Here is a 72,089-nt window from a genome sequence, read left to right as displayed (position 1 = left end):
ATTCCTTTTTTATTTTCACTTTGAATGCAACTAAAGAAAATGACCCTTCTTACTGCCGCAACTTGTCTGTGGTACTTTTTGCTGGTTTAGTGACGAAACACCCAGGAAAACCCAAACCTTCCTAGTTTCAATCAATGGACTCGTGGTTTCCGGGACCAAGCTCATTTTTTTATTATTTTCTAATATTATAAAATTGTCATATTTTATATGCATGGAAACTCCCCGTTTCATTGTAAAGGTTAGATGCTTGTCTCAGCATAAAAAAGCGCACACACTCATCAGTGGGTTAAATAGTACTCTACATTTTAATACAGAAAGTGTATCTTTTCATTCACGTAATTATTTAAATAGTAGATACAACAACTGAGGATATTAATTAATTAATATTGCCTCATTCTAGATTAATGATATGTTTATTTTTTATATACGTTAATAATATGTCTAGATATATATATATTTTATTTATTAAAAAATAAAAAAATAGTTATTAGATAATTATTTTAAAATGAAAGGAATAATACACCATGTACATAGAATAAATGGTCAAATTCATTTTTAAAAAATAATTCGTTCTTTAAATTAGTCTACAAAATATTTTTTTAAGTAAATTTGTTTTTTAAAAATTTTAAATTAATCGCAATAGCTCTTTTATTATTATCTTTGTTGATGACATCAAAATTTGTTACTGTGACACGTTAAGTAATATTACAACACACATATGAGTTTTAATTGACTACTAATATGATAAATTTATGAAATTATATCAAATCAAAACCTAATTGAGAGGAGAACTTAAGGCATTGGAATCCTTCAATTTGGGGTCGATTTGATCTAATTTCATAAAATTATCATACTAGCCGCCAATTAGGACTACTAAGAGTGTATTGTGGTGTCACTTATTGTGTCACATCAACAAATTTTAACATCATTAATAGCGTAAGGACTAAAATGACTAATATAAAATCTTTGAAGGACAAATTTGATTAAAACAATCTTTCAAAGACTAACTTAAAAAATGAGTGATCTTTCAGGGACTAATTTGACCATTTATTATATATACACACATATATATACTGATTATTGAACCGGTCAAGTGATCGATTTAATGGTTCAACCAAAATCGAACTGTGATGGAACCGATTTAATTAAATATACACTAATTCAAAATTTAGAATTATAGCACTTCAGAATCCAAAATATATTAATTCTATCCAGAATTATATCAAAATTCTATCCAACATTCAAAATTCAAAATTTAAAATTATATAGTTAATTAACAAAATAAAAAAATTAATTGCAAAACACTTAAACTCATTGCAGTAGAGAGAAAAAAAAAACTAGAGTTTACGGGTCATTGCTTCTTCTCCGGGAAAAGAAGTTCACAATCCGTAGGCCTTCTACCTCCACGCGGCATTTGCTCCGTCAGGCTTTCGCCCATTGCGGAAAATTTCCCACTGCTGCCTCCCGTAGGAGTCTGGGCCGTGTCTCAGTCCCAATGTGGCTGATCATCCTCTCAGACCAGTTACTGATCATCGCCTTGGTAAGCTATTGCCTCACCAACTAGCTAATCAGACGCGAACTCCTCCTCGGGCGGATTCCTCCTTTTGCTCCTCAGCCTACGGGGTATTAGCAGCCGTTTCCAGCTGTTGTTCCCCTCCCAAAGGCAGGTTCTTACGCGTTACTCACCCGTCCGCCACTGAAAACACCACTTTCCGTCCGACTTGCATGTGCCGAATAGATGCGAGACGATGATGAAACTTTCAAACCATGCTTCGGATGATGACTAGAGGACCAGACGACGATGACAACTAGAGGACTCTCGATCCACGACGGTAGAGTTCTTTCTTGGGCCGTTGGAGAAAGACCGGAAGAGGAAATTAAAGTTGAGGAAGGCTATGTGTGAGTGATTCTTTGAGGTGGGTTGGGTCAATATGATAATGAATTTTTTTTTTTTACATTAGAACGATGTTATTTTTGGTGAATATCAAAATCAAAATTTTTAAAAATTCGACCAATTTACTGATTAACCATCGATTTAATTAATTTTTTATCGATAATTAATTTTTTATCGATATTTTGCAAGACGGTTCTAGAAATTAATCAAATCCATCAAATAATTAGTTTTTTATTAATCTAATCGAACCAATAGATTCAATCCAATTTTTAGAACATTAATTTTCAGACGTTTTTATATATGTGAGATTTTATTTATTCATGTAGTAAGAGTGGATTTTTTTTTACCTAACAAGTCTTTTAGATTAGGTAATATACTCTTACGATTTTTTTTCCAACGCAATATGTTAGGTATATATAATAAATCAGAATAAAAAAGTAAACCTACACTGTTGTTTGATTGTGTAAGTTAAAAGTTTTAATTTTGTTGATTTTAAAATAATGAATAAATAAATCAAATAATTATTCGTTTCAATTGTGTATATATATTCTTCATAAATTATAAAGCTTGTTAATAATTAAAAATGATAACTTATAACTTCAATAAATCAAACAGTTTCTTTGAATTGTACTGTTGATAATTTTACATTTCAAAAATTATAACAATAAATATTTTAATTTTATCATATACATGACATGAATTATAAAGTTTGTTGAATTTATCAGATTTCCACTTTTTTTTTTGTTACACTACACCAATCTCGCAATTAAATATACTTATGTAATTTCCTTTATACATTAGGAATACATACAAATTAAACTTCGATATAAATAAGATTTAATTATTTTATTGGTCTTTATAATTTTATCAAATTTTTAATTAGATCCTTACACTATTTTTAATTTTATAATTAAGTCATTTTTATATCAAAAACATTAAAATTAACAGAATATTTTTTTTAAAATACATACGATCAAATATCTAATTAGATTTTTAATTATGAATACTTTAAATTTGTAAAAAAATATTTAGTTAATTCTAAATATTTTACATTATGAAAGACCTAATTATAAAATTAAAAATAATATAGAGACCTAATTGAAAATAAAAAAAATATAAAAACCTAATTATGAATTTGGTAAAGTATAAAAACTAATAGAATAATTAAACTTATAAATAAATTAGAATAAAGTATTATTTTGACATCTAATATTTACAACAAAATCCTAATTTCGTTATTAATAATAATTTAAACATTCTATTTCAATCTCAAAAAATTTTAAATAAGTTTAGTATTGTTTCATGATTAAATTTGACACAAAAAATTATCATATTTAAAAACTAATATAACATTCGACAATTTTAATAGGTAAACAAAATTATCCTACTAATAATTACTAACGTAAATATTTTAATTTTCTGTTAACTATTCGAGTCAAATTTAACCATAAAATAATATTAAATTTTTTTAAAATTTTAAAATTAAAATAAAATATTTAAAATATTAAGCATCAAATTAAAATTTACCTTAAATATTAAACACCAAGATAGCAATTCATCGTATAAATTATGAAAAGTAAAATTAGACAAAGATTGCGGCTTTTGGATATCTTTATTTGTAGGTTTGCCTGATCTTTTATAATAATAATGGTTCGCCACCTATAACCGTGTCTTTGGAGTCTTTTCAACTCCGAGTATTTCTATTTCTATTTCTATTCACTCTCCTTTAATTTTCTAACTGTGTTTCGAAAACGACTCAAGCCAAGCCGCGTCCCACCATGTTTTTTTTAACACAAACCCCTTCTCACAACCACCACTGCTTCCACACGCTCCCATCAGTTATGGGATATTGCTATTTCAAATTTTACCCTAACAACTTTCTTAAATGTGTAATAAGTAATAATAATAAAATAATAAATTTAATATTAGTTAAGATAATAAAAATGTTATATTAAAATAAAAAGTTATGGGTTTAATTTTTATGAATTTAATTTAAATACATTATTAATATTAAATAATTATATATATATTTAATCAAATAATATTTATCAATAAAAATAAATTTATATTGATTATGTAAATAATTATTTAAAAAAATTAATTAGACGATTATAAAAAATATTTTATATTGACAATGCATTAAAATTAGATTATTTATAACTAATAAGATAAATTTTTTATAAATTATATATAGTAATGGACAGTTAGAAAAAAATATTTATACACTAACTCTTTCTCACGTAGTTAATAAATAAAAAAAATGAACTAATAATAATATACTAATCGATACATTAACACACACACACATATATATATAGTGTAAATTTTCTTTTTCAAAATATTATTTATTATATATAATCTATAACAAATGATTTTATTTACTTTAAGAACTAAACCAATGACTTTTTGGTTTTAGTATAACGTCATACTTGCCGTGCATCTTGATTATCTCAAATTTATTAATAATAATAATAATTTTTAATTTATAAAAAAATAGATTAATAAGTAAGGCAATTGCTCCGATATCTTTTAAAACTGGAAGATAAATTCTTATACCTTGTGTCGTATATTTACAGTTTTTAAAATACTTTACTTTGTATATTAATGCTTGCTTATACTATTACAATTAGAAAGTTCATACTATACCTAGTTACCTACCTGTAGCTTAGTGTAGCTAGCTAATATTTTATTGTCCTTCCGTATATTCCCTCGATAATACTTATCACTATATATACCCAGTTCTTTATTAAAAATATTTAAGAAAAAAATATTTCAGTCATAATTAATTAAAATTTTCTAAAATTGATTTTATTTATATAAATTATTTGTATTTTAATTTTTTATTTTATTCTCTTATTATTTTACTTATCACATTCTTAAAAATTTTATATATTAATTATATTAATTATAATAATATATCCTTAGCGCATCAACTCAATCATATGTCAATATTTATAACAATTTGATATTCATATTTTAGGATTGTAATAAAACTGATAATAATATCTCTTAAGCGACGTTAATAATAATTGATTTATATAAGACAAAAATTTCATATAATCACTACTTTATTGATTCATCTCACGGATTTTTTTTATTTATGGCTTATTTCGATGTATCGATGTATTTTTAGAGACGATAACAATGATTACTATTATTAAATATGATTTATTTTTTTAATTTATAATTAAAAAAATATTGAAGAATTCATATTTATTGTCGGTGTATTTTTGTGTATTCTTATATACAGTTTGTAGATCTATATACTATTTAGAGATGATGATAATGGATTAAAAACGTAGAATTAAAAAAAACTTAAAAAAAAGTTTGCTAAAAATTAGTCAAATTTGTCCATTTTTATAGAGTTTATTAGAGTTCCACAAGTTTACTTAAATGCAAAAAAAAAATCGTATTTAAAAAATTAAAATACAAAAATCATGTGAAGAAAAATAATAATTTTTTATTTTATAAATAAAAAAATCCTTCATCTCACCATTATTATTGGAGGCAGGGGAAGTAATGTGAAGGTCATCTACATTCAGAGACAAAAATCATGACTTCTCTGCAATTGAAAGTGCAATCAGAAAACTTGATGCATTAATTATTCTTGGAGATAATACTAAAATTAACTTATTTAATTGATAATTTTATTCATAATATTTATGAATTTATTCACATAATATTTATAATTTTATATTAATAATTTTATATTCATAATATTTATAATTAATAAAATTTTATAATTAATATTATTAAATTTTAAATTATATATTTTATTGTATTTTTTAAATTATTTTATATGTATACTAATGGATGATAAATTATGATTTTAATATTTTTTATTTAATATTTATATGTATATTCATTTATTAATTTTAATATGATGATCAATTAATAATTATTTTTAAAAATTTATATTTTAATTTTATTTAATTTAATTTTTTATTTTTTTATTAATTACCTATATATATAATATGAGTTGTATAGTAAAAATTTTTAATTTAACATCTATAACTTTATATATATATATATATATATATATATATATAATATCTATAATTTAAATACATACTATTTATAATCAATGAATTAGTACTGATTTATTATTTATTATTTTATTTTGTAGGTAAAAAATTAATAATTTTGTATGTTTCTTATTTTTAATAAATAGAGATTAATCAAATTTAAGATATTTTTATTTTTGTAAAATGCATTGAGGTGATTCTATTTGAGATTTTTTAGGATTAAAAATATTAGAATTTAAAATTTTTATTTGAAAAAAATTATAAATATAATAATAAAAAAGAATTTTTAAAACTTTGATTCACATTAAATTTAAAATTGACTTTTGATATAATTAAATAAAAGAAAATAACTATAAAAAAATAATTATGTCAATTAAATTAAAAGAATAATTCACACTTTTTTATAAAAATAAATATTATTAATTATATATTTTTATTTATCGTCTATAATATTTTAACTACCTAACATTTCTCTTCGTTATTATTAGATCTTTTCCGCATATATAATTAGAAAGTCCAAACCCTAGATACTTTAATCATTGCTTGGAGCCTCCATATGACCTAGGATCGTTTAAGGTGAATTATGAGCCAAATTGGCATAGTTTGAATAGGTAGAATTGATTCATAAACCTAGCAGCATGTTTATTAAATAATCAAGGATATCAAAAGTTAGAGACAACAACTTGCACTTGCAGGGTTCTTTTTTGAAAAAATAAATGGAGGAGATGACATTGACCACGTTAAAGATGAAAAAGTGAGCAAAAGTGAAGTATTGTTTTCATTATGTAAAGTATAACTATGTCCTTAAATTTGGTAGAAACTATAGTAATAAGATAATTAATTAAGAAGCATGTTAATTAGAAGAAAAAAAAAGGATTACTATTTTAAGGTCAATATATATGATGTTGTAATTAGTTTTATGAGATATATATGATTCATAATTATTGAGATTAACTTTTTTTTTTAATCCACAATGGAGTTAATGCTTTAAAAAAAATACACAAAAACTATTTTAGAGTGAGTTGTGCCAATCGTATCAGTAAAAAAATATAAAAAAATAGAAGATGGTAATAAAAAATAAATATGACAACCAAAATTCAAATCATGACCCAAATAAGCTAACTGAGATTAACTTTAATGTGTTGTATATTAGTATAAAAAATCTCTGTCTTTCAATTATATATATATATATATATATATATATATATATATATATATATATATATATATATATATGCCAAGTATATATATAATTATTTTACATTCATAATATATAGACATATATTACATAAATCAATTTAGAATTGTAAATACTTTAATTACATTTACTTTTTTCAGCAATAATATATATTAAATTTCAAAATTCCAATACATTTATTATACATATATTAAAAAATTAAAATTTTCCACTAATGATAACCTTAATAATAACTTAAATATTAAATATATAATTTCAAAAGATAAGACATGTAACGCGAGATTTATTTAATTTTATGGGTATAGTATTAAGTTGTGTCTCTATTATTCTTCGAAGGAAATTATATTTTGTTATCTATTTATATCTGTTAGTCAAAACTTGTTTATTTATTTATTTTCCAATAATATTACTACTTCATCAAATCACTCTCTTCATTTTTCTCTCACCACCTCCATTGCCAATGGAATAACATTACTACTACCAACCCACGCTAGATGAACCATTATAAATAATTCTCTCACCTACTAATCGTATAGTTGTACAAATAATTTAATTAGATGTAATATTAAATTCAATTACACTATAGGATTATTGGTAATCATTGTCTCAATACAAGAAAATAGATACATTGAGAACACAAAATTTGTTTGGAGAAGGATAGTAGAATAAATAAAATGTATTTATAGTACATTAAAATGTTTGGCTGATTATTTGTTTATTTGAAAACTAAAAAAATAGAGAGAGAGAAAAAAAAGTTTATTTTTGTGTCTTCTATACCGAGATACTTGTTACCAAACACAGCTTCAGTGTTTTACAAATGAAGCACTCAGAGGATGACTAACCTCCATACGTTTACACACAACAATAAAATAAGTCTAAATGTTATGCATCTTAGCATAAAAGTCTTCAATTATATATATAAAAAAAAAAATTTAAAGTATCCAACAGTGTCATCTAATTGAATTTTTACATTTTTAAGATATAAACACTTTATTATTTTGATAATAAACGGTTAGATATATATGTTTGATTCTTTTAGATTAATAATACATACAAGTTAAATTCATAAATAAATATATTTCATTTCTTCAGGGATATTATAATACATTGATAATATAAAAAGTTTTGCATACTTATCTAATTAAAATTTAATTATTTTGTTAGTTTTTATAATTTTATCAAATTTACAATTAGATTCTGTAATTAACTATTTTTTTGTATTAATAAAGAGATCAAATTAATGAAATATTTCTCTCAAAAAATATGTGATTAAAAATTTAATTAAATTTTTAATGTTGGTTATCTTTAATTTGTAAAAAAATATTCTGTTAAATTTAATATTTTTATATTACTAATGATCTAATTATAAAATTAAAAATAATATAAAAACTTAAAAATATAAAAATTTAATTATAATTTTAGTAAAACTATAAAAAATAATAAAATAATTATTTCTCTAATTAGATTTAAGCACTAAGATGACTATTTAACAAAGATCCTTTTGAAAGAAAAAATTAATCTATCTGATCTAAAATATATAATTATGATTTGAATTAGATTGGCTTGATTTTATTTTTAAATTCAATCCAATCTATAATCTAATTCAAATTATTGCTATTTGGATTAGATTGTTTGTTTGATTTACAAAAAAATAAGATTTTATTATTAAAAAATAGAAAAAATTCTAGGTGGGATAAAATAAATAAATAAATTTTATTGTGCATAAAAATACTCACTAAATAACAACCATCTATTAATAGGATAAAAATATATAACAAATTAAATATATTATAAATAAAAAATTAAATTTAATAATAAAATAATATTATTATATTATATTTTGTAATTTAAATTAGATTAAATTTGAATTTCATCTAATACATGATGTTAACTAAAAATCGAGTCTAATTAAATTTAAATTAGTACGATTTTGATAATTTTTAATAAAATTTTTTATTTAGATTAATTTGGGCTTAACAATCCTAAATAATGTCAAGAATAAGGATTAATTTTTAATTTGATATCCGAAAAATTAAGTTGCTGACAAAATTACTTTTAAAAAATATTATCGACAAAACATCTTTAAATAATTTTAAAAAACAACAAAAAAATAATAAAATTATATTTTTTTGTAAGTAACGAATATATTTTCATATTTAACAAATTGTTTATTCATTAAATATAAATTCTTGTGGTAATATTTGAATAAATATTTAGAAAATGCACAAAAATGTTTCGAACAAAATATGAATAATATTTTTTTTATTTTTTTAAAAAATATGATCATTTACAATAATATTTCTTACAAAAATTTACTTGACAAAAAATTACTAAATTTTAAAAATAAAAATATATTTTTAATAATAATTACAAAAATTTGCATCAAAATTTGATATCTAAAATTATTTTTAGAACATGTTTAATATTTAGTTATTTTTACCGTATTTTTAAATTTTTCGAGAGTTTATTTATCATTAACATATCTTAAAATTAGTTTTGTTAACACTACAAACTTTTAAATACCATCTTAATAATTTACTCACAACAACAACGACAACAATAATAATAATAACTTTCATTACTTGTGTGTCAATACTCAAAATTCTTTTGGTAACTGATTTTCTCACGTATTCATTTGAATAATTTACGAATTTGATAAAATAAACTAACAAATTAGTACTAATAGTTATCCAAAAAAGAAAAGCAGAAGAGTGAGGAGTTGAATTTGTTAGGATAAACAGAAATAAGTGAAAAAATGTTAAAATAATTCTAAATTTAAGCGCGTGAGAAAGAGACGCCATAGATGATGCGTGGGCATAGTTACCCACACGCAGACACACACACACCCCTCCAACCCCACCAACACGTCCATACATATATATATAAGCACCCCCCACTTTCCCCTTTCTCTCATCCTAACCCCTTTCCTCTTCTCTGCTTTGCCTTCTTTTCTTCTCTTCATCTTCTTCCTCTGCTTCTTTTCCATGCCTCTTCTCCTCCTTAACAAACAAGACTTAAAACAACAACAACTTCTTGCTGTCATGGGTCTCTTGCTTTCTAGGAACTTGGCTTGCAAATTCTTGTACTCTTTTCTGTTCTCAGCCAAGAAAGCTTCTCCGGATTTGTTCCCAAAACAATTGGAAAACGTCATGTCTTTGGTGTCCCCTCGAACTGGGAGGCATTTGCAGCGTTATGAAAAGGGTTGTCGCCTTGTTGTAGGGTGTGTTTTCTTTCTTTCTCTATTTTTCTTCCCCCCTTTGAATTTTTATCCTTTATCATGTTATGGGGTTTTTTATTTGAGGTTAAAGTTTGGATTTTTAGATCCTCAAATTGAAGTTGATGGGCAAGTTTTGAAATTTAGAAGCTTCTCTCAAATGGGGTTTACTCAAAATGGGTGGTTGGGGGGTGTTAACGTTTGTGGGGTAAAGTTTAGACTTTTGATTCATGCAGTTGAAATTTGAAGCCAAGTTTTGGAATTTAGAAGCTTCTCTCAAATGGGTCTTTCTCAAAATTGGCTTTATTATTATTGTTGGACTTTTTGGTTGGTGTTTTGAATTAAGCTGACTTAGATTTTTGTAAATGAACAGATGCATTCCCTACAGATACAAGAATAATGGAACACAGGACAAAGAAATAGAGGTTCTTGTGATTAGTGCTCAGAAGGGCAAAGGAATGCAGTTCCCAAAGGTAATTTTCTCCACAACTTGTCCTATTGTTAAAGCACATGTTACAATTTTTTGGTTAATTGTGCAACCTTTTTATGTTCCTAACATGTCTGTTTTCTTTTTGGACGCAGGGTGGTTGGGAGACTGATGAATCCATGGAGCAAGCTGCTTTAAGGGAAACCATAGAGGAAGCTGGTGTTTTTGGCAACATTGAAGTGAGTATTATCTTGCAACCAAATTCATAGATTTTGAGTTTCATGACCAGAAAAATTGGGGCTTTTTATTATTCTTGTTTCTTACTCAATTGGTGGTTCTCTTTGCAGAGTGAGTTGGGAAAATGGACCTATAAGAGCAAAAGGCAACCCACAATTCATGAGGGATACATGTTCCCTATGCTTGTTAGCAAGCAATTGGATAATTGGCCAGAGATGAACTTCAGAAAAAGAAGATGGATGACTGTGGCTGAAGCAAAAGAAATCTGCCCTTATGATTGGATGAAGGAGGCTTTGGATATATTGGTTCAAAGACAAACTCAATTGTAGATTGCAAAAGTTGTAGGCATCACTTGCTTTTTTGGAACCTGCAAAGGTGTGGAAGAGCAAGAAATTAGAAAGGGGATCTGAGATTTTTGGAGCTGATTGAGTCAAAATTGATGATCAACTTGGGAAACTTACAGTTCATGATGGTTGCAACTTGCAATTTGTCCCTTGTAGTTTGTTTTCTTTCTTTAGATATCCGTGTTGGCACAGTCAAAATCGAAGATTTAAATCGAATGTAGAATGTAGAATTAGTTGAGAGATGCAGTAAGTAGAAATGTACAAAATGCAATTCATTCTTTTATTCATTTGATTCTTTTTGTAAGAATGACAAACAAATAATTGAAAGTGTAACAAAACACTTCTGTCAAATCCCTTTGGCCAAAAGAGATTGTGTTTCTTACTGTTTGTTACATGTTTAAACATTGGATTATATACACATCAGCAACAAAAACTTTATTCCTATTACTAATGATTGGATTATAAGCATGTCTTAAGATTCAGAAAAGAGAGTGTGCTGGCTTAACAATGTTCTCTCAGATTTTTAATTTTTAGCAAAATTTTGTAATAAAATTGAGTTATAAAGTCTTATATTATGCTAATGATTAGGAATAGGTCACAATTAGATCAGTTTCATGAGCAGAAGCAACTCCATTCTTTTCCTTTCATTTCATGTTGAAGGAGTCACAAGAAGCAACTACTACTTATTGTGAACAATTTTGATTCCATAATCAAAATAGAAGAATTGATGCCAGAAGCTGTGTGATTATTGTTAGTTAAATTATAGTTGGTTCAGACAAATCATCATTGTTAATCATTATATTGGGATGATGACCTCAGTGAATAGAAAAATAGTCTCTTTTTTATTATCAACAAAATTCTAATGGCAAATGATAACTGCCAACAAAAATGAAGTACTCTCGTATGCTTACTCTGCATTCTTATCCTAATCAATTAAAATAGAAACATTCAACTCATGGAATTAGCTATAGCCTAACAACTAAAAATTTGGCATCACTATTTTGGAAGGAATATTTATATCATCATAGGTAGGTTATCTTGAAATTCAATTTTTTTTTATTTTTTAATTTTAGATTATATTGAATAAGGAAAATATATTTTTTTTGTCTTTAATATTTGTAATTTTATTCAAAAATATTTTTAATATTTAATTTTGTCGCTAATATTTTTTATTTGTGTCAAATTTATTGTTAGATATTGGATAAAATTAAAAGTGTCTAAGGTAGATTTGATACAAATGAAAAATATTAAAAAAATAAATAAAATTAAATATTAAAAATATTTTTTAAAAAAATTACAAAATCGTAAAGTGAAAAAAATATACTTTATATTATTGAATATCTGATTTTTTTTTTTGTTGCCAACGGTATCCCCTAACCCGACAAGTTAAGAACTAATTCGTGGCGAATCGGAGCTCCATTTAAGGGTCTGTCGCTGGCCAATGAGTTGCTGCATGCACAAGGCGGGATTCGAACCCCCGACACTTGCTGGCCAATGAGTTGCTGTACAAGGCGGAATTCGAACTCCCGATACTTGTTTAAGCGGACAAGTGAGCCGACTACTCGACCAACTCAAGTTGGTTATTGAATATCTGATCTAACATTGATATTTGGATGTTCAAATATCTTTAGTTATTTTGTGATTTATTTTGAGAATGGTTCAAAACTATAAGCAAAAAATTGGTGTTACTAGTAGCTAGCAAGGGCTAGAAAGATGATGATAAGGTAACATTATTACATGATTCTGATTGGAGCACCGAAAAAGTTGAAAAGGATGTGTTGTATAATTTTAACTCCAACTCTGTGGATCGCCGGTGTTTCAAGCCAATGACGTTGCTATCACCATTTCACATTACCAACAAGTCCCTTTCAAATGATGTGGAAATAAACTAAATAATTAAAAATTAAATTAAATATTAAAGGACATCAATCATGCTATAATTTATTGATCTTCATATCAAACGAGGGGAAAGGACAAAGAAGGGTGGGATTTTACAATTTTGTGGTACTTATTTTTGGTGGAGTATATGAATTATGATAATGATGAAGAGAAGTCAAGGGTAGAACCGTCCAAGGAAAAAAAGGGATTAATAATATAGCATCTAGAAAGAGCACTTTATTTTGCACACTTGTTTTGTTTATAGAGGAAGAGTGGGCTGAGTCAGTCAACGCTTCAAAGGGTATAGTGGGATTGGAACTTTCGATATTGAATAAATGGTGTGCATGTAAAGTTAGATTAAGAAACGTGTAAGGAGGGTGTTATAGACGAAGTTAGACAAAGTCAATTGATGTTTAATTTTGAGGTGAACAAAAATGCCCCTTTGGAGCTGTTTGTGTTTGTGCCTTTGTGGGATGAGAATGATAATGATTTTTTTTTTTAATTTAATAGATTAAAGAGTAATTTGTTATATATTAAAATTTCATTAAATCTACTAATGACTAATAAATTATTGCATATATAAATATAATGTGTATGTTTGGGCACTATTATTTAGTTAAAAAAAGATTTTTTTTATTAAAAAAATATCTTTTTTTATTTTTTAACGTGTTTGGTAAATTTTTAGTAGTAAAAGTAAAAACACTAATAAAATAAAAAAAAGATTTTTTTTAGAAGCTGTAATTTACATATTTTTTTAAAAGATTTTTTTTTAAAAAAAATATTTTTCATGTAATAAATAAATAAAAAAATATTTTTATATTGTTATACCCAAACATAATTGATAGATAAAAAGACCTTTTTACATGAGATATCCAAACATAAAATTACTTTTACTTCTCTATAAGATCTTTTAAAAAAAATAACTCAAAAAATTTTTTTTTTCTTAAAAACTTACCCAAACAAGCTCAATATATAATGATTTTTGTTGTCCAATTTTATTAGGATGATGCTTTGATTATTTATTATTTTTTTTCAAGTTTTTTTTTAGGTGTAAGTGCTAAAAGTTTATCTGAAAATGGAACATGAGATTATGAGATTATTGATTCTGGGAGAGAACCAATTTCATTTAGGTCTAGCAAAGGAGAAGGTGAAGATCCTTGGAGGACTCTCCCAAGATGAAATGATTTCTAAAGAAAAGAATAAAGGATGTTTTTATGGAATTATATGAGATTTAATATAAGTAATAATTGTTTAGATTTTTAAATATTTTTTCTAAATTCGATTTTTAAGATCGACGTATATTAAGCAATAAATTTTGTAAGTTTTCTATTCACCAAAATGTAAACTCTAATAAGCTAAAAATTAATGATTGATTTTTGACCGATGTATATAAATAACCCAATTTGTACTTAGTTGACCTTAAAAAAATATGTTCATGTAAATTTACATGGAAGAATATCTTCTCATGTAAATTGTACTTATTACCTAAAGAGAAAATACGAGGACTCAATATATATTTTGTATAATCTATACCAATATATAATGGGATAGAAAAGTTTGGTATCCAATTCCTTCTCCCTATTTTATTCTTATTTCTTTTTTATTTTTGTTACACATTGAATTTAATATAACAAACTGTTACCACGTCTTCAATTTTTTATTTTTTTATAAAAGAATTTATCTCACGACAGAGTATTAAATTGATTCATTTTCAACTCACGACATATTTTAAAACTGATTTACTTCCAAAATAAAACTGCTCCCATTACGTACTCAATTTAAAAACTGAAACCCCAACATAATTAAATACTTTTTCACTTTCAATTTTGGTCTCACAAACCTTTTTGATTCTCTACATTTTTCTATCTTTTTGACAAATAGAACTGGAAATTTCACAAAATCAACTATCAACGTCGACCCACTTGAACAGAATATGCTAGGCGAAGAAGACAACATGATCGAAGAACAAAGACAGCAACACCTAGCTAGAAGACGTGCAACTTATCCGTAGATGATTCGACAAGGAAAACAAGTTGCCATATCAACTGACTCCAATTCCAACTCCAATACCAAATGCAGGTACAGCTACTCGATTAACTACAAACATAGGAGTAGCCCAATTGACTACAATTAAACAAATGACCAGAGCTACCACCCATCATCAATTTGATACAGGTAACACGATAACTAATTTTCTTTGTTATGAATTCAATTAGTTTTTAATAATTATATTTTACTTTTGAAACATACAGGGATGGAAGCGTATGACAATGGAACAGGCACAAGTAACAGAAATCTATAACAATGTATAATGTGCTTTCTAATGTTGCCCTTAATGATAGAGATTCTCCCGTACATGCGTCTTTTACTTTAAATAAAAGAACTTTCACCGTTAACAGCAACACATGTTATTCTATCTTATTTTCATTCTGTTTCACTAATAGTTGTAGGAACCGTAACCTCTTCTTCAATTCTTTATTCCAATAATTTATCCATTTAATTAATTTTATCCGTTTTCAATTTTTCTTACTTCTCTTTCCAAGTCTGAATGTGTTTCTCTGTATGTAACAATTATTTGGATGAATTTTTGTAATTTTCTAAACTAGATAATGACTATGCCAAATGTTGATTTTGGACGCCATGTATGAAAGGAGGAAAAAAATAATTAGGGGTGATAAATAATTTTTTATAGATCTTATCGTTTTATTTTGGGTATATTCTTTTATGTGAGTACTTTATACCAAGTTTGATCTCATTATTCAATTTTTAGTGCTTCTCCTCTTGCCATTAGGTGCACTCTTCTATATCATTACTGTTGCCATCATTCTCATTCCCTGAATATCGTGATTGTATCGCTTCCATCTTTTCCTCGCTTTCATTTACTACAATTGCAAATTTTATAACATTTTATTGTTGATATTAATTTCACGCATAACTTTCACCTTCATTTTCCTTTCTTTTCAGTTTACTTAACAAACTGTATTCATTCTTATATATTTTTAATCTATCTTTCACATACAAAATTTCTCTCATCAATTTAATTTAAAAAAATGATTATTTTTTTATCTGATATTTATTTTTTAATTTTTTTTACATGTATATACCTATCAATAATGAACCGAAGAACTCTCATAAATTATTTTGTTAACTCATTCTTATATATTTTTAATCTGTCTTTCACATACAAAGTGATGAAAAAAATGAGAGCTGCCATAATGGTATTATGGTAATTGATTGCGGAAAAAAATAAAATAAGATAACATAATAGTGACGGTGAGACGATAATAGTTATCCATGTAAAAAGAATGATAAGAAAAAATGATAGTGTATAGTATGATGAGATGATATAATCAAAATAAAAATTAATAATTTTAAAATAATAATAAAATTAAAAATAATTAAAGATGTTTAATATAAGATTAAAAAAATTTTTTTATCTATTCGAATTATACATAAAGATAACGAGTATTTTGAATATAAAATTTTAAATTTACTTCAAATTAAATAAGATTGAGAAAATAAATAAATTTAATATATAAATAACTAATTTGTAAACCATGTTAGTAAATCTTTATCTTAATTTTAGTATACATAATAATAATATAACTTTTTAAATTTTTTAATTTAAATTAAATTATTTTATATTTTTTACATATCTTAAATAATTTAAAATATTTAATTTTTTTATAATTAATTTTTATTTATTGATATCAAATTTATAATTTTAAAAACAAAAAAATAAAAAAGCGGCTGAACAGGCACTTTCAGCAGCTTTTCTATTATTTTTAAGAAATTAATTTTATTTTTTTGTTAATATATCATTCATTCTTCAAATTTATTAGATAAGTATTTTTTATTTTAATGTTGATGTGACTTTATTTATATCATATTTTATTAAAATTAAAATTACTATAAATCAAAATATAATTCAAAAAATAATGATAATAACATTTTTCTGATTCAAAAAGAGTATATATAAACCAAAATACATATTAGTTATTTATAAAAGATAATTTTTACTTAAATGTCAGATAAAAATACTATTATTTTAATATTAAATTGAAAAAATATATTTTTTTATCTATTAGAATTATGGATGGAGATAAAAAATATTTTGGATATAAAATTTTAAATTTGCTTCTAATTAAATAGGATTGAAAAAATAAATAAATTTAATAATATTTATAAATAACTAATCTTTAAATAATATCAATAACTTTTTATATTAATTTTATTACACATAATAGCAAATTAATATTTTTTAATCTTATTTTTAATTTAAATTTATTTTTTTAATATTTTACATGTTAAATAATTTAAGATATTTTATTTTTTTATAATTCATTTTTAATTATTATTAAATTTATAATTTTAAAATAAAAATATAAAATTAATTTTTAAAACTCAATAGAAAAGCGGCTCAACAGGCCTGGTGAGCCGCTAGTGTGTATAATGAGAGTTAAATTAAAATTAAAATTAAATTATAGGTAGTTAGTTAATTTTGAATAGTTTGTATTTTGAAATTTGAATTAAATTAGAATTACCGTTAGTTATAGAAATAAATAAACGATATTCCTCTCTCAATACGGTGTGACCTCTTTTTTCTCTTTCTCTTTGAATCTTATCGGTACAGTGCTACCACCATTAGCAGTCGCCGTCGAATATCGTCCCGTCATTGTTTTGACTGGTGCCATTGTCCGCTAACGCCCAACGCTAAGGGAAGACACGTATATTGTGTGCGTCGAATGCATGGCACCGCAGTAACCCAAACGTCCAGCAACTCCATCGCAGTCGGTACCTTCTTTCCGACGTTGACGTCGCAAGAGAAAAGTCTCTCAAGTATGTTTCATCTTTCACGTTCATCACTCTGCGGAAATTCTTTAATGGAGGTTAGTTTGGTTAAATCGCTATGTTGTGTTCCATGTTCCAGAGGTAATGAGAATTCATCACATCCACATGAAAACGTAGCCAATTAACTATTCTGTCATCGAGGGTAAGCAATATAATAAGGTGAGCAACGTACGTTGAAAGCATTAATAATAGATAATTATTTTTAAGCGATTTAAATGTTCATAATTAATACAAGTGGCGTATTTAGTTTTATATTTTATGCTTACTCAGATACATCATAAACATTTATGATTCAACCACATTTGGGATGATTTTATATTCATGGAATGCTTATATGTATGAAGCCCTTGGTTTGTATTAATTGATCATGGCATATTGCATTGAGGCTGGATGAAATTAGATATTTATTGGACTATCTTTTATTGATATATAAATTTATCTGACTAAATTTAAATTACATGTACAAGCATGAGGCTTGAATACTTTGAAGACCTGGACACCCAATAAATAAGCACCTATGTTCTTGTGCATGAGGGCAATAGATCTGCTGAAATATTAATAGTGCTGTATATTGAATATGAAATACAGCTAATATTACTATTATTATTGAAATTATATTTAAAAAAGATAAATAGTCAAGAAAAGCAAATACTTCCTGCATGTTTAAATTAGAATACACATGATAGATCATACATCACATGGCTATGGCTCCATTCCCTGGAAAATTAGGGTGGAGAGTAGCAAATAGTCATTTGTTTTCAATTGTATCAATGCTTGTAAATGTTAGAAAGTTATTTATGGCTAAGAAGATCATTTAAATTGCTGGTGCTAGTCTTTTGATATTTATTTTGTTAGGCGTTTATATTTTTATGTTGTGGTACTTTAAGCGAAGGCCAGAGAAAAAAAATATCAACAAACAAAATGTTGGTGTCTTCAAAAGTCCTTTACATAAACCTACTTGCAGTGACATTTCTTTTGAAGCAACCAATCGGAAAGAATTCTTTGTTGGGAGACAGTATGCAGCTGAAGTTTTACATATACACGTAGATGTTTATTTTTTATGTAAATAAGATGTTTATTTTTATTGTAAATGAGATATTTTAATGTATTTAATGGTCAATTTAGGATAATCATTTTAGTAAGTATGCAGATGATTATTTTAATTTTTATGTAGATGATTATTTTGACTGAATTGAGTTTAATTATATATAATTAAAATATGTTGGATGTTCAATTTATTAAGTATGCAGATGATTATTTTTATTTTTAAGTGGATGGTTATTTTATTAGACCCGAACTCGGTTCTATACCCGATGAAACCTATACACTTTTGGGCCATGATTATATCGGGTAAAAATCGGGTGAAAATCGAACCATTAACATTATATTACCTTAATACCTTCTTATAAGCTAGCATGTGAAAATATCCAAATTTTCAAGGCTCCAATTATTATTTGACATAGTAAAATTCACTTAGAAAAATATAACAAGAACCAACTCTTCTCTAAAATTAAAGCATAACCATAATCAATACTAATATTGTATAATAATACCAAATATTTAAATCAATACAAATAACACAATATTATGCATTAGTCTAAAATTTTATGCATTTTAAACATAAAACATTAACTTATAGTCTTATAATAACTAATAGCACAAAATATTAAGGTTTATAATACTTAAATTCCACATAAAAATAGCCATCATCCATCATTAATAACACAAAATATTAATTGTGTATTGATGACCGGGCCGACTTCGGATGATTCGAACCATGGCTCGGGTCCGACCCGAAATAATGACCGAATCTATTTTTGAGACCCTTATTCGATCCTAGACCTGATGAAATCATACTAAATTAGCTCATAAAATATTTGGGATCAGACCAAGTCTTCGAACTGGGTCGGACCATACACACCCTAAGAAGAATATTGAGTGCAATATCTTCCCTTTTTTTTTTTTCGGTCTTCAATGCAATATCTTCTTGAGTCAATCCTTATTCTATTGAACTTTACAGCTTTAGTCCACAAAAAATATAAAAAATTGCTGGAGCTTTTAAATGTTTTTGATAAGGGACAATGCTTCATGATCCATGCATGTGTTTATTGTTTAAGCCGGAGACCAACTTTATTTTAGAGTTGGGTTTTACCCAAATATATGGGCTTGACGTTGATCTATATTAACACCTTAACATTATATATTTATTTTTTAATAAACATCTAATTTAATTCTTGTCCATTTTAAAATATAATCAGTCGATCTCTATAAAAAAATAGATTTATTCTAATCTCTGTTCTTTTGCTACGAGTTATGGCAATCCTTCCGTTATTTCTTCTCACCAAATTTAACAGAAAAGATCTATATAACATTTAATGTTACTGATATAGATGTTGAATTTCTGTTAAGTGATATGTTGGAGAATGGACAATGATCAAAGATGTATTTATCTCCCTACGACTACGAATAATGGTAAGGGTCAGAATCAATTTGCCTTCTTTTATCCACCAAAAAAATATTATTTCAAATGCTCTACTAAACCAAAATTTATGTTATTTAGGGATGATTCATCTCAGTTGAGACTTCTCATTCCTCTTCCAAATCAAATAGCTGACTTTATGACTCACCAAACCCATCAATTGGACCAACAACTGCTACAACAAATTCAACAATTAGAAGTGGTGTAATATTAACAAAGACAATGTTTGTTACAAGCTCATGGATTGTCATCAAAGTTTCTCTAATTTGTGCCCACCACTCTAAATTTAAAGCCTCCAAGACTTAAGCCACCTAAGAAGAATTGATATTCAATAACTTATACTTTGCTAGTGTGGATATTATATATAGGACTTAAGAACATATGTTTTTTGTTTCGGCTATATTTATTTAATTTTGTTTGTTTAAAACCTCTCAGTTATACAATACTTTTGGTCTAGGGACAATTTTTTTTTTTTTTTTGGTTAGGACTATGTTGTTGCTCATATTATGCTATTATTAGGTGTTAAATTGTCAAAGATGAATTGCTTTTTTATTATCATTATCAATATATAATATGAATATTTATGCTTTTGAAATTAAAAAAAAATACATGTTACAAATATATTAATTTGCTATTTTGTTATTTTGCACAAATGGTTGAAAAATTTTAAACATTGATCATAATAATTTATTTTTATTTATCTTTAACAGTATTCAAATATTCAATGTCATCTCATAACATAAACAACTCCTAAATAATCCAAATTAGTCATAAGTTTTCTACATAGTTACTCTGAACAAGTTTGCAATTATAATCCTAAAAAAAAAAAATACAAAAACACTACATCAGAAGCTAAGAATCTATTTTCACTAATTTTGAATCTACACTTCTTTCACTTATTTTCTAATTCAATTAACCTTTTCTCTAACTCTTATTTTATTATCCACCACATGACCATGAGACCTTCAAGATTTACTGTGGGTTGTATATGGTTTTCACTCTTACCCTAAATTGATAACAATTATTTTACAAATGTTATTTCCTTAATTACTTACTTGAATGTTGAATTGATTCTGAATTTAATTTTAGGTAACTTTGTGTCACACTCTCTGAGTTCATTTTGTCATCGTCGTTTATTTTTTTTCAACTTTTGAAGATTCTGAGCTAATTCTGTATTCTAAATTTAAAATTGGATTATTTAATTTGTTGAATGTTGATGTGATTCTGAGTATGAATTCTGAATTCAATTTGCTGAATGTTGAATTGGTTCTGAATTTAATTTTAGGTAACTCTGTTTCACACTCTTCGAGCTCTCTAAGCTGATTCTGTATTCTAAATTTGAAATTATTTAATTTGTTGAATGTTGATGTGATTCTGAGTATGGATTCTGAATTCAATTTGCTGAATGTTAAATTGATTTTAAATTTAATTTTAGGTAACTCTGCCTCACACTCTTCGAGCTCATTTAATTACTTTTGTTGTTGATGTGTTTTTAGATTAGTTTGGATTCTGAAATGAGAACATGTTGATTAATCTAATTGATTAGAACTCCAAAAAATATGATTATATACTTTGGCAGTCTTATATTCGGCGTATTTAGAAATTTGTAATTGAATTGAATTTTGTTGTGTTATAATTATATTCGAAATTTTGTCTTATATTTTGTAATTGAATAGAATTGAATTTTGTCTTATATTTGAAATTTGTAATTGAATTAAAATTAGTTTAAAAATAGTGAATTTAAATATTTAATAATTTTAATGTATATTTAATTAAACCGATTCGACTCCGGTCTAATCTCGGTTAGACTATTGAACTATTGAATCAGTTACTTGGCCGGTTTATTGACCGGTTCGGTTCTCGCAACCTTGATTAGCACTGGTTGTAGCTTCAAAAAATGTATTTCAGAATCATGAATTTTTTACCTAATTAAATTCTATTGTCACTATTGTTAGTGCTTCTTCAAAAAGACATAATCAAATATAAGAAGTTCAAGCAATGGAAAATGTAAATTTGGTTGCTCAAAATAAATTAGAAACAGGTAAAGGTGAGAACCAAGTAAACACTTTACAAAGAGTTGGGAATATTCGATGAAGCTCTCACTTTAATTTTATTTGCAGTTTGGTAAAAATGTTCACTACTACTAATATTATTTTCAATAATATTATTGAAGAAGGAACAAATTATGCACAAAGAAGTTAGGCTAATGATGTTAGTAAAATATTATTGTCATTTGAATTTTTTTTTCATTTTATACTTGACGAAAGAGATTATAGGAATTACTAATGTTCTTTGCCACGCACGGCAACAAAAATCTCAAGATATTTTTAATACAATGCATATTATTTTTACATCGAAATTACTTCTTTAACAATTGAGAGATGGTGGATGGTGCATTTTTCTTGCAAATGTTAAATATTTTTATGAAATACATAAATTGAAGTCCCTAATATGAGTGCGCAATATATTTTTAGAAGAGGTTGATCTCGTCAACTAAATGTAAAAATTGAGCATTATTATTGAATGGATGTATTCCTAGTAACAATTGACTCTCAGATACAAAAGTTGAATAGTATATTTAACGAGCAAACAGTAGAACTTTTTACTTTGAGTTGTGCTTTGGATCTTAAAGACAATTTCAAACCATTTAATATTGAAGAAATTAGCAAATTAGTAGAGAAGTTTTATTCTCTTGACTTTCCTTCTAATAAGTTAAATATTTTAAAATTTCAGTTGTAATATTTTCATCATGATATACTAAATTATTTGAAAGACGTGTACACGTTTTGAATTGTGCCACAAGTTACAAGAGATGAAAAAATCAAGAACTTATCACATGGTTGATAGATTAGTACGTCTTGTTTTGATTCTATTAGTGTATACAACAACAACAAAAAGAATTTTTTCAATAATAAAAATTATTAAGACAAGACTCCGAAGTAAAATGATTGATAAATTTCTTACTGATAATTATTTATACAAAAAAGGAATTAGCCGCTGTTTTTAACACAAATTTAATAATAGATAATTTTAAAAATAGAAAAAAAATATCGAATAACATTTTCATGATATAAAATTGTAAGTGATAACTTTTATATATTATTGTCTTACTTTATTTATGATATGTATTTTTATTTACTTATAGAATTATTTTGCTAAAAAATATGTAATAAATGAATATTGTATATACATCTCAACAAAGATAAAGTTAGTAGTATGTCTTTTATTTAATTATATATATATATATATTATTATATATATATATATATTTGTACGTATATTTGATTGAAATTATATATTTTATTTTTTTATTTTATAATTAAAAATAATAATAAAAAATATTTTTAGTAAATCATTAAATAAGGTCCTCCTAAATAATTATTCTAATTCCGTCTCTCTTATAATAAATTTTAAAATAATAATAATTTGATCATTAGTTTTCGAAACAAGAAAAATAAATAAAAATGGCTAATTTTAGGATGTTTAATGTAAATTAATATTTTTTTTTTTGTTTTGAAAAGAGGGCGGCCAAATTATGAATTTTTTATTTTAATAAATAAACTAATTATTACAATTACTGAAATAAATAATTAAAAAAATATTTATCAAAATAAATATTTTTTTAATCTCGTTTACACGATAATTTTGCATGTCACGGTAAATGAGAAAAGACAGGTGGACGCGACACATGTATATACATGTATTTATTTTTTGTTTTAAAATAAAAAATATTAATAATATCTATAATCCAAACTTTTAGCATGTAATTAGTACATAAAAAAGTTGGTAGAAGAGATTAAAATAGATATCTCAGTTAATACTCAAAAAGAGTGCACAAAAAAGTTTTAGATTAAATTATGATACAAATATACAATTGGATTGATTTAAGTTTGAAAAATAAAAAATTTCATACCTATTTAAGAAAAGTTCATGATAAGAATAAATACAGTAATTATGCCAACTTCTAAAAATTGAAAGTTAAAGAGTGTGAAATTGATGAGTGATAAATAAAATACAAAAAGATGAGATAACCTTTGTCAATTGTTAGTAGAGATTGATGGGGATAGTGGAAAGATGGGATAGTGGGAGATAACTGTTTCAATTCTCTTTCCTCTATCCCATCAACCTCACTTAACAATTGGTAAACGATTATCTTATTTTTTTATATTTTATTTATGGTACATCAACTTCACGCTTCACATCTTTCCATTTTAATCTATTCCACCAATTTTTTTAGGTACTAATTGTATGTTAAAAATTTAAATTATTGATATTATTAATATTTTTTATTATTTTTAATTTTTTATTATTGCTAATTTTTTTTATATACAAAATTATCTATAAATGAGAGAAAAGAGAATTATTTATTTCGATAAATATTTTTTAAATTATTTATTTCAATAATTATTATATTTATTTAATTTATAAAAAAACCCCAAATTACATGTTAATTAAAAATTAATGATAATAAATTAATCGATTAGTGGGGGAGGTGTGAGAAAGCAGTGATTTTCCCGCTAAGGAGAAATGGCAGAGAAGATTTGAAATGTGGGGTGAAAGTGAAAAAGTAAGGTTGGGCAAGGGAGAAAGAAAGCAAGGGTGATAGTGAAACTGATAATGGGGAAGAAGGCAGCAAGAGCAAGCGAGTACGAGAATGTTCGAAACGCTCGCATGTTAGAGAACCAAGCTCGCCTGGAGTCTCTTGGGCTTCTCAAAACCGTTTCAGAGCTCAGAAAGCATCACAACTCTCCAAAACCGAAACCAAAGAAACCCAACCAAAAGAAGCTCTTCGCTCTCACACCATTGCGCCGCTCTCAAAGACTCAATCGCACTAACACCCTCCCACCCTCCCCGAAACAAGGTAGTTTTATTTGATGCATCTGTCTTTACTCTTTCTCCAATCACTCAATTGTTATAGTTGTGACAGAGAAGGAGGAAACTGAAATCGATCGGGAAGAGAAAGAAGAGGAGGGGGAGGAGTTTAGGCCTGCGAATGCACCTTTTGTTAAAATAAGTATTGAACAGCTTCAGATTCTAGAAGAAGCTTCTCCGAGGCGCTGCAATCGGAACGGCAGAGGCAGTATCTACAATCCCACTTTGGGGATATGCTGCCATTTCTGCAGGTATTCAAATTCCAGACCACTATTCTCTGATTATCAAATTTAGGGATTTTCAACAAACTATGTATAACGCATAACCCTAATCACAAAACATTAGCTACTTGTTTCTGCTGATTTCTCTAGAATCTTCTATGATCACTTAAATGCAGGCAAAAGACACTCTGCAGTGAAGAAGATTGCCAAAGATGTGGCAATTTTGATGTGGATGAGCCATGTCTAGGTAAGATTTAGCATGGTGTTTTAATTTGTATTTTTTTTCTTCTACGATGCTTTTAACTTAGCAATTTGGTAACGTACTCCCTTTCAGGGAAGACTGATTGTTCTGTCTGTCACTCTAGCCATGGTGTTTTCTGCAGAGCATGTCTCAAGGTTCGATATGGTGAAGGTAAGTTACAAGTTGTTAATCTAAAAATAAGGCAGCAAAACTGCCTTTTTGAATTAAACGTGCATTAATAGAAATGTTGCATTTCTTTTAGTTGCGCTTCAAATACTATATTGTAGTTTAGGGTCTTCCTTCTAGTAGTTATGTACCATCTTTAAGGTTAATGTTTAAAATGGTTCCTAAAAGATCATGTGCGTCAATTTGGTTTTCAAAAGTCAGACGCTTTAAATTGGTTCTCGAAAGTTACAACAGTGAATTAAATCGGTCTTTCTGTTACTGTTAGATAGACAATGATATGTCACAAAATGATTTATGCCACATGTCATTATCTAACTAACGGAAGGACTAATCTAACTTACCATTATATCTTTCAAAAGATCAATTTGAAATGTCTGATCTTTTGAGGATGGAATTGATTCACGCACGACTTTTGTGGACCATTTTCACTATTAACCCACCATCTTCTCTGAAGTCTCATGCCTGTATCATGTTATGAAATGACAATCGAACTTTTGGATCATTTGGTCATAATATGAACTATCTTTGCTAAATGTTAAGCTATTTAATCGGGAGGTATAGGAAATGATACATTATAGGCTTTTAACTTATATGAAGTGCTTTCTTGTTGATAGTCTGAAACTGTTCACTATATTTCTGAATTAGAAATGGAGGAAGTGAGAAAGAACAAGGATTGGATGTGCCCACATTGCGTAGAAGAAAAAGGAATAAACCCTTTCTGGGTATGCAACAGGTAGAGCTTCTGAATGCATGCAGAATGCAGATAGCTTGTATAACTAATGGAAGAGAATATTTTAATCCAAGTTTTGTTATTTGTATATATGGTATGAGGGGGATTTCGCCTACTCACATTGTTCAACATTAGATGAGATATACACTCCATCTAATGCTGAATCAATATGCAAGTTGGTATGGTGTCTCACGCATCAAATGTCACGTAACATTTTTCTTTTATCCGATTAATGATGCTGTTTCTTTTTAACCATAATTGGTTTATAACTGTATATAGCTCAATTTGCCTGAGGAAACGGAAGATAGCTCCAACCGGTTTAGCAATATATAGAGGTTTGTCTTCATCTTTAAATCTACCTTTATGTTGTAATTGCTGTTCCTTTGTTGATGATATCTTTGTTTTTGTTCTTGTTTGTCTTTCTTCTCATCTTTGATTGATTGAAATAAAGCTCGGGAAATGGGATACAAATCAGTGGCACATCTACTAATGGAAGAACTAAAAAGTGGAAAGCACAAAATATAAGGGATTCCCATGTAACGTTCGTATGTATTACGTAAGCAACAATTATTAGTTTTTCTATGTATCCTAGTAGAAAATTTGACATGATCATGTTAAAGGGTAAAGACCAGAGACACCTTTGATTTCTTTTTATTTTTATGCTGTATTAATTTCTTTACGAGGAACTACATGTATGTGTGAAGGTGTATCTATGAATCTCACTACACTCTTTCCAAGTCCCTCGTAGTCTTCTGTTGTTTTACTAAACAAGTCCATTGTACGCGTCACTTTAGACTTAAGAGTCTATCCATTCAAAAGATAACATAGATAACATGGTCTCTAATTCTAGTTGTCATGAGAAAATGTGCCTCTATCTCTGTCAAGTTACCTGTCAAATTCTAAAGAAAATTGCATTTTTAGCAGTCTAATTTGTACAATAATGTCAGGTGAAATTTTGTTTCAATCAAGTTTCCAACCAAATTTCCATAGATTTAGAATCAAATGATGTTATATATTATTCAGAGTACCATGGATTGATTAAGTTAGAGTTAATTGATATTAGATTAATTTATTTTGTCGTTAAGTTGGTTGTCATTATATTTAGATTTTCTCTTTTATGTTTAAAATATTTTGATTAGTGTCTATGTATACAGGAGATATGAAAAGAATTGTCATGAATTTTAAATAATACGGTGATAACAAAAACACAATATATGTTTTCAACGTCTTTTGTTCAAATTGGGACATAAATTTTAGGCATAAAATACCTTTTTCCCCCCCCAATTTTATCAATTTTTTCTTTTTATATTTCCAATCCTATTATATTTTTCTTCTTTTGTAAAATAATTATATTTGAAAGATGATAAAAATAGTTCAAATAATTTAAAATTATTTTATTTAATATTCAATAATTATTCTAGAATAATTATATAATATTATAGATATAATAAGTATATAATTATATATATTATATGTTTAAACTTATAGAAATTAAATTAAATAAAATAACTTTAGTTATTGTGTTTTAAACAATACCGTAATTTAAAAAAATTTGAAAGAATTTATTTCTTTTATGATCCTAATAATGTCTAGCTAATGAAAGTATAATTACATATATGTTACCATCGCAAATATAGTACAATGAATATATTTACATTCTTAGATACTTCTTATTTTTTATATTAAAAATAAGAAGCGAAAAAATAAAAACTTTGCCTTTTAAATTATAAAACAAAAACAATATACAAAAGACATGTAAAAAAAAGGGTAAATTTCATTTTCTATATAGCAATAATAGTGGAACACACAAATTAGAAGAACTCGACAACAAATTTCACGTAATAAAATGAATGAATGAAATTAAATAGAATACAACTCGATGAGAAAATCAAAGTAATACGTGTAAAAAAAGGATTTCTATTGGTATTTTAAGTATATACTTATATTTATTTATGCTATATATATGTATATAATTGCAAATTCAAATACTCAGGAGTCAAGGCTTATATTTATATTTCTAAGGGTTATCCGGCTTCGGCATCACGATCTTGAAAGAAATTACTACTTCTGCACCTTGTAACACTAAAAGTTGCCGCCGGCGGTTTACCATTCGAAATCAAAGGAACCCTGAGCCGGCGACACTGAACAACCGGCGGATTGAATCGGCTGCTCTTGAACCTTCCAAACTTAGCCCTTATTCTAACATCCAAATCGACGGCCAAGTCATTGAAAATGCCCACACTCCTCTCCATGTTGTACTCAGCAATTTGCTTTGGCCCGAGTCGAATCGAGCTTTGTCCTTCGAACACGGCTTCTTGAAGGAGGGTCGTGTTCTTGTGACCTTGATCAAATGGCGCCAAGTTGACGGCAGCGAAATTCCTGTCTTTGTACCACGCGTATGCGGTGATCCTCCTATAGTACACCACCACGTTGTTGTTAGGGTTTCTTGCTGTGATGTTGACTTTGAATTTGTAGTTCAATGTGGTGTTGTTGTTGGTGAGATTGAATTGAGTGAGGGAAGCATTGGTTACTTGGAATTTGACACTTGATGGAGATATGATTATCCAAAATAGGAATATGGATAGAATGAAGCACAGGAATAAGGTGTAGAGTGTGACGAAGATGCAGCAAAAACTGCACCTGAATGATCTCAAACACATGTTGATGATGGTGATTTGTGATAGCTAATAACAATGTTGATAATTAATGATGAATCTGGTGTAATATTTTAGTGGATATATATTTGTAGAGGGTACCTCCTTTGCTTATGATTGTATGTGTTTAATATGGTGTGTAATTTCTTGAGATTTTTCTAGGAGATTTCCTCGTAATAATGTTACAAAGCATATAGAAGAAACGTTGACTTTTTATAACCGAGTAAGGAGCTCTTATTTTCAATGGGTTTGTGCATCAAGAAAGCTCTGCTCAAAGTGGAACAATAATATGAATCGGTAGACTTAGTCATAATTAAATATTCATATATAATTAGTATAAATAGATATTGATCAGTTCACTTAGTCATATTAATTAATTTGGGTTGGTCATGTGATTAGTTCAGTTATTTACTTAAATAAGTGTCAGGAATTTAAATTTTATCTTATGCATGCATTAGTATGTACAAATTATTAAGATTAAGAGAAAGTTTAAGAGTCCACACTTTTCTTTATTAAAATTTGACCAGCACAAAAAAAGTGAGTAATTACACATCATTAAATATAATTTTATATTATTAAAAATACTAATAATAACTAATTAATAATTATAAATTACAAAACTGACTAACCTCCTAGCACTCTTTAATTATTAATTTAGGGGATCATTGCCCCCATTTTCATTAACATAACTCCGCCACTGCCAGAGAAAGACTTTTAAATGAAGTTCGACTGCGATAAAATAATCTTTGGCATGTTAAAATATATAATACCATAAACAAAAAAAAGCAATATGTCTATTGATTTATTTTGTATGAATTAGATATTTACAATTATTTTAAAAAATCTTGAATTTAAATGCCAAATAAATTTTTTATTTATAAATTATATACAAAGGGTATTTTAGAAAATAACTAAATCAGTTTGATATCTCTATTATATATATATAATAGATTCTAAAACAATAAAATTAAATAAATATGTAAATATAATTTATCTAAAGCTTCTAAATACTATATATAATAATTAAATAATCAAAATAAAGCTCCCATGTTGGCTTGATGGAGGAATCATGGGATTAAGCAAGGCTATTTGTTTGATCCTCCCCCAATTCAGTTTTGAAATTTAGTAATTTGGGATAAAATAGTATTCACTAGCTTATGCCACTATTATCCCATGAATCTGATGAACAAATTCAGAAACGTACATTGAATTTGTGAGGGAATATACTATATATATATATATGAGTTAGTTTGTTAATCTTTTGCTATTTTGTAATAAAACACTGAAAGAATAAAAAAAATAAATATAAAAAATATTGTATTTTGTGTTTTTTTTATTAAAAAATTATAAAAATAAATTTAAATATATATTTATTATTGTCTATGAAAGATAAAAAACAAATAAGGATATGATAATAGTAAATAAAATAATAAAAGCTAAAATTATGACTAAATTTATGTATTTTATTGGGTTGAATTTATAAACTCGTGTGAAACTTCTTTGTTATTATTATAGGCTAATATGAAAAAGTGGTTTAATACGTCCCTGTAAGTTGGAAGATGAAAAATATCAAAAATACCGAATTTATGAGATTAAGATGAAAAGATTGAAGAAACAAAGATTCGGTGAAGATGTCAGCTAGCTATCCAGAAGAAAAAATGTGGAGAAGTTTTATCACTCTAACTTGAATTTTTTGTCGGACCAAATAACAATCAACCTCCAAATATTTGATCCATTCATGAAAAATCGGATAACAACAATATGAAGGGCACTCTAATTATCATGATGCATGCACATCTTTAATAATTTTTAGTTGTTATTTTTTTAAATAGTGTGGTAGTAACTTAGTATTTTTGTTAGGAATTTCATACTTTTAATCTATATTCTTGGTATTTCTTTTCATAAATTCAAGTTAGATATTTTTCTTACTTTAATTGAAATTTTTGGTGCTTTGATCAATGCTCTTTGGAGTTGTTTTATACTTTTATAAATGTAGGAAATGAAATAAAAATCAAAAGAACAAAGGAAGAAGTTAACGACACGCTTTGGAATAAAGGACACGCTTTGAAAGTCAAGGACACACTTTTTCCAAATGCCAAAAGCAATACATTTGGGCTTGGAAGCTGTGCCATTCAACGTGAAGATGTTGGCGTCCAATGGCATCTATGCATACGCATGCCTTCTGCGTACGCACAATCGTTAAATTAAGTGAGCTCATGCGTATGCATACCCCATACATACGCACAAATGGTGATTTTAACAATGTCATGCGTACGCATGACTCCCGTTTTGCATCCCATACTAGTTTTGTGATATCCCATGCTGAAATAAAATAGAAGTATAATTTGAGCCATGAATTGAATTAATGTTGTAGGCGTCCCACGTTAACCACTTGGCGTGCCACAGCAAGTAATAGAGGCTGACGAACGGACTTTTGATGGGTCTAGAATGCACAAATAAAAGCTCGTCTAAAGTATAGCTTCTAAACCAACAATAATCCTTTCATACAAAAGTTTGGTTGTCACAAGTAACAAACCCCTAATAAAATTGATAACAGAAGTATTTAAACTTCGGGTCGTCTCTCAAGGAATTGCAAGGAAGTGTTCTTGTTATTGGTTATGTAAAGGTATATTTTGGGATTTTTAAGATAAGAAGCAAGAATAGTAAATGGCAAAAGGAATAAACTAATAACTAGAAAAGCTCTTGGCAAGGTATGAGAATTGGATGTCCTATCCTAGTTATCCTTATCAATTGTGATGAGAATTGTTCATTGCTCCCACTTGGTCAACCTCTAACTATGAATGTATGTCAAGTAGATAAATCAATTTAATTTTTCAGGTCCTAGTCAACTCCTATGGAAAGACTAGAGTTAGTGAAATTCAAATAAACTAGCAAACATAACAATTATCCATCAACAAAGGAGTTTGATAACTCAAGTGTCACTAATTACTCAACCAAAGCCAAGAGATTCAATAACAACAAATGGAAAAACAAACAATAAACATGAAATACCTCAAATTGCATTAATAAGTGAAATCAAATCTAACATGAGAATTCATAAATTAAAGTAATAGAATAAATAAAAGTAGAAGAGAAACTAAATTAAAGGAACATTGAACCTGGAATTGGGAAGAAATAAACCTAAAATGAAGAGAAATCGTAAATCCAAAAACCTAGAGAGAGAAGAGAGCCTCTCTCTCTAGAAAACTACATCTAAAACCTAAATTGTGAATAATGAGAAGTGTGATCTCCTGATTCCTCCACTCTGCAGCCTCTAATCTATGTTTTCTGGGCTGAGAACTGGGTTAAAAACAGCCCAGAAATTACCCCAGCGATTACTAATACGTCCATCACGCGGCTCTATCACGCGTACGCAATGCCCATGCGTACGTGTCGTTTGTCTGCCGCACTATCCACGCGTACGTGTCACCCAACAGCCAAGCAACTATGGCAAATTATATATTGTTGCGAAGCCCCCGGATGTTAGCTTTCCAATGCAACTGAAATCGCCTCATTTGGATCTTTGTAACTCAAGTTATGATCGATTGAGTGCAAAGAGGTCAGGGCTGCAGCTTTGCAGTTCCTTCAACTTCTTGTATTCCTTCCATTTTCGCATGCTTCTTTTCCATCCTCTAAGCTATTCCTGCCCTGTAATATCTGAAAACACTTAACACACATATCATGACATCGAATGGTAATAAGAGAGGATTGAAATTAGCTAAATTAAGACAAAAAATATTTTTTCAATCATAGCACAAAATCAGGAAGGAAAATATAAAACATGCAATTTACATGAATAAATGTGAGAATAGTGGATAAAATTCACTCAATTAAGCACAAGATGTACTACAAAATAGTGGTACATCAGAGGCCAATTTAGGCTAGTCTTTAAGAAGAAAAAATGTGTCATTCAACCTCAACTTCCAGGCTTCAATTTTCTCATTCATTTCTCGAATTCTCCAAGGATCAAAAGAGCAGATTAAGCCCAAAAATTCGATTTCAATTTGAATTTAATGTAATTTGAATTTTATTTGAATTTGTAATTTAGATAGGTTATAAATAGAGAATGAAGGAGACATTTGGAGGGAAGATTCAGACTTCTCCTGCTCCACTCTTCTCCATTTTCTTATCTTTTATATTTTGTAAGTCATGAGTGGCTGATTTCTTTTTCATGGGAGAAAAGAGCTCTATTAAATTTAATGGATCATTGTGATTTACTTTTTATCTTCAATTCATCTTCGTTCTTCACTTAAAGAATTCAAATCTATTGAAAGATAATTTGAATCTCACTTGAATTCTATGAAAACTTGAAAGAGTGATCATAAAATTGAGCTTGAAGATCTTTCTCCCAATTCTTGTGAATTTGGGTTTGAGATTAATATGTGACATATAATCAACGCATGACTTGATTTATGAAATTGTGTGGCTTTAAATCAGAGACCAATTTTCATCTCTTCTCATGAGCAATTAGATCAAGACATTGGCAATTGATCAAGTTAAGAGATATTAAATTACCAAGTCATTGAAATTTAATCACTTATGATTTGCTAAGAGATCAATGATTACATGATTGAAGATGAGATGAAAAATTATTGGATCAAGAGAATTCAATATCTCTGTACCCCAATGATCTTCTCTTATTCTATTATTCCCTTTCTTTATTAATTGCTTTCAATTAATTCTCATTTTCATGGCTTCCTTTACATTCTTGCAATTTATTTTTTTTGCAATTTACTTTCACAGTGTTTACATTCTAGCAATTTAAATTCCCAGTAATTTATACTTATGTTCTTTATTTTCAAGTCATTTATTACTTCCATTTACTTATTGTTTAAGTCATTTACATTTCATGTTTCTATTGTTAATTGCTCCTAATCAAACTACGAATTGCCTGACTAGAATACTCAATCAACCATTGCTTGCTTAATTCCTTAATGCTTGTGGGATTGACACTAATTCACCTTGAGTTTATTACTTGGTACGATCCGATACATTTACCGGTACTTATGCGAGATTGTAAAAATCCCGTATCATATCACAATATAAAACTAGTGGTCGGATTGGAGAGATGCGTAAAAATGATAACACATTGAGTATCCATTGAAGTTCACAAGTTGTGTTGGCAAGTGCATGATATTCTACTTCAGTGGATGACCGGACAATGGTGATTTATTTCTTGGTCTTCCAAGAGACTAAAGAGCTACCCAAGAAGAAACAATAGCTTGTTAAAGATCACAGAGTGTTAGGACATCCAGCCCAATCAGAGTCACTAAAGCTGAGAATCTAAATTTTTGAACTTCTAGGGAGAAAAATTCCTTTTCCGCGGCTACCCTTAAAGTAACTCAATACTCGCTTTGCGGCTTGAAGATGAGACTGAGTAGGAAACGCCATAAATTGACTTAATTGTTGTGTTGCATATAAGATGTCTAGTCTCGTGGTGGTAAGATATATGAGGCGACCAACCAAACGTCGATAGACAAAGGGATTCGAGAGAAGGGGATTGTCGTCCTGATGAAGTTTTGTAGCACTATCCATAGGAATTGAAGCTGGTTTGATGCCTAACAAATCAGAGTCTTCTAAAATATCATGACAAAAAAATTTTTGAGAGAGAATTTTTTTTTCTGCTTGAACAACTTCAATACCCAAAAAATATTTCAAAGAATCCAAATCTTTAATTTTGAAATGCTGGTTCAAAATTATTTTAATAGCAGCAGATTTAGAAATAGAATTCCCAATTATAATAATATCATCAACGTAAACTAGAAGAATAGAGATTTTAGCACCAATAAATTTAACAAACAAACTATAATCAGAAATAGTCTGTTGGTATCCATAAGATAGTAAAAGACGGGAGAGTTTTTCATACCACATGCGACTAGATTATCGTAAACCGTATAGAGATTTCAACAATTTATAACATTGATTCAGGAGAGTTGGCACAATTTCAAGGGGCAGAGATATATAAACGTCTTCCGAGAAGTTACCGTGCAAGAAAGTATTATTGACATCTAGTTGGTGTATAGACCAATGTTTCATGAATGCCAAAGCTAGGACTAATTTAATAGTAGCAGCCTTGACAATAGGAGAAAATATCTCTAAAAAATCAACACCTTCAGTCTGAGTGAATTCTTTAGCCACAAGACGTGTTTTATATCTATCAATGGAACCATCTGACTTAAGTTTGATTTGGTAAACTCACTTACAGTCAATCGACTTGATACTTGCAGGACAATCAATAAGATATCAAATTTCATTCAACTCAAGAGCATTTAGTTCATTTTTCATAGCACTACGCCAACTGGAATGATTGTCAGCGTTCTTGAAAGACTTTGACTCTACTTCAGATTAGATAAAGACACATTGAGGAAGAGAAATTTGTGCATGTGAGAGAAAATTACAAATATAATCGGAAAGGTAAGTTGGTGGTCGGCGAGCTCGGTGGCTGTGAGAAAAAAGGAGCTTCTCTAACGAAGGAGACGGTGATGATGCGCCTGATAGAGAAAAGGATCTGAAAGGAGATGATGATATTGTGTTGGATATAGAGAATTGAGATGTGTCTTAGTTTGGTGAGACTTTGATGGAGACTAAAAAAAAAGGGAGATGTTAATGGTGTAGGTGAAGATGAAATATCATAATGGATAGGTCAGTGGAAATGAGGTGTGGGTCAATAGGAATAGGTTCTAACCCAAAAGAAAAACTAATTAAATTTTGTTTGAGGTATGTTTGATGATGTTGGGGTGGGTGTATAAAATTGGACATGTTTTATGACTAAGAATAAGATCATTTTATAAAAAATTATATTTTTGAAAATCTTAATTCTTTTAACTTCTAAAACATAAATAATATATCGTTTAAAATCATATTAAAAACTAATAAACACAACTTTTTGGACTCTTAGATCAAATTTTGATCTATTTGTCATTAGGGTAGAAACAAAACATAAGCATTCAAAAATTTTAAGGTCGTGATAATTTGGTGAATGATTAAAAAAACATCAAATGCCATTTTAGAATTAATTTGCAGATGATAAAATCTATTAAGTAAATAAACAGCATGATTAACGACATAAGACCAAAAAGATAATGGTAAATTAAATTGAAGTATAAGAGCATGAACTATATTTAAAATATGTTGATGCTTGTGTTCCATCTTTTCATTTTGTCGAAAGGTTTCAACACAACTTCGTTGATGAATAATGTCCTTCAAAGCATAAAAATAATGTAAAATGAATTTTGGTCTATTATCGGAATGGTTATTTTTTACTTTAAAGTTGAATTGTGTTTCAACTAAATTAATAAAATTATTTACATAATTTTGCACTTCTCTTTTTTATTTTAATAAAATACAACAACAACAACAACAACAACAACAACAAAGCCTTGTACTACAAGGCTTTGTTGTTGTTGTTGTTGTTGTATTTTAATAAAATAACCCATGTAAAGTGACTAAAATCATTAACAATAGTTAAAAAATATCTATTATTTTATTAGTCATTATATATTACTAATTTTACAACCAAAATGTGTCACATGTCCCTTTCTTATTATAATTGAGATCAAAATTTTTCTTCCAAAATTAAAGAGTTCTCTTCTCCGTCCTTTCTCTCTCTTTCTCTATCTCTCTCATTCTTTCACCCACTCTATTTCTCTTATTCTTATATCAGTTCTATCTCTTTTATATATCATTATCAATAACTAATTATAAATTTAACAACAAAAATGTATAATATTATATTCTCTAATTGTAATTAAAATTAAAACTGAAATTAAAATTGAAATATTGAAATTGAAATATAACTATATTATATTACTAATTTAACAATCAAAATGTCACATGATACTCTTTCATTAAAATTAAGATGAAATATTTTCTCCAAAATTAATAAATTCCCTTCCTCCATAGTCTTATCTACATCTCTCTCCTTCTCTATTTCTCTCTACCCTTTCCACTCTATATATAATTTATAATTTATATTTGATATTACTAATTTGATAAACTAAAATGTATCACGCGGTATTTTTTCATTACAATTATAATAAAATTTTTCCCTTCAAAATTAACAAACTCACTCTTTCTTTTTTCTTTATCTTTTTCTCTTATTCTCTATCTCTTTTTATATTTCTATTCTACAAGAACTAAAATTAATAAAATAACATAATTCAAATAGATTCACAAAATTATAAAATATATATTAAATTTATAATTAAAAATAATTCTGTAATATTATTTACATAAATATTTTATTATTGTAGGCATATTTTTTTATTTAGTTTTAAATTTATACCGTTTATTTTTTTAATTTATATTTTCACTTCTATTTCTTTAAATATTTATTACATATAATTTAACTAATAAGGACTTTTTTTTTCATATGATCTTTTTTGTAAAAATAATTTGATTCATTAAATATTAATTTTTTTGTTATAATCTATAAATTAAGACAAAATCGACATAGTTTCAAGTGGGACAAAAATACTAGTTAATGATTAATTTTGAAATTCATATCTTTTTAACGTCAACAATGCGTTCATAGTTGTTGGTAACTCCAATGGTCTTTTGCCTTGGTTATTGATAGATATTCTATTCATAATCACAATGCACAACCAAATCTCCTACCAGGTCTCTGGTTCTCGACACTTGAGAACCACCGATCTGCTTCTGCAATGCCTTCAACACCGTCATTATTTCAGCAAATTTGGATCTCTGCAATACTTAAGACTATCATCCTGATTTCATTATGATGCTAAGATTGATTCCTCAAAGTTTATAGCAGCATCAACCATATTCTATCTTGTTTGAGATCAATTCATTTTATGTTTATTGGTCTAATCTGAAGAGTGATTTTTGTGAAAGTACCTATTATTCACTTCCATCTAAAACTGAATCTGAAGCTTATAATCGAATGGTGGATTCAACTAGAAACCAAATAAGCTGACAAAATATTAAATGAAGTGTCTCGCAATTATTTCAAAGAGACAAACTGAAATCCAAGTATAAAGGAAAATTCATACTAGAGATCTTTAATATTGTCTGTGCCAAAAGAAATTGTATTGGCATTAAAAAATATTCTACAAGAATAAATGCAATTTCAATCTGTACAACATTGTTTCACTTATAATTCTTTATTCTAACTCCACTCATGACAATGTGTAAGATCCAGAACCTTTGAAAAGTCTTTTTATGATCAAGTCTCAAATCATATAGTTATTTATAGTCTTAATTTCAGAAATTATTTTATTAAAAAAAATTAAGGCAAGTTTTGATTTATTGGATTTGAGACAAGTTATAATTATTATCCAATTTTACAATTATTGGATTATTTTCTATATTTGAATTATAAAGTTGATAGTTATGAAATAATAAGGATTTTATATGATTTGGATTAGGTAAGTAATATTTTAAATATTACTATTGCTATTTTGGAAAAATGAAGAAATTAAGTATATTATTTCTAATTATTTGATTTGGGCATTTTATTGAAAGTAATTTGTAAAAATTGATGAGCAAATAGTATTTTCTATATACATCTAGTGTTGGATTTAATTTGGGTTTCAATTATTATATTATTCCCGATTTTATTCGAAATTACTGAATTACCCCTAACCCTAATTTTCAAAAATGAAACCCTAACCCTAAAAACCCTAATCCGACCCGTTTCACCCACACCTAAGTCCCTAATGTTACAGCAGCAGCAGCTGTTGCCCCTCTCACCCCAACGGTCATAGCAGTAAAGGGGGAAAGGGATGTAGAAGAAAATGGAACCAGGAAAGAGGAGGCAGAGCTGTGATCCGAAGAGGAGGTGAACCATGTTGTTGCCTCCGTTTAGTCCGCTTCCACCGCACCGTCTATGCCGCCGCCTAGGAGAGTAGAACTGAGGAGGGGAGTGGTCTGCGAGTGCTGGTTGACGCGGGCTTGGGGGCCGTCGCGCCTTCGACGCCATCGCGCCCCGCCGTTGACCCACACCTTGGATTCTGGACTATTGAAAGGGATTGAGGAATGGTTTAGTTGGGACCCGAACCGGGTGGCAATGTCCAAGTTTTAGGGGAGATACTGCCGAAATTTCTATAAAATCCGAGGCTTTATTTGAAATGTTATTTGGGAAATTTTGAGTTTAATGCCTTTCCTATTTACTCGGAGGATTGTGAATTTAGGACTTCTCTTATTATCTTTGCTTAGAACGATTATGAAAGCGATGAAGCTATGCTTTGAAAGAATTTTTGAAAAAAGAGAATCATGATTTCTCCTTGTTTTCCAAGAAGAATAGTATGTTTTTGGGTACAAGTTATTCGGAAGAGAATTTTGCCTTGGGGCTGTTTTAAAAGGTAAAACGGGTTTATGTTTTTCTCTATTAAACATAAAGAGTGTCCATTGGAAGAGTTTTCGTGATTTTAAAAGGAATTGGATTTTGATTGATGAACCTCATTATTTTGACGTTTTGAATAAGATTCAGAGTACCCTTTGAACTCTAGCAGTTTGAAACGCTTCAAATTTAATTATGGAATTGAAGCTAGTTTTGTTTAAGTAAAGGAAATGGCTTTGAAAAGAGTAATTGATTACATGACTCGGATTGGCTTAGATCCTATTTTATTACTCAATTCGGAAAGCCAATGTTTTAATGATCTTAAATGAATTTGGCGGAATGAGTTATGTTATTCTCCCCTAAAGACTTGAGACTCTGTCGAGAAACTTTTGTTATTAAATCCCCTTGTTAGATGGATGATTTTGAATGTTTCAAAATGAATCTTTAACTTGCCATGGTTATGGAAGTTGTAGAAAGAGGATGCCGAGAGTGACATTGTTTTTAAAAGGGGAACTTACACTAAAAGTGGCTTATGAGCCTGAGATGATTTGAGAAACGAGATTTCTAAAGCCAAGGCTGAAAAGAGTTGAAACTTGATTTCAAAGTGAAACTATTTGGGAAAAGTGATTTATGGCTTAAATGACGATTTTATGAATTGATGATGTTCAATGTGGAAGTGCTGTTTTGTTGTGAGCCGGAATGGCTGTGTATGATTATAAATATTGGTTGGTTCTGGATTGAACCGTGAGCCGGAATGGCTGTGTATGATATAAATATTGGCTGGTTCTGGACTGAACCATGAGCCGGATGGCTGAGATGGATGTTGATCCATGGATGAGATTGAATGCATGTATATGCTGAGTCATTGATAAATGTGAATGTTGCACTTCCACTATTGGAGATAAGAGTTTCCCTGGGAAGAAGCAGTGTCTAGCCACCACGTGCTCCAGGTTGAGACTCGAAGCTCTTTTGACCCTATGTCGTAAGTGTGGCCGGGCACTGTGAAAGTCCCGGATGAGCTTGCCCCCGTAAATATTCACCAGTGAGGGTAATGGATATGGATCATGATTATGATCAAGTTTATGATGAGTATAACTCGAGTTGGGGATGCGCGACAGAGGGACAATCCAATGGTTAGCTACCAGGACTTGTCGGGTTGGCTCTATAACCGACAGATGATATCATCAGCCACTAGGGACAGGCATGCATCATATGCATCTATGTGACATTGTTTGGGTGTGCATATTGTACTTGGTTTGCCTATGTGATTACTTGTGATTACCTGCTACTTGTTCTATTTGCTGTAACTGTTTGTTTGTGCTTGAACTTTCTATATGGGTTTGCAACTGGGACTCTGTTGGTTTGTGGCGATTGGTTGTTGGATTGGATTGTTTGGGCCTAGGACCGTGGTTGACTTGAAATGGACCGATGGTTGATTCCGGTTTTATGTTTCTGGTTTGGAAAACTATGAAAGGCTATTTTGATTCAGTATAGATAAACCTTTTTGAAAGGCTTTTGATGATTTAAGGATTGAACGGTTTCTCTTTCAGAAAAGATTTCCAACTTTACTTTTATTGTAAACTGTTGTTTTTGAAAAGAGGCATAAGACGGTTATTAATCACTGGTACGATTTATCTTCATGTATCCTATTACAGTAATTCCCAAAAACCCTCTACTGAGAACCCTTTCGAGGATGATGTTCTCACCCCTACATTTTTCCCCTTTCAGGATGTGGGCGCAGAAGTCACGAAGAGTTTATTTAATTGTTTTTGAGATGTTCTGCATTGCTTTAGATTATTATTTATCGTACCCTCGCCTTTATCTTGAGATATTCTGTAAGAGGGATAGGAATTGTATTGGATACTGCTTGTGATATTATTTATAAATATATGTATCTATATGGATGTATCTTTTATGAGTTTTTTTGTAAGTTATATGGTATCTATGGATGTACGTTGTCGAACGAAAGTATTTTGGGAGCGGTATTGCGTTTTTAAAGTTTTAAACAGGCTCATATTTTAGTATTAAATAGTATAAGTGTCGTCGTAATGTCTGAGCTATCAGAGTTGCGCAGTCGGAAGCGTGAGCTTTGGTAGTTAGGGTGTTACATTATGGTATCAGAGCAGTCCTTCCTATAGAGCCTGAGGAATGGACCGACTATGCTTCAATTGCATACTCTGAACGTTTGTCATGTATTAGGTCTTGACGAATGACGAGAATTAGAACTTTATGCACATGACGGTCTATTGATTGACGCTGTTAGTCTTGCATTGCATAATTTCTGATATTAAGTTTGGTCGGTTTAATACTAGTGAATTATGTACATGAGAGCACTGATGGGTTATCATAGGCGATATACGAGTTTCGAGTAAAGCGAATCGCGGGTTTTGGGAACGTTAGAAACTATTTCTCGAGGCTATTCAGTTGTGTATTTTGGATTTTGTTCGAGTCGACCTGTTCTTTCATATCCTAACTTGAAGTTCTTGTTTGCTACTCCTCTTGAAAAGTAATTTGATGTTTCCACTCTGTTTCTCTATTCATATGCATTCTTGTTTGATCTTAATTGCATATGCTTGGTTGAAATCCTTGTTGTATCTACCTTTCTCTGATTGAGTTCTTCTTCATTCATGTATCCTTTGATATAACTTTGAACTTGTCCTTCTACGCTGTGCATTTTAACTCCGGATTCTGAGTCCATTAATAGAGAAATTGTTGATTCAATTTTCCTCTTGTTTAACAGTGATTACAGCCACTTTTGAGATTTTTATAAAAATTACTGTTTAAAAGATATATACTTTTCTATAGGTGCAACTTTGAAGATTTCCTATACAGTTTAACAACTATCTATTTCTAATACCTCGTTTGTGCTTTTACTGTGTTATGGAACTGCACTTTCTTTAAATACAAATTGACTTTCTAATAATTTTACTATAGTTCCAATGCACATTTTCATTTGATTATGTATTTGGATATTTTTCAAAATTTTGGAAAGAAAGAATTTTTCATTTTTATCCCGGTTGAGTTTCGTTTGATAAGCTTTACTTAACTTATTTTGAATTGAGTTTGATTTAGCATGCTATATGGTTTATGCCATTGTTGTTCTTTTGAAAGTGTTGGACTCATAGCTTTCTTCCTATGAACGGACTAAATTCTCTATTAAACCTTCCATCTCTATGAGTGTCATACTTGACCTTGTTTTTAACTAAACTTTTACATTTTGTGAACATTACCATTGATCTTGGTTTGTCCTCTCTTGTGAATCTCATCCTTATGCATGTGAGTCAGTTTGATTCGTTTCAAATTAGTGCATCGTTTATTCTCTCATTATCTCTACAAGAGTTTTTAGTCAAAGATTTATCGTTGAGAAATTACTAATGGTTGAGTTGTCTTTTTCTATGACTTTTGTATTCTTTTGAATCAATTGAAAGCTTGTTTGATGTCTCATGCCTAGTGGATCTTGTTTGAGCTATCTTGGTTTAAGATCCTTTCTTGCATGGCTTGACTTCTTTTTAGTACATCTTAAACTTCTTGAATGTTCTTCTGAGATGGTGATTTCAAGAACACTTTGGAGTCTTGTTTTGAACTTTAAACAAAAAAAGTTTTGAATTCTCTTTGAAGAAATTCTAAACGGAATTTATTTTCTGTTGCTTGATTGGGATTGAAACCATTGTTCAATTTTTGACAAAATTGTTTTAAAATTGACATGCACTATTTTAAATGAGGTTCTGAAAAGTTTCCTTGTTTAATGGAAACCTGTTCGTTTGTAACGCACCACTTATTTCCTTACCAATTGTAAGCAAATTTTTACCTCGAAGTTTCTTTTCTAAAGAGAATTTAATTTCCTCTTTCGTCCTTGCTATAAATGTTATATACGCTTGTTTGAATATGGACTTTGAGAATTTTTGAACAAGCATTTGATTTTTCTTCCGAGTCTTCTGAACTACTTTTGGGTTAAGATTGTGCACCTAACTATCTCTCTAAAATAGTTGAGGAAATATTTTTTCTCTCAGCTAAATCTGTGTACAGTTGTTTTTAAAATTCAACATGATCTGTTTCCAACATGAAGTTGTATTACAGCAAAGTCACATTTATGCTTTTGTTGCTTTCTTGAAGAATGTTTGTTAATTGACTTTCTTCTAAACTGCGAAGTGATTTTTTTTGCAAATTTTCAATTCCTTTATGAACAATATATTCGGGAGTATTTCTAATCGTGCTCTTGAGTTCTGTGAGCTTTGTCTTGGGTCTGAGATATTCTTTTCTGTAGACCTCACACTTCTTTGACTCAGCTTGGATTTGTTTCAAAATAATGCGCTGAATTTTCTTCTTATTGATCCTGTTGGATTTCTTTGATACAAGGGTTATCTTTGAAGATGTCAATCGATTTATTTCTAGCAAACTTCATTGGTTGAGTGTCTTTGTTACCTGGATTGGATGGATTTTTCCAAATCTATGAGTATTATTCTTGACATGTGTCTTTCCTTTATGAATCTGGTACCCTTCTGAGTAGACTAGAGAATTGTTTTGATATCACATGCGACTTGTAGACGTAGTAGCGCGATGCGTTAGTTCTTTAAGATGTGATATGTGTACATGGAAAGTGAAGCGGTAGGTGTACGACAATATGGGTTGTGGGTGTTTCGTTCCTTGCAAACGAGTTTGCGGTTATTAGGCTCATGATTGGCCATGAGATTGTAAAGTGCCTGATGGAGTTGGAAGGTTGAAGCTTCGAGGTTGAGATGAGATTAGTGTGCAGATGTTGAGCACGTCGCTGTAACCTCATCCTGTTTTATAACCTTCAATGCCTTGCCTTACTATCACATGTTTGACCCATGTCACCTTTTGCCTTGAGCCTACCTTGTAATGTTTGCTTTGCACTCATACTTCTACCTTTGCATCCTTATGCATATGACAATCAAAATATTTGAAAACCGTATATATGTTTATATTTTGAGATATTTTTGCTTCTTCCTTAAATGTGTTCAAGGGTGAACTGTTATGAAATTTCTTTCGTTTTGTATCAATTTTCGAGGACAAAAATTTTTGTAAGGTGGGTAGAATGTAAGACCCAGAACCTTTGAAAAGTCTTTTTATGATCAAGTCTCAAATCATATAGTTATTTATAGCCTTAATTTCAGAAATTATTTTATTAAAGAAAATTAAGGCAATTTTTGATTTATTGGATTTGAGACAAGTTATAATTATTATCCAATTTTACAATTATTGGATTATTTTCTATATTTGAATTATAAAGTTGATAGTTATGAAATAATAAGGATTTTATATGATTTGGATTAGGTAAGTAATATTTTAAATATTACTATTGCTATTTTGGAAAAATGAAGAAATTAAGTATATTATTTCTAATTATTTGATTTGGGCATTTTATTGAAAGTAATTTGTAAAAATTGATGAGCAAATAGTATTTTCTATATACATCTAGTGTTGGATTTAATTTGGGTTTCAATTATTATATTATTCCCGATTTTATTCGAAATTACCGAATTACCCCTAACCCTAATTTTCAAAAATGAAACCCTAACCCTAAAAACCCTAATTCGACCCGTTTCACCCACACCCAAGTCCCTAATGTTACAGCAGCAGCATCTGCTGCCCCTCTCACCCCAACGGTCATAGCAGTAAATGGGGAAAGGGATGCAGAAGAAAATGGAACCAGGAAAAAGGAGGCAGAGCTGCGATCCGAAGAGGAGGTGAACCATGTTGTTGCCTCCGTTTAGTCCGCTGCCACCGCGCCGTCTATGCCGCCACCTGGGAGAGTAGAAACGAGGAGGGGAGTGGTCTGCGAGTGCTGGTTGACGCGGGCTTGGGGGCCGTCGCGCCTTCGACGCCATCGCGCCCCGCCGTTGACCCACACCTTGGATTCTGGACTGTTGAAAGGGATTGAGGAACGGTTTAGTTGGGACCCGAACCGGGTGGCAAAGTCTAAGTTTTAGGAGAGATGCGGCCGAAATTTCTATAAAATTCGAGGCTTTATTTGAAATGTTATTTGGAAAATTTTGAATTTAATGCCTTTCCTATTTACTCGGAGGATTGTGAATTTAGGGCTTCTCTTATTATCTTTGCTTAGAACGATTATGAAAGCGATGAAGCTATGCTTTAAAAGAATTATTGAAAAAAGAGAATCATGATTTCTCCTTATTTTCCAAGAAGAATAGTATGTTTTTGGGTACAAGTTATTCGGAAGAGAATTTTGCCTTGGGGCTGTTTTAAAAGGTAAAACGGGTTTATGTTTTTCTCTATTAAACATAAAGAGTGTCCATTGGAAGAGTTTTCGTGATTTTAAAAGGAATTGGATTTTGATTGATGAACCTCATTATTTTGACATTTTGAATAAGATTCAGAGTACCCTTTGAACTCTAGCAGTTTGAAACGCTTCAAATTTAATTATGGAATTGAAGCTAGTTTTGTTTAAGTAAAGGAAATGGCTTTGAAAAGAGTAATTGATTACATGACTCGGATTGGCTTAGATCCTATTTTATTACTCAATTCGGAAAGCCAATGTTTTAATGATCTTAAATGAATTTGGCGGAATGAGTTATGTTATTCTCCCCTAAAGACTTGAGACTCTGTCGAGAAACTTTTGTTATTAAATCCCCTTGTTAGATGGATGATTTTGAATGTTTCAAAATGAATCTTTAACTTGCCATGGTTATGGAAGTTGTGGAAAGAGGATGCCGAGAGTGGCATTGTTTTTAAAAGGGGAACTTACTTTGAGTAAAAGTGGCTTATGAGCCTGAGATGATTTGAGAAACGAGATTTCTAAAGCCAAGGCTGAAAAGAGTTGAAACTTGATTTCAAAGTGAAACTATTTGGGAAAAGTGATTTATGGCTTAAATGCCGATTTTATGAATTGATGATGTTCAATGTGGAGGTGTTGTTTTGTTGTGAGTCGGAATGACTGTGTATGATTATAAATATTGATTGGTTCTGGATTGAACCGTAAGCCGGAATGGCTGTGTATGATATGAATATTGGCTGGTTCTGGACTGAACCGTGAGCCGGATGGCTGAGATGGATGTTGATCCATGGATGAGATTGAATGCATGTATATGCTGAGTCATTGATAAATGTGAATGTTGCACTTCCACTATTGGAGATAAGAGTTTTCTTGGAAAAAAGCAGTGTCTAGCCACCATGTGCTCCAGGTTGAGACTCGAAGCTCTTTTGACCCTATGTCGTAAGTGTGGCCGGGCACTGTGAAAGTCCCGGATGAGCTCGCTCTCGTAAATATTCACCAGTGAGGGTGATGGATATGGATCATGATTATGATCAAGTTTATGATGAGTATAACTCGAGTTGGGGATGCGCGACAGAGGGAATGTCCAATGGTTAGCTACCAGAACTTGTCGGGTTGGCTCTATAACCGACATATGATATCATCAGCCACTAGGGACATGCATGCATCATATGCATCTATGTGACATTGTTTGGGTGTGCATATTGTACTTGGTTTGCCTATGTGATTACTTGTGATTACCTGCTACTTGTTCTACTTGCTGTAACTGTTTGTTTGTGCTTGAACTTCCTATCTGTGTTTGCAACTGGGACTTTGTTGGTTTGTGGTGATTGGTTGTTGGATTGGATTGTTTGGGCCTAGGACCGTGGTTGAATTGAGATGGACCGATGGTTGATTCCGGTTTTATGTTTCTAGTTTGAAAAACTATGAAAGGCTATTTTGGTTCAGTATAGATAAACCTTTTTGAAAGGCTTTTGATGATTTAAGGATTGAACGGTTCCTCTTTCAGAAAAGATTTCCAACTTTACTTTTATTGTAAACTGTTGTTTTTTAAAAGAGGCATAAGACGGTTATTAATCACTGGTACGATTTATCTTCATGTATCCTATTACAGTAATTCCCAAAAACCCTCTATTGAGAACCCTTTCGAGGATGATGTTCTCACCCTCCTACATTTTTCCCCTTTCAAGATGTGGACGCAGAAGTCACGAAGAGTTTATTTAATTGTTTTTGAGATGTTCTGCATTGCTTTAGATTATTATTTATTGTACCCTCGCATTTATCTTGAGATATTCTGTAAGAGGGATAGGAATTGTATTGGATACTGCTTGTGATATTATTTATAAATATATGTATCTATATGAATGTATCTTTTATAAGTTTTTTTGTAAGTTATATGGTATCTATGGATATACGTTGTCGAACGAAAGTATTTTGGGAGCGGTATTGCATTTTTAAAGTTTTAAACAGGCTCATATTTTAGTATTAAATAGTATAAATGTTGTCGTAATGTCTGAGCTATCAGAGTTGCGCAGCCGGAAGCGTGAGCTTTGGTAGTTAGGGTGTTACACAATGCAGAGAAGATTTAGAAAATACCAAAGAAATAGGTGTAGAAATAGTTGTACTTGGCATTAAAATCACCAAATCTTTCATGACAGGTGTAGCTGATAACAGACAACAAAACTACAAACCATGTTTTAATAATAAAAGCTTTTCAACATGATTTTAAACAAGAACAATGTAATAATCCCTATACAGGATTCTTCAACAAGAAATAATGAAATAATTCAATTAAGCATTAATTGCTGACTAACATTAGTTATGAAAATGAACAAGGGTTTTAAGATATATTTGAAATGGATTGAAAATTTGAAATGGCTTGACATCCACATCTTGTATAGTCTAACCTAGTAATATTCAGTATCTACCTACTAGACTTAGATGCTTGGGCCCTATTACTGTAGTAGGTTGTATTCTTGCTGCTTAGTTTAAGGGCATCTGAATAAAATCCAATGGCTTTCTGCTACTGCTTGCCCTTGTAAACTAGTTATTTTCTGTTTCCACCTTAACAAAAAAAAAAAAAAAAAAAAAACCTCGAAAGACAATGATAATTGCCATTTTTCAAAATTTTTATTGTCATTTTTTTTCTGAAAAAAAAAAAACAACAAACAAATGGACCAATGTTTTTCATGATAACTCCAAGAACGTTTCAAATGAATCAATTGATTTATGGTACAGCCAGCATAAAGATGAAAGTTATCAAGCCATCAACCTACAAGTTTAGCTCAGCTAACAAATGAAAATACTCTCTACTGAACAATTCCTATCTATAAAATTACCATAATTGTTTCATTAAAACCAGATTTAATCACATAATTGTTTCTTAACACAATATTTTAGCATTAATGGGATTCGAACTTAAAAGCCCGAATATACCACCAAAGTTTCTCATTTTAATTGTAAAGTTTATAGGTTTATTATTTTTCTTAACATGATTATATGGGAACATGCAATTCATGATAGAGTATTCCAACTTTTTTGAGTATTAACCTGTGCAAATGTTTCTTGCTACTCTTTGGGGTGCTTGGAGATTGCGCAAGAGGCTAGTGTTTGATCAAAATCCTTTGGCTTTGAGGTTTGAATCAGTAACTATTTTTATCAAAATGATTGCTTTGGTACAATATGCTTCAGGTATAACTGCATGAACACAGAAAAATGAGAAGATGTTTGCAAAAGAACATTTGAGATTTCATCTAAGGCTACATCAGACAGTATGCTGCTGCATGGGAGTTTACTTCAAATATGGGGGAAATGAAAAGATCGAAAGACAACAAGAGTGCAGGGAAGCTTCACAACTAACAAGGATTCCCTTTGAATGATGAAAATCACAACCATTTCAGCTTAAGAATAAATTAACATCAATGCACATATATAATTACAAAAATAAAAAAGGAAATAATGATAGATCCGACAAGCCACATATAACAGCCATCTAGTCACCGAAAATGCCATAAAATAAGCAACGACAAAGAAAACATTTAGGTGTGGGTAAAGCAGAATAAAGAATCACAATCATGTGAAGATCTAAAAGCATTAATATGGAATCGAAAGATGAACGAGAACAAAACACAAGTTAAAAAGAAAGAGATATAAACAACATTTTGTGATGTCTAACAAGAAGAATCTCACCATCTTTTATCCTTTCAACAGGCCTTTAGATATCATTTCACGAAGTAGTTTCTCCGCATTATCATTTTCACCTTTTTCAAACAGAGCACGAATGATTATTTCATAAGTTACAGCATTTGGTAAGCAACCATTGTCTTCCATTTTTGACAAGAAAACCAATGCTTCATGAAGTAGGCCCTCCTTGCAAAGCCCATTGATCATAATAGTGTATGTCCTCACGTCTGGATGATAGCCTTTAATGGAAAGATCTTGAAAAATCTCTTTTGCATTTTTAAGTCTTCCACTTTTGCACATGCCATCTATAAGTATGGTGTATGTATATATGTCGGGATCAATGCCACACTCTTTCATTTGATTGAATAACATAAGTGCCTTGTCATGTTGTTTGATATTGAACAAAGCATCCAGCAAAGAATTGTAAGTGACTATATTAGCAGGTTGACCTCGATCATGCATCTTTTCGAGAAGCTCCAAGGCACAAAGGATTCTCCTTGATTTTCCCAAGCCATCAACTAGTGTATTGTAAGTTACCGTGTCAGGAACCAAGTTCTTGCGACGCATCTCTTCGAAGAGATTCAAGGCATCATCGATCATTTTACTCTTACAAAAGCCATTAATCATGATATTGTAACTCCGAACATCAGGAAATGGTCTACTCTTGGCCATTGTGTTGAATACATATTTTGCCTTATTTACCTGATTAACCAAACAATACCCGTCCATTAAGCAGTTATAAGTAACCACATCTGGTTTCACACCATGTTTTGTCATCACAGCCAACACATTCTTAGCATCTTTGATCTTTCCTTCCTTGCATAGCCCATCGATCAAAATACTATATGTACGAACATTTGGAGTAATGTTTATGAGAATCATATCATTTAGCAAATGAACGGCTTCCTTGAGTTGACCAGCAAGGCACAATCCATAAATTAGAGTGTTGTACGTGATAACATTGGGAGAAATTCCCTTAGCAAGCATTTCAGAGTATAAATGAAAAGCATCATTTACAAGTGTAACCTTGCAAAGGCTATCAATAATTGAGTTGTACATGAAGACATTAGGAACAATCTCATGCCGTGGGATCTTTCTCAGCACTTGAATAGCAGCTGATGTGTGTCCGGTCTTACAGAGGCCATTGATCAAGGTCCCATAAGTGACTTGGTCGAAGTGAAATCCATGAGCCAGCACTCTGTCATGAAAGCGCACTGCCTTTTCAACACTACCAGAGAGACAGAGACCTTTCAGGATTGTTGTCAATGTTACCGTATTAGGTTGATAATCCATTCTGAAAATCTTGGCCAATACAGAGAAAGCAAGCGTCATACGACCCATGCCGCAACAACAATTAATTACGATGCTCAAAGTAAATAAGTCGGGAGCGATTCCTCTGGCTTCCAATTGCTGAAAAAGGGAAACGGCGGCGTGGAATTGCTTCGTTTTGGAAAGAGATCCCAAAATCTGGTTAAATTGGATGATGGGAGGAGTACGACGCATAGAGAGCATGCGAGTGAAGGAATGAACAGCTTCATCAACTGGCGAGTAGAATGAGAGTGAAGGGATGAAGAGGAAGGGAAGGAAAGAAAATTAGGGATTTGGAGAAGAGAATACCTAAAAATGAAAGTGAACCTTGAGGTTGAGGATGACAACATTTTAGTGATTCGCACTTTTGCTGTTACGTTTGAGGGAGTGCTGTCTGTTCTCTGGTCCAAGACGTAGACGACTAGACGTTGCGATCTCTGCGGAAATAGTTCTCGCAATTTTTATCCGGTATGTACGCGATTTCTTGCTCTTAAACTTTGGAATATTAAAACTCCTTTTAAAGAGTTAAAAAAAATTAACATTTATGATCATTTTATATTAAATTTATTATACTTTTTAATTAATATTACTCATATTAGATTATTATAACATTAAAAAAAACTATTATAACATTATAATTGAAACAAAAATAAAAAGTTAAAAAAATTAAAAAATCAAATCATATTTTTAGTATTAATTTTAAAAGACTAAAAAAATTAATGATGAAAACCAATGATAACTGAGCTTATTTTTCATTTGAAGGTTCATTTCTTAACACTTCAGGCGCCATCCATTCGGCCTGAACATGTTATAAAAAATGAATGTACTGCAATGCCAAACAAAGGCTTAGCAACAAAACTAAATACGTGCAGAATACCGGAGCTGATCACACATATGAAAGACAGGAGTTTGAGGTAGAGATGAAAAGCATGTAGTTAACTAAGGCCCCATTTGGCAGTTATCAGAGGACACAGACCTATTTGAAAAGGGGAGATAGAGAAATGCACAAAGTTGGTCTTCCTAGGAAAAAATTTGTGCAATTATCTCTTATCTCCCCTGTCTTTATATTTTTTTTTTCCAGAAAGGCAGAAACTCTTACCAAACAACAACTTAAGTAAATTTAATTATAACAAGCAAAATTCAACGGTTTCATGTTTAGGCCTCAATAAAATTAAGAAAGATTTGCTCATTTGTTACCAAAGACAATTCATCGTAGTAGAGTGAGCTGGTAAAGTCTAGAGAAGAGTTACAAGAGTTAGTTATGAAAGAACTGTTGGCTGTTAGAACAGTGCCAGCTACAATAGGAGAGCTGTTAGTTACAGCTATCATAACTAACTTAAGAATGAACGGGCTGTTGTGCCTTTTGTACTAGCTTGCACAGCAAGCTATTCTTCTCTATACATAAGCACAGATTCATGATAAGCTCACTAGTAATGCAGATCATAAATTTCTTGTTTTTCTCTTCGAATCCTCTTTTCTTTCTTACTCTGTGTTTTCTTCCTTCTCTCATTCTCTCAAACCCTATTCAATCGACATTTTCTTGGCACATAGAACTAGTAATTGTATTATAAATAGAACATAACATAAGCCGAGGCTAAAGATATCATCACAAAAGGATTAATATAACATGCCAAACATAATGAATTTTTAAACGGCAAAAAGCTCCTGGTTTTCCAAATTTTTTGTTAAAAAGATAATAGCAAAGGCCTCCATTTGTGTATGTTTGTATATCTTCAGAAGAATATAAAGCACAACGAACATAAAATATATGCAGCAAAATATAGAACAAGAACATGAAAGAACGAATATTCAGAAGGCAGAGGGTATGACACAGTATTTGAGCTTAGAAATGAGGATTATGACAGCTTACTGTTCCTGCAGTTGATCTGGAAGAAAGGAATGTACTGTGCTTCATTCATGATAAGCCAAAATCACATACCTATTTGAAAGAAAAAAGAAAGGGTGGAAAAAACAATTAAACCATATCTACAGGAAGCATTCAGCATGCTATCAACCATATTCTATCTTGTTTGAGATCAATTCATTTTATGTTTATTAGTGCAGTCTGAATAGTGATTTTTGTGAAAGTAAGTAGCTATTATCCACTTCCATCCAAAACTGATTTTGAAGCTTAAAATCCAATGGTAGGTTCAACTAGAAATCAAATATGATGAGAAAATATTAAATCAACTGTCTCGCAATTATTTCAAATGGACAAACTGAAATCCAAGTATAAAGGAAAATTCATACTAGAGATCTTCAACATTGTCTTTGCCAGGCTGCAACTTAACATGCTTGCGTGCACCTAGCAATCAGTAAGCATGGAACAAAGATGAAAATGTCAAGAATCCAAAATATTCAACCACCAATTCAAGGTCAATATCAGTTTCATGAAATAAGTTAATCAGCACTTAAGCAGAGTTCAACTTTTGATATTCAAAGATATTCTTCAAGAAGAAATGCAATTTCAAACTCTACAACATTGTTTCACTTTTAATTCTTTATTCTAACCCCAATCATCACTGCAGAGAAGATTTAGAAAACCCAAAGAAACAGGTGTAGAAACAATTGTACTTGGAATTAGAATCCCCAAATCTTTTGTGACAGGTGTAGCTAATAACAGACAACAAAACTCCAAACCATGTTTTAATACTAAAAGCTTTTCAACATGATTTTAAACAAGAACAATATAATAATCCCGAGTAATATTAATTATGAAAAGAACAAAGGTTTTAACATAATTCATACTTGAACGATAGTAGACAAATTCCTAGAAATTCCTTCTTGCACAGCCCTTTTTTTTTCTTGAAAAATCAAGTGTAATCACATACTTTGTATACAGGTTTCTTCAGCTGTGATCAGATTTTGAAAAATAACAAAATGTTGAAATTGTCAACCAAAAAAAGTGGGGTCATGCATTTAGTAGATGTATTTGTTTTAGAGACAGCAGTGAAAATCATATATCCATGTCATTGATCTTGCCACTGCATATCTTTTAGAAGAATTCTAGGAAGATTTAGTCAAATAAAGCACAGTTGCTCATCAGACCAATCATGAGATCTTAATTACTATCAAGAAATCTTAAGCACAGTTACAACTATGAATATCCGCCGAAACAAGATGCATGATAGCCATGGTAACAGAGAGTCAAAAATCAGCCAATAACACAAGTTCAAAATTAATTCAAAAACATAGAGATAACCAAAATCAAGGTGATAGTGAGTTCATGGCATTTCCTAAATCCTCCAATCCAATAGATATAAAATTTACCAAGTTCTGTACAAATTTTGAGAACACAAAATTTATTAATTTGAGTTGATTTATTTCTCCTATTGTCTTTTCAATAAGCCTCTAACAATCATTTCATGAAGATATTTCAGTGCTTGACCATTTTCACCTTTTTTTCAACAGAGCACGAATATTTGTTCCTAAAATTACAGCATCTGGAGAGCAACCATTGTCTTCCATTTCCAACTTTAAGGCCAATGCTTCATCAAGTATACCCTCTTTGCATAGCCCGTTTATCATAACATCGTATATTCTTGTGTTTAGGTGATAGCCTAAAGTACAAAGATGCTCGAGGTGTAGTACTATTATTGGAGTCCTGAAAGTGTTCACTACTGTTGAATAATGGTGATAAAAAAAATTATTTGGAGAGAAAAATTATGATTGAATGATGATTACCGAAAATTTGGAATCAGAAGAATATGTGCAGGAAAAATTAGTATTTGAAGGCAAAATTAGTGAACACTCAAAATGCTAACTTTTCTTCTAATTTAGAGATAATAAGTGACAGTGATTTTAATAGAAGATCCTTTGAGAAAATGGAAGCAAATGCAGAAAATAAAGCCAAGTGAACTCAATAAGAATGAGATAGGTATTTGGAAGATCACGTAACAAAAGATTTTAATAGATGTCATATATTGAGGTAGTGGAGAAGAAAGACACTCAAATATTGTGTTCTTTCTTGCATGACTAGAGATATGTTAGTCATTTATGTTTTTACTGTAGTATCTTTGTCTATTGTATTAACTAGACTATATCAAAAGTCACCTGACATTACTATTTAATTCAAATTCAATAATATATAAGACAACAATTAACAATATAATTCAAATTCAATAATATAAAAAATTAGTTACATGTACAATATAATAACTTCTTATAAATTGATTAGGTGAAACTTAACCAATGAAATTTTGCAGGAACTAATACTAGAAAATTAACAATAAATTACAAATTATCATATAATATTAGTAAATTTTATATTTACATTTCATAATAAATATTAAATATTAAATATACTAGCGGTCACTATTTATAGCGCCAACAATTACCAGGACCATCAATTTTTTCTTCTGCTCCAAGGAAGAACAGCAACTTCTCAATGACATAGAAGTTAAATTACCTGTGCCTTCAAATGGTAGAACCTGAAAAGAACTCCATTGCAGATTGCATAACGAAAACTGAAAAAATAAATAAATAAATAAATAATACTATTCAGTGAAAATGAACAAAGAATTTTCTGTAGAGTCTGAAACAACTCTTGATGACAGAGATATCTTCTTGTTGATAAACTTGCAATATCCGAAACACATTGTATATTCATATACTCTTACCATATAGCAAAATTATGCCCTTCGCAGTAACAAATGTTTATTTGGAGTACTGTTTTATGCAGCACGAACCACACAAGTTAGCATGGAAGTATATAAATGAAGAACCTAATTATAATGCAAAGATTGACTTTGCAAAGTTTATAGCAACATCAATATTTTATCCGTTTGAGATGAAGTGATTTTTGTTTGAGTTTCATGAGAAAAGTGAATTTTGAAGTTTAAAATCCAGTGAGTATGATTCTGAAGAATTCTAGTGTCTCACAATTTATTCCGAATAGGCCGAATAGAAATCAAAGTATAAAGGAAAATTCACACTAGAGAGCTTCAACATAGTTTGGACTAATATAAAGCCAATTAAATTTATACATATAACACGGTGGATTGGTATTTACCCATCTGATTGAAAGTAAATAAATAAATAAATACAATAATTATGCAAAGAAATTCACCAAATAAAGTCAACTGCAATTCCAAAGAATTCTATATTGTTTCACTTTTAACACCCCCATCACAACACCACATAACAAAACTCCAAGCCAGTAACTTCTTTTAAAATGCTAATAAACAGAGACTTAAAAGACAATGGAGTAATGTCTAAACAAGAAATAATGAGGTCATTTATCTAAGAACTAACAGAAAAACATTCTCCTAAAAAGTATCTCATAATGTACATATTTTCAGCAGAAGCAATTTCCAAGCAATACAATTGAGTAGCATTAATTAAGAAAATGGCCACAAGTTTTGAGATAACTGAACCATATTAACCTTGACTCAATGTTGCTTAGGTTGATGAAAAGAGGGGACATGCATTCTAGAAGTGGGTTTTATTTTTAAGATGGAAGTGAAAACTATATAGCCTAAGAATAAATACTTAGTACCTACTTAAATTTCTTTTTACAACAATTCCGGAGGATTTAATCAAATAAACAATAGCTCATGGTTGCTTATGATAAAACAGTGATAGGAATTAATTCGATATAATATATATATATATGCAGTACCTACAAAGATACGGAAAAATAAGTTGCACAACAGAATAGCAGAAAACAAACAACAGAACAAAATTTTCAATCTTTTTAGTTTTGCTTAGTTTGTAGCATGATAAATATATGATCTCATAGAATAACAGTAAAGAACACTCTATTGCTATAAAGAGACCTTAAACACTAAATCTATAAGCTATATCTAAGAATATCATCTAAAGAATCAATAAAGTAGTGGAATTAAAAAGGTTAATAGTAATTGCAAAAATCGAAAGTGGAAAATTGATTGATGTTATGGCATTGCCAAAGTCCTCTGACCCAACAGACACAAAATTTACAGAACCATGATACATATTCAGCATGAATGAGACGTAATTTCAAATTGAGTTGATGTATCTTACTTTTTTTTTATCAATTCAATAAGCCTCTAGCAACCATTTCCCGAAGAAGTTTCTCTGCCATGTCATTTTCATCTTTTTCAAACAAAGCACGAATAACAGTTTCAAAAGTCACAGCATCTGGTAAGCAACCATTGTGTTCCATTTCCAACATCAGGGCCAATGCTTCTTCAAACAAGCCCTCTTTGCAGAGCCCATGGATCATAATATTGTAAGTCCTCACATCTGGAGAACAGCCTTTAATTGAAAGATCTTGAAATATCTCTTTTGCATTTTTAAGTCTTCCACTTTTGCACAGGCCATCTATAAGTATGCTGTATGTATATATATCTGGATCAATGCCACTCTCTTTCATTTCCTTGAATAACATAAGTGCCTTGTCAACTCGTTTGATATTGAACATCCCATCCAACAAGGAATTGTAAGTGACTACATTACTGGGTTGACCTCTTTCATGCATCTCGACAAGAAGCTCCAAAGCACAAGAGATTCTCTTTGATTTGCTCAAGCCATCAATAAGAGTGTTGTAAGTTACCGTGTTTGGAACCAAGTACTTACGACGCATTTCTTCAAAGAGATTCAAGGCTTCATCGACCCTTTTACTTTTGCACAAGCCATTAATCATGATACTGTAACTTTGAACATTAAGTGACACTTTACTTTGGGCCATAGTGTTGAATACAAATTTTGCCTTGTTTACCTCATTAACCAGACAATGCCCATCCATTAAGCTGTTATAAGTAACCACACTTGGTTTCACACCATATTTTGTCATCACAGCCAACACATTCTTAGCATCTTTGATCTTTCCTTCCTTGCATAGCCCATCGATCAAAGTATTATAGGTATAAACATCTGGAGTAATGTTTTTAAGCATCATATGATTTAGTAAATCAATGGCTTCCTTAAGTTGGCCCGCAAGGCACAATCCATAAGTTAGAGTGTTGTACGTGATAACATCGGGAGAAATTCCCTTAGCAAGCATTTCAGAGTATAAATGAAAAGCATCACTTACAAGCGTAACCTTGCACAAGCTATCAATAATTGTGTTGTACATGACGACATCAGGAGCAATCCCATAGCGTGGGATCTTTCTCAACACTTGAATAGCAGCAGATGTGTGTCCGGTCTTACAGAGTCCATTAATCAAGATCCCATAAGTGACTTGATTAAACTGAAATCCATGAGCCAGCACTCTGTCATGATAGTGTAGTGCTTTTTCAACATTACCACATAGACAGAGACCTTTAATGAGTGTATTCAACGTTATGGTATCAGGCTGAAAACCCATCCTCAAAATCTTGGCGAATATAGAGAAAGCGAGAGTGATCCGACCCATGCCGCAGCAACAATTGATTAAAATATTCATAGTAAATATGCTGGGCGCAATTCCCCTGGATTGCAATTGCTGAAAAAGGGAAATGGCGGTGGGGAAATGGTTGGTCTTGGCGAGAGATCCCAAAATCTTGTTAAATTGGATGATGGATGGAGGAGGACGCATAGAGAGCATGCGAGTGAAGGAATCAACAGCGTCATCAAGTAATTGGGAGTGAGAGTGAGAGTGTAGGGATGAAGTGGAAGGGAAGCAAAGACGGAGAGCGGAGTGGGGAACAGAATAAGGAGAGAGCTTTGGGATTTGAAGAGCACACCTTAACATGATTCGTGAGAATGACAACATTATAGCAATCAAAGAGGAGAATGGTGGTAAAATGGAATGCGTTGAGTTGAAGAGTGCTTCAACGAGTCAGCGTAGTATCAAGCTTGTTCGAGGTGATTTGTTTCTACTTTTATTGTCTTACTAGTCTAAGCCCTGATGCATTGGATCACATACTCTATTTCCATAAATAAGTTTTTTCTTTTTTTAATATTTACATTTAATAATATCAAATTGAAATGCTCATTTGTGTATAGAAATTATATGTATAATTTTTATGTCATTTTTTTTTCTTGCACAATATCAATCGATAACAATATGAACAATACCACTAACACTAATAATAATTAAAAAAACAAAATAATTACAAACACAGATCGATTCTGTTGTTAGAGGCAATTTTATTTTTTATATTCACTGTCTAATTATTATAATATATAAATATATAGCAATTGTAGAAATTTTATTTTTGTTAGGCTTGTGAAAATAGAATATCCTTATACAAAATTTTTAGCTAAATTAGTTTATCAACTCAGATAATAATCAGAAACTTAATTAATAACACAAATTTTAAAAGAGAACAATTTTTACAATACTAATAGAAATACCCTAAAATTTAATAAATATGAATATTATTTAAAAATAATAAAGATAACCACCAAAACTATTTTAATATTTCCCAAACATAATGTTTTAAGTTTAATAATACATGACTTTATTAACATAATAAACTTAGAGTATTATATATTTAGTCTTCTTATCAAGAATAAATTGAGTTTAGTTAACATATGTTCTAATTTCTAAGGGCACATGATAAGTTTGTTATTACTGGAAAGTTTTTATTGAAAATAAAAAATATTCAAATTTTCAATGTATTTGTTTTAACTTCATTAAATAAAAATTTTTCATTAATAATAAATTTAGGTGACCACTCACCTAAAGATGCCTATTTCATTTTTTGCTAAAAATGTTTCTATGTTATGTTTTAATTGGTTTCTGTATAATTTATTCTGTATTTCTCATCACATATTATTAAATTCCTCAAAAGATTTTCTTTCCAAAAACAATAAAAAATATTTAATTTGGACTAAAACAAAAAAGGTAATAGATTAACTATTAGATTTTTTTTAAAATTATTTATATAAAAAAATATATCACATTCATCAAAATATATATATATATATATATATATATATATATATATATATAAAACAAGCTCTTAAAATTTTTACAAATAAAAAAATAATTAATTTATATTCGTACAATATATAAAATAATTATTATATTATTATTATAATATTATAGATTAAAATTCACTAATTAAATTTTTTTTCATTTTTAATATAAACATTAGAAATAAATAAATTTTTTATAACTAAATGTAGTGTAATAAAATATATATAATATTAATTAGTTCTTAAAAAATTCTAAAAAAATAGTTTCTTTCATTTTAGTAAAATAACTATTTATTAAAGTAGATAAATTAATTATTTTCTTCTCATATACAATTTTTTTAAGACATAAAAGTAATTAATTAAGATATTGGTTAAGATAATTAAAGTCACTATTTCATTAAATTTTTAATTTAAAGAGAAATCCTAGTTAATTTTGGTATAAAAATTTTGAATTTGAAAATATTGATAAAAATTATGTTAAATTTTGATTTATTTTATTCTCATTTAAATTAATCACTACATAAGTTAAAGTTCTGTTTTGAAGTAATATTCAAGCTTTAATCTGATTTTTAAAGTTTCAATTTACTTAGTTTGATTTTTTAACTTAGGTATCCATGACTCATATTAGGGTTTTAAGTGTTTCGTTGAAAAAAAATTAAAGTAAAAAAAATTTCAATTGTCACATCAAATAGTCGCTAGAATATATTATAATGTAGCAGTCGTTAGTCCATCTCAGTATGTCGTTAACGATTTTGTGAGACTGTGACAAAAATAAGATCAGGAACCAATGTGAGTCATAACTATTAAGTTGGGAGACTAAATTGAGTAAATCGAAATTTTTAAAATTAGATTGAAATACAAGCATAATTTCAGAGACCAATAAGTATTATCTCTTTGTTGACAATTAAGTTATTTTAATGGTAATTAAGATCTAATAATGGTTTATAATAAAAAAAAAAAGCATTCTTTTGCAACAATGAATCTATAGTAGTAGTTAAGGATGTTCATAGATTAGATCATATCCATAAATCCACTTTATTTATCCGTATCTAATATGTAATTTGTGGATATGATCTGATCTGTAAGATGATCGGATTGGATCGAATCGGATCTACACTCTAATAAGATAGAAGTAAATATGTTTAAAAAAGTAAACAAAAATATTATTGACTTTTTTTATAAAAATAAATTCTTTTAATATTTTTTATTTTATGGATATATTTGATATCTGATCCAAACATAAAAAGTGCGAATATCGAATTTGATCTAATGAGTTTAGTGTGAATTGGATCGAAATTTCAGCCATATCCGATCTGTGAACACCCCTAACAATAATAACTAAAAAATTATAATGATTATATTTTTAACTAAGAGAAAATGCAAAAAAAAAATACTAAATACAAAAACATTTAATCAAATATTAAAAAAATTTTACTTTAAAACAATTGGACTTTTTTTTTGCTTATATATATAATATAATAATAATAATAATAATAATAATAATAATAATAATAATAATATGATAATTGTTTTATATATCATACAAATATAAACTTTTTTTCTGTGAGCCTAAGAAAGGTTTTGTAAGTCCCTAATCTTGTTATCGATTTTTGTAGTGTTAGCCCTCATATTATCAATTTGATTCATATATAATTCGGATGATAAATTATTTGGTAACGTGCTTCCTTTTTTACTGTGACATACTTGTTTATTATTATTATTATTATTATTATTATTATTATTATTATTATGTACATTAAAAAATAACAGGCCAAATTATTGCCATAACATAATAGAAGTATAGAAGTTTATCATTCTCCTCTAATGGAGGAAACAAAATTCTTTTTAATAGTTTATTTAACGTTTAGTAGAATAAAAATAAATTTTATTAGAATAAATTTTAGTACGAGTTTAATATTTTTATTTCTCATAAAATATTTATAGAATTACTCATAGATAAATTTTAGAAAAAAGAAAAAAAAGCATAATTTTTAATTTTATTTTTAAATAAACTTTATTTTTAATTTTAAAATAAATTTTATTTTTATTTTTTAATAATATTAATTTTTTATCGTATATAATTATTCAATTATTTTTAATCATATATAACTAAATTACTCTTAATAAGACTTTTTTGTGTTATTCAATTATCTTTTTTAAAAAATAATTAAACTTTTCACAACAAAAATAATAAAAAAAATTATGAACGAAAAAAATTAACCATCATAATAATTTTTTGTATTTTTATTCATATTTTAATTATAAATATAAATATAATTTAATTATATTATTTAAAATGTGACTATAGATAAGATAAAATTTAGTTATATTACTTACAGTGACGGAGTTTAAAAGAAATTTTTGGAGGAGCTAAAAAGTTTAACAAAAACAATTAAAAAATTATATAATAATATTTATATTAAAAAAAATTGTAAATATAATTAGTTTCTATATTTGTTATTAGTACGTGCAACTATATATAATTAAGGTTAACTAAAAAACTAAAGCTGATTTTGGTTAACTATAAATTTGGTTTAAGTTAATAAACCAAACTGATTTTAAATGATAAATTAGTTAATCGGTTATAAAATTAATACATTAGTTTCAAAAATAAATATTAAATTTTAAAAAATAATAGTTTTTTTAAAAAAAAAAAACTAATTTTTGCACATAGAAAATATTTTTTAATCTAAAAATTGATTTTTCTTTTGAGAAAACTATCTTTTAATTATACAAATAAATTATAATTTATAAGTTAATTTTTAATATTTTAAAAAGTTAATTTATATTTAAAAATATCTATTTTTCAAAAGTCTCAAAACTAGTTATCTTTATTGTTATTTCTATTACAATCAAATAATATATTATACCAAAATAAAATTTAAACTTTTTAATAAAATAAAATATCAAAATCTATTAATGTATATAGTGTTAATACTACAATGACATGTAGTTTACAATGTTGATTTAAAAAATAAAATAATGATTATTTATTAGCATGTAGTGGTTAAAAAATTTTGATATGAAAGCAAAATGAGTGATATACTCTAACATGATAATTTTGGGTGTTTTTTAAAATGATGGAAGTACACAAATCGGACCCTCCGATTTGTGTTTAAAAAGTAAAAAAAAATTCAGAGTACACAAATCGAACCATGCGAGTTGTTTGATTTTAAAATTTTGCTTAAGAAATCGCATGATCCGACTTGTGGTTGGACAAATATGAATTTCGAAAGCTAGAAAACGGACCCTCCTGAGTTATTTGTTGTTGTCAATTTTTTTATGAAATGAAATATCAAATGCAATTCGAACTGTCCATTTACTGATGAAAAATTCGCATGATCTGAATTCTGTTCTACTGACACCACATGGCTGTAAAGCACCTGTATTGCCTATGTCCGAGTTCAACACCACTTTTGTTTCCATATTCAAATTAAAAAATGCGGCATACTACTAGTTATACAATAGTTTTTACTGATCTAAAAATAAAATAATATATAAATATGTATGAGACTATCAGCTGGGTATCACACAAAAATAAAAAGCTAAGTGAATGATAAACACAGATACGTAAGATGAAAATATGTGAACTTAACCATTTGAGCTAACCTTATTTTATGTGAAGTACTAATTTTTTTACAAAACCTTTGGGGGAGGGGGCGCATGGCCCCATTGCTAGTAAAGCTCCGCCATTGATTATTTATATATAGTTTTGTTGTATCGCTTATAAAGTTAGATTATAATTATGACAATAGAATTGTTATGGTATTTTTATATGTGTGACTAATTGGTGGTGTTAAAACATTACTTTTAATTATAAATAAGGTTTATAATTTAAAAAATCAAAGACTCAATTAAAAAGATACGAAAAAGATGACGTTAAAATATTCTACTCTTTAAAATAAAAATATTTGAAATTTAATTAAAAATTATTTAAAATTTAAACTCAATAAAAATTTATATTCAATGTGTTTTGTATTAAATATATTTAATAACCTATTATATCATATTGGTTGAAATTAGATTTTATAATGTTAATTTTCTAATAACACTTTATTAGAAAAAATTATTTTTTCAAAATTTTTTAAAAACTAATTAATATTTTATATATTTTGTTACACTACATCTTGTTATAAGAAAATTATTTATTTCTAATGCTTATATTAAAAATAAAACAAAATTTAAATTAGTGAATTTTGATCTATAATATAATAATAATAATATAGTAATTATTTTATATATTATACGAATATAAATTAATTATTTTTTTTATTTGTAAAAATTTTAAGAGCTTGTTTTATATATATATATATATATATATATATATATATATATATATATTTTTTTTTTGATGAATGTGATATATTTTTTTTATATAAATAATTTAAAAAAATCTAATAGTTAATCTATTACTTTTTGGTTTTAGTCCAAAATAAATGTTTTTTATTATTTTTGAAAAGAAAATCTTTTGAGGAATTTAATAATATATGATAAGGAACACTAAATAAATTATACAGAAACTAATTAAAACACAACATGAAAACATCTTTAGTAAAAAATGAAATAGGCGTCTTTATTTGAGTGGTCACCTAATAAAAATTTGATAGTCCAAGTAAACCAAATATTATTACATTAGTGTTAAACCTCAAAATCCAAATTATAAAACAAATACATATTGAGAAAAAGATTTAAAACATACACACAAACTAAGCTCAAAAATTTTGTTCACCAAATTTTCCTGCAACTTTAATAGTATTTAATTAGCTATCAGCACCAACCCAATTATTTCTCCATTATTGATCTTATTTTTATTTAGGTATTTTTAACTTGATTAGTTTTTAAACTGTACTTTCATGTCTTTGTCAATCTATTACACTAAAGGTCCCAATCCTGAATGAAAGACTTTTTAATATTGAACATTATCAAGTTAATTTATGTTGCTTTAATTGATTTGAATATAATTTTAAACTATGGTCTGCAATTGCAATTGCAGCCATATTTTGAGAAGCACAATAAAAATTGGTTTGGCACTAGCAACATTAAAAAGCTTTTAAGATGGAAGCAAAATAGAAAAAGAAAGTTATCCCAGATGCAGTTGTAAAATTAAAAAGCTAGAATTCAAAGATAAACATGCTATATCAGGTTCTTGTCTCAAACTTCATGTTTTCTATTTATAAATGATGAGATGCACACTTATCAAATCCAAATGGATATAGAATAACCGGAAATGTGAACAAGTTAGATGAAGCTTCATATGAAGTTGACACATACTTTAAATACAGGAAAGCAAATTGTTTCATATATGCAAATCAATATTAGTTCAATCAATGCTTGATTTTTTGTTACCCATGGATATTTGGATTTTGGATTAAAGAAACATTTACTTGCTCTATATGACGAAGAAAATCAATGACTTTGTTTTGTCAAAGTTAATCGCATTTGTAAAATGCGCCTCAGTTAGAGCCTTGCAGGCAACTGCATGAACACAAAAAAATGTGAATATGTTTGCAAAATAACTCCAGATATTTGATACAAAATACATTAGATGGCTACATTAGCCCGTAGTTACTGCATGGTAAAATAAAAAGATTTAAAGATAATAATAACAGTGCAGAGAAGCTTAACAAGTAATTCCTTCGAAATAGAATTATGAATAGAATTTTATCTAAATGGACTCGAATATTAAAACGTAATAAATTAAAATTTGTATTAGCTTTATTAAAGTTTTGAGAAAATAAAAGTTTCTTTCATTTAAAAAGATGACAAATGTCATGAACCTTATCATGATGCATAAAAATAAAAAAAATGTCTATATAAATGATCGAGTCATTATCTAAAAAGATGTCCTAAACAAAAATGCTATATATTTAAAAGTGTAATGAACGAAAATTGGATGAAATTTATAGAATATGTAGTTGATGGATTATTGATGAAGTTGCGTTCAAGGACATATTGTAACACCTTACCACACAGAGTCTTATGCTTAAATCGTAAAGTAGAGGTGACGAGATATTACGACCTCTAAAAGTAAAATATGTACATAAATATAGTTGAAAGAATTCATATCTAGGAGTCTTGAAGAATAAGCTAAACGAAAGTGAAAACAAAAAATCGTGTCACACTCGCAAGGTTAATCATAAAACGTATAGGTGGGATAAAAAAAAAGCCTAAAAATATAATATACAGATCAGAATTTCAAAATACATATATCAAACTCTAGATTCGACCTACGAAACTAAGGCCAGCAAGAGTATATATATATATATATATATATATATATATATATATATATATATATATATATATATATATATATAACCCAATATTTTTTCCAAAACATAAATAAAACACCTGTAAGAGCCCAAAAGACAGTTCTTCGCTTGTAATCTCTAAGAGGACAAAATACAAAATATACATGCGGAGATTCTATATACATATATATATAGCCTAAAACAAAATATAACAGCCCAAAAGACAATTCTTCGCTTGTAAGGAGGGTCTTCAGACACTCAACAAGGTGCCTCGACCTGCATCTAAAAAACAATAGAATATATAAAGAATGAGAACCGGAGGTTCTTAGCATGGTAAAGGTATCCATATAGTTAATATAAAAGGTCCCGGAAAAGTTAGAGGCATTCTTAGAACTCCGACACTCTGATTTCAACTTAAAGATCTAACTAAACTAGAAATTAAGTAAGTTATCTAAGGTGTTCAAGTTCTAAATATAACTTTAACTTAACACTTCACTTTCTGTCTCCTCCAATTCTCCAAATCACCGGTGGAACACCTTCTCACACATCCGCCAAGAGGGGGTCTCTCAGAAAACATATACATACAATTTAAGCAAGGAAAACACAGATAGAGGTGCAATTACAGCAAATAGAACAAATAGCAAATAAGCAGAGTTAAGCAATTAAGCAAACCAAAGCAATGTATACTCAAGCAAAACATACAAATTCATATAATATATGTCTGTCCTATGGCTGATGAATCTCATCTGTCGGTTATATAGCAAACCCGACATGTCCTCGTAGTTAACCATTGAACAGTCCCTTTATGCGCGCATCCCCGAGCTCAAAAATAATATCCATAGAGTCAAACTCCAAGCTCAAATATAATATTCCATGGAGTCAAACTCCAAACTTAATAATATAATATTTCAAAATCCATATATATATGCATGCTCATGGGGGAACCCGAGGAGTTAAAGTGTCCAATCACATCTTGCGACAGAGGGTCAACAAATAGTTTCAAATATACAAGCCACATAATAATCTTTTTCTTTTTAAAATAACACTTCAAATCAAAACTCCAATTTTTATAGAAATTTTGGCAATAACTCCTCTAAAACTCAAACTTATGCCAGACTTCAAGGGTCCCAACCACTAAACCAAACACCTCTCAGTCATTCAAATCATTTCTAGTATCAAATTATTTCAAAATCAAATAAATTCCAATATTAAAACTTTTCCCAAAACCAACCAATTCCAATAGCAAATTATTTACAAAAACCGAACCACAGATCATATACCATATACACAATCCATTAATAATTCATTCAGTTCATTCCTATCCTAATGTCTTCTAGCCTAAATTTTCACGTGACATTAAACATTAACTACGAAAAACCAAAAATATATCTTGGCCGATTCCTCCCTAAGCTCGGAACACCTAAAAAAATCTCTCCTTTCACAAGCTCCAACCTTCCAAACGTCAATTTCTCAAGCCTAATTATCCGGACTTCGTTCTGAACCGCCCGATTGAATTTCAAATCAACCAGAACACAATCTATTTCACACAATATTACTATAATAATCATAGGATTCACTAACTCAATGATTCATAAGGGTTTAACAGTTTTTTACCTTACCCACAGATTAATTGGACAAAATCCAATGATGTTCTACTGCTCGAGTTTACCTAAATCATCAAAATCATTCGATTCCTCAATACCCAAACTCTAAAATCTCGAAATTGAGGAGGGAAAGAACTGGGCAAGAAATACAAATTTTTTACCATTTTCTTCGGATAGAATTGAAGAGAATTTCGAGACGAATGCGTGGCCGATGATGACTCGTCAATCAGAACTCCGGATTGAACGTTATGGATGTTAGAATTTTTGGAAGGGAGAGTTAGGGATTTTGTTACACTAATCTTCTCTTGTCAACAGGTTTGCAGTAATGAAGAAGATGAAGATCCATTTTAGGTGTTTTATAGGTTGGGCTTTGGGTCGGTTTGGATCCGGTCCAATTGGTTCGATCCATTAGTCTAGTTTTGGGACAAAATCTTTATAATTAGTGTCAAAATTTATATTTTTAATATTTCTACTCCTCTAAATTATAAAAAAATTGATTTTCTAATCTCTTTGAATAATAATTAATATATTAACTAATTATTTATTAATTTCACAGGGTTTACACGTATAATTCCTCTCTCATTCTACCCAAACTAATCATCCTCAAATTGTTGGCATGTAAAGTGCAAAAAAAAAAGATAAAAAAAATTCAGTACATATTTGAGTACGGAAGTAATTTTTGAGATGGAGATAATATTGAAATTGAAATAAGGTAAATAAAGAACATAATAAAAAATTAAGAATGATGAAAATTGAACAATATTTTTATAAAAAGTATTAATTTGAGAGTCATTTGATATAAACAATAATAGGAAAAATTTATTTTAGTAAAAGAGCCACAATACGAGCATAGCTTTAAGGAAGAGCCACCACCACGTCCCGTGTTGGTGGAAGAGAAGCCACAACCGTGGCCGAATAGAGGGCTCCGAGAGTCAACAGCAGCAATAATGGAGCATGGATCATCGAGAAATCCAGCAGCAACATGTAATTGTCATTCATGTTGGATCACAAGAACAAAAAGACGAGTTACCGCCGGCAATGGGTCAAGAAGAAGGAGCTGAAACCTAACCATAGAGAACCGTTCATCTAGCCCCTTAAGGAAGCGAATAATGAAATCTTCAGTTCTATATATTTTTGCTGGACAGCTGCAAGTAGGAAGAGGGAGTGAATTTTCAAAATCCTCCCAAAAAGTCTTCCATGAGATATGAAATTTGGTGATAGAGAAAGTGCCTTATTTTAGCACATAGATTTCTTCTTACAATTATGTAATACTGAGGAGGTTACTTTGAGAAAATCCTTTTTTTAACTCTGTCCAAATAGAGAAGGCAATGAACAAGTAGATGATGCTCTATGTAATAGAAAGGGACAAAAAATAGAAGAGTCAGGACAGAACCAAGTTATTGTCATGCTCCCTAGAAAAAAGAGGATCATCAGATAAGGGATAAGGTATAGAATCATTTAGAAAACCTTGTTTATTTTTTAAAATTATAGGCATGGTGAAGGATCGACACCATAAGTGATAATTGCTTCCAAAAAGATAGGTGTGACTAGGACTGATGTAGGACTAGGATGAATATAAGAAGGGTGTGTAAAAACTGGTTTATGTAACTTAATAGCTTTTGCTGAAATTTTTATATATGCGTACATAAAAGATCCTATGTGTACGCGAGGATTGGGTTCTGCTCGACACCCTCACGTACGCGAACAGTGCATGCGTACGTGACTTTGGCATTTTCACATCTTGTGTACGCAAAAATATGCATGCATACACGAAGATTTCGTTCTGTCAACACACTCGCATACCTATTAGGTGGTTGTGTATGAGAGTTTGCCAAAGCTTGACGCCATGCGTACATGGACACATACATGCGTACGCAAGAATCTCCTATTTTCAAAAAGTGTATTTTTGAGTTTTAAACCATTTCTCTACTTTTTCAAACCTTTGTAACAACCTTTTAAGACCCAATAATTAGTTTTTAGGCTGTGGAGTTAGGGGTGGCAGTGGGGCGGGTAGGGGCGGGTTTTTGGCCTACCCGACCCCGCCCCGCCGTCCTTTTATTCAGGTACTACCCGCCCCATCACTACCCGCGGGTAGTAAACTGCAGTACCCTAACCCGCCCCTGCGGGTACCCGCCCCACCCCGCCCCTATCCGCCGTTATAAAAATCGAATATCATTTTAATTTTTACATATTCATATATAAATGAAGACAAAAACTTAAAATTCATTGATAAATTAAAATACAGACATAAAATTCATACAATGTCATTAGCTCAAATAACTTGAATTTTAAAAAAAAGCTAGTGTTAAATCACTATAAATTTAACAACATAATAAATAAATTACAATATTAGATATAAAATAGCCTTCAATCCTTATTCTTGATCACTTTTCACATCTTCATAAAATATCCTTCAATACAAACAAACAAAAATAATTCAAGTAATATATGATGACAATAAACAGCATATTAGTCTTCTTAATATAAGTTGAAACAAATAATAACACAACACACCACTATATAGTATTATAAATTATAAGTATTTGGTCATTCAAACACACGAGGGGTAAATGTAAAGCAGATGGAAAAAATTAATTAAGTGCTATTATAGTATAAGACTTTAAATTATTAGAATGAATAATTGTCCAGATTCAGTTGCCAATAATAACTCGTAAGCACATGACTCAGATAAACAGAACAATAATAATTCAAAGTACATGATTTGTCAATAATAAGAAGGATCTTTTCTTTCTTTGATGCATATCATTCTAGAATGAAAATATGATTATTATTGTCAAATGTTGTCATTGAAGTAGGAGTGACAATTATTAAAAGGAGAAGCTATAATGTCATTGAAGAAGAAGAAAATAAAAAGAAAAAATGTAATGAATTTCTGCCAAGAGATAAAAAACACAAGATAACAAAACAGAGGCCCTCGTGCAAATTGAATATCTCAATGTACATCACAAACTTTCCTTTGAATAATTGATAAATGAAGATTGAATCGAAGCCAAAAGGGAACAATAATATAGCTCATTATATAAAGAAAACAATAATAGTATTTCATCCCTATCCATCAACTATTTATTTAGAATGATGTATATTGTTAATTAATAATTAATATGTAAATGATGAGTTAACAGTTATTAATAGAGAAAAAAGGAAAAGGTTCTTTGTTCGTGTGAGTGTGGGTAGCGACATTCTTCTACCTCTGTGTTCTGTAGCCATTGCATATATCATTATGAAATTTTAATGTAAAACCAGAAAATCCAGAATAAACATTATATATCTAGCCACGGATTAGAAACAATACAAGTATGAACGTTGCAAACACCTCCTAACATGACTCAGATAAACAGAACAACCTGACCCATCAACATCAAATAGTAGGAAATTAACTCACAGTTACAGAGTTCTAGTTACAGATCCAGTGTTCTAGTTCCAGGGTTTAGTTGCAGATTCATAATATGAGAGAAAGAGAAAGAGAAACTTACAGATCTAGTGATTTGCAGGATGCAGAGACAGCGACGGACTCACAACGACAGCGACGGCGACGGCAACGGGCTCACGGCGAAGGATGGAAGAGGATGGCGAAGCTTTGCTCTCAGATGCAGGTGGGTTGCGAAGCTCTTCTCTCAGACAGAAAACGGCGGCGAAGCTCTGCTCTCGAACGGAGGACGGAGGCGAAGCCCTTCTCTAAGATTGAGAACGACGGCAGCCAGGGGGGTTGGAGAAGAAGAAGCTCAACTGGAGAAGAAATTAGGATTTTAACTTTGAAGAGTAAGAGTGAAACTCTGAACGTGAAACCCTAGCCACAAAGCCCACAACTATAAAATTCTTTTATATATTTTTTATATTTAATAATTTTTATATATTTATATTATATATTTTATTTTATATTATAATATATATTATATAATATATACTCCGGGGCGGGTAGGGGCGGGTTCACCCTAGCCCCGACTCCGCCTCGCCCCGCCAGTGCACCCGCCCCGAAAAAACCCGCCCCGCTTCCGAAACGGATAATTACCCGCCCCGACCGGGTAGGGGCGGGTCGGGTACCCGCGGATTCGGGTACTCCTGCCACCCCTATGTGGAGTAAGGGTAAACATGTTGAATAAGTCAAATTAATATTAAGATTGTAAAGTGAAGAATTGTAACTGATGAAGTGCTGAAATATTGAATGTGATGTGAATGATGGCTGTATCGATGATGATTGATGATTGATTGAATTATATGGCATATGCACTTCTATTATCTGAGATATGAGTTTTTCTGGGTAGACGCAGTGGCTTCCACCACTTGCTCCAGGTTTAGACTCGATACTCTGTTAATCATCTGTCGCAAAATCTGACTGGCCACTTTAACTCCCCGAATTCTCCCATGGGCATGCATATATATTAATTTGA

The 72,089-nt window shown here is 29.5% G+C and overlaps 5 protein-coding genes and 1 long non-coding RNA gene across 10 annotated transcripts; 2 read left to right on the top strand and 4 right to left on the bottom strand.

The window, feature by feature from the left end:
* Positions 1-9,989: 9,989 nt before the first annotated feature.
* Positions 9,990-11,705, top strand: LOC112802369 (nudix hydrolase 18, mitochondrial). The gene is made up of 4 exons (XM_025845554.3): positions 9,990-10,337; positions 10,705-10,804; positions 10,914-10,997; positions 11,106-11,705. Exons 1-4 carry the CDS (start codon positions 10,102-10,104, stop codon positions 11,322-11,324), a joined length of 639 nt encoding a protein of 212 aa, XP_025701339.1. The 5' UTR covers positions 9,990-10,101; the 3' UTR covers positions 11,325-11,705.
* A 13,338-nt stretch (positions 11,706-25,043) lies between these two features.
* On the top strand, positions 25,044-27,537 carry LOC112802367 (uncharacterized). 2 transcript variants are annotated; one of them, XM_025845553.2, is made up of 7 exons: positions 25,044-25,408; positions 25,475-25,670; positions 25,817-25,887; positions 25,975-26,052; positions 26,713-26,800; positions 27,077-27,132; positions 27,249-27,537. In XM_025845553.2, the coding sequence occupies exons 1-7, from the start codon at positions 25,165-25,167 to the stop codon at positions 27,320-27,322; spliced, it is 807 nt and encodes a 268-aa protein (XP_025701338.1). In that variant the 5' UTR covers positions 25,044-25,164; the 3' UTR covers positions 27,323-27,537. The 2 variants fall into 2 exon arrangements, with proteins under 2 accessions (XP_025701338.1, XP_025701337.1); XM_025845552.3 differs by having other exon boundaries at positions 25,070-25,408; positions 25,466-25,670.
* A 1,018-nt stretch (positions 27,538-28,555) lies between these two features.
* Positions 28,556-29,666, bottom strand: LOC112802366 (NDR1/HIN1-like protein 10). The gene has a single exon (XM_025845551.3). It carries the CDS (start codon positions 29,455-29,457, stop codon positions 28,822-28,824), a length of 636 nt encoding a protein of 211 aa, XP_025701336.1. The 5' UTR covers positions 29,458-29,666; the 3' UTR covers positions 28,556-28,821.
* A 19,046-nt stretch (positions 29,667-48,712) lies between these two features.
* On the bottom strand, positions 48,713-51,846 carry LOC114927703 (uncharacterized). Of its 4 annotated transcripts, XM_072237666.1 has the most exons (3): positions 51,306-51,846; positions 49,695-51,229; positions 48,713-49,202 (listed from the first exon to the last, which is right to left on the bottom strand). In XM_072237666.1, the coding sequence occupies exon 2, from the start codon at positions 51,198-51,200 to the stop codon at positions 49,701-49,703; it is 1,500 nt and encodes a 499-aa protein (XP_072093767.1). In that variant the 5' UTR covers positions 51,201-51,229; positions 51,306-51,846; the 3' UTR covers positions 48,713-49,202; positions 49,695-49,700. The 4 variants fall into 4 exon arrangements, with proteins under 4 accessions (XP_072093767.1, XP_029154352.1, XP_029154353.1 ...); XM_029298519.2 differs by having other exon boundaries at positions 49,695-51,846; XM_029298520.2 differs by lacking the exon at positions 48,713-49,202 and having other exon boundaries at positions 49,418-51,229.
* Positions 51,847-55,095: 3,249 nt separating this feature from the next.
* Positions 55,096-58,792, bottom strand: LOC112803905 (uncharacterized). The gene is made up of 2 exons (XM_029298518.2): positions 57,000-58,792; positions 55,096-55,462 (listed from the first exon to the last, which is right to left on the bottom strand). Exon 1 carries the CDS (start codon positions 58,672-58,674, stop codon positions 57,010-57,012), a length of 1,665 nt encoding a protein of 554 aa, XP_029154351.1. The 5' UTR covers positions 58,675-58,792; the 3' UTR covers positions 55,096-55,462; positions 57,000-57,009.
* An 11,091-nt stretch (positions 58,793-69,883) lies between these two features.
* On the bottom strand, positions 69,884-71,526 carry LOC112802365 (uncharacterized). The gene is made up of 2 exons (XR_003202330.2): positions 71,175-71,526; positions 69,884-70,091 (listed from the first exon to the last, which is right to left on the bottom strand). It is a non-coding gene; the product is annotated as an uncharacterized lncRNA (long non-coding RNA).
* Positions 71,527-72,089: the final 563 nt, after the last annotated feature.

The sequence above is a fragment of the Arachis hypogaea genome, chromosome 5, assembly GCF_003086295.3.
Source record: "Arachis hypogaea cultivar Tifrunner chromosome 5, arahy.Tifrunner.gnm2.J5K5, whole genome shotgun sequence".
Classification (NCBI taxonomy): domain Eukaryota; kingdom Viridiplantae; phylum Streptophyta; class Magnoliopsida; order Fabales; family Fabaceae; genus Arachis; species Arachis hypogaea.
Note: the sequence above shows the minus strand (reverse complement) of the source record. Positions and strands in the feature narration are given on the sequence as shown.

Bases quoted from the DNA above. Each gene is read 5' to 3' on its own strand.
- LOC114927703 (XM_029298519.2), bottom strand. From the start codon at position 51,200: ATGCTCTCTATGCGTCGTACTCCTCCCATCATCCAATTTAACCAGATT.
- LOC112803905 (XM_029298518.2), bottom strand. From the start codon at position 58,674: ATGTTGTCATTCTCACGAATCATGTTAAGGTGTGCTCTTCAAATCCCA.
- LOC112802366 (XM_025845551.3), bottom strand. From the start codon at position 29,457: ATGTGTTTGAGATCATTCAGGTGCAGTTTTTGCTGCATCTTCGTCACA.
- LOC112802369 (XM_025845554.3), top strand. From the start codon at position 10,102: ATGCCTCTTCTCCTCCTTAACAAACAAGACTTAAAACAACAACAACTT. The intron at 10,338-10,704 runs GTGTGTTTTCTT...GTAAATGAACAG, and splicing joins GGTTGTCGCCTTGTTGTAGG to ATGCATTCCCTACAGATACA. The intron at 10,998-11,105 runs GTGAGTATTATC...TTCTCTTTGCAG, and splicing joins GTGTTTTTGGCAACATTGAA to AGTGAGTTGGGAAAATGGAC.
- LOC112802367 (XM_025845552.3), top strand. From the start codon at position 25,165: ATGGGGAAGAAGGCAGCAAGAGCAAGCGAGTACGAGAATGTTCGAAAC. The intron at 26,801-27,076 runs GTAGAGCTTCTG...AACTGTATATAG, and splicing joins CCTTTCTGGGTATGCAACAG to CTCAATTTGCCTGAGGAAAC. The intron at 27,133-27,248 runs GTTTGTCTTCAT...ATTGAAATAAAG, and splicing joins CGGTTTAGCAATATATAGAG to CTCGGGAAATGGGATACAAA.